The sequence below is a fragment of the Oncorhynchus kisutch genome, linkage group LG8 (genome assembly GCF_002021735.2).
Source record: "Oncorhynchus kisutch isolate 150728-3 linkage group LG8, Okis_V2, whole genome shotgun sequence".
In the NCBI taxonomy this organism is placed as follows: Eukaryota; Metazoa; Chordata; class Actinopteri; order Salmoniformes; family Salmonidae; genus Oncorhynchus; species Oncorhynchus kisutch.
The window spans coordinates 39,844,500-39,916,588 of NC_034181.2; the positions used below are offsets into that span (position 1 = coordinate 39,844,500).

Consider the following 72,089-nt stretch of genomic DNA (forward strand, 5'->3'; position numbering starts at 1 on the left):
TATTTACATAAGTATTCAGACCCTTTACTCAGTACTTTGTTGAAGCACCTTTGACAGCAATTACAGCCTCGTCTTCTTGAGTATGATGCTACATGCTTGGCACACCTGTATTTGGGGAGTTTCTATCATTCTTCTCTGCAGATCCTCACAAGCTCTGTCAGGTTGGATAGGGAGCGTCGCTGCACAGTTGATTGGGTTCAAGTCCGGGCTCTGGCTGGGCCACTCAAAGACATTCAGAGAAAATGGATAAAAACAATTTCATCCATTTTCGAATAAGGCTATAACGTAACAAACTGTGGAAAAAGTCAAGGGGTCTGAATACATTCCGAATGCACTGTATGTGTGCAACAGGGAGGGGGAACATTTCTAGCCTGTCTATCTATGGGTAACAGGGATGATGTGTTATGCTCAATCAGTTCTCCACCAGAAAATGGCCAATGAGTATAACCAGCTCACCTGCTTTTACACTGATTTGACTATTAGATGTTCAATGTTTATTTTTGAATAAACATTGAATATATATATATATATATATATATATATATATATACACTGCTCAAAAAAATAAAGGGAACACTAAAATAACACAGCCTAGATATCAACCCATGGGAGGTCTGGATTTGGAGTCACACTCAAAATTAAAGTGGAAAACCACACTACAGGCTGATCCAACTTTGATGTAATGTCCTTAAAACAAGTCAAAATGAGGCTCAGTAGTATGTGTAGCCTCCACGTGCCTGTATGACCTCCCTACAATGCCTGGGCATGCTCCTGATGAGGTGGCGGATGGTCTCCTGAGGGATCTCCTCCCAGACCTGGACTAAAGAATCCGCCAACTCCTGGACAGTCTGTGGTGCAACGTGGCGTTGGTGGATGGAGCGAGACATGATGTCCCAGATGTGCTCAATTGGATTCAGGTCTGGGGAACGGGCGGGCCAGTCCATAGCATCAATGCCTTCCTCTTGCAGGAACTGCTGACACACTCCAGCCACATGAGGTCTAGCATTGTCTTGCATTAGGAGGAACCCAGGGCCAACCGCACCAGCATATGGTCTCACAAGGGGTCTGAGGATCTCATCTCGGTACCTAATGGCAGTCAGGCTACCTCTGGCGAGCACATGGAGGGCTGTGCGGCCCCCCAAAGAAATGCCACCCCACACCATGACTCATGGCCGCCAAACCGGTCATGCTGGAGGATGTTGCAGGCAGCAGAACGTTCTCCACGGCGTCTCCAGACTCTGTCAAGTCTGTCACGTGCTCAGTGTGAACCTGCTTTCATCTGTGAAGAGCACAGGGCACCAGTGGCGAATTTGCCAATCTTGGTGTTCTCTGGCAAATGCCAAACGTCCTGCACTGTGTTGGGCTTTAAGCACAACACCCACCTGTGGACGTCGGGCCCTCATACCACCCTCATGGAGTCTGTTTCTGACCGTTTAAGCAGACACATGCACATTGTGGCCTGGTCATTTTGCAGGGCTCTGGCAGTGCTCCTCCTGCTCCTCCTTGCGCAAAGGCGGAGGTAGCTGTCCTGCTGCTGGGTTGTTGCCCTCCTACGGCCTCCTCCACGTCTCCTGATGTACTGGCCTGTCTCCTGGTAGCGCCTCCATGCTCTGGACACTACGCTGACAGACACAGCAAACCTTCTTGCCACAGCTCGCATTGATTTCCCATCCTGGATGAGCTGCACTACCTGAGCCACTTGTGTGGGTTGTAGACTCCGTCTCATGCTACCACTAGAGTGAAAGCACCGCCAGCATTCAAAAGTGACCAAAACATCAGCCAGGAAGCATAGGAACTGAGAAGTGGTCTGTGGTCACCACCTGCAGAACCACTCCTTTATTGGGGGTGTCTTGCTAATTGCCTATAATTTCCACCAGTTGTCTATTCCATTTGCACAACAGCATGTGAAATTTATTGTCAATCAGTGTTGCTTCCTAAGTGGACAGTTTGATTTCACAGAAGTGTAATTGACTTGGAGTTACATTGTGATGTTTAAGAGTTGCCTTTATTTTTTTGAGCAGTGTATAAAATATATATATTAAAAACATTAAAACAAGAGTTCAGTTCATGTAACACTGTCAGATTTTGTCTTTAAATGAATCACTAATCACATGAAATAAATCATCTTCAGAACTGACTGTCAAAGCAACGAAATAACTAGGGCTTTAAAAAACGGATTTATTGAATTCTCCATGACTGTGTTTACACAGGCAGCCCAATTCAGATGTTTTTACACTAATTGGGCTTTTGACTAATCAGATCTATTCACATCAGATATTTTTCAGAGCTGATCTGATTGGTCAAAAGACCAATTAGTGAAAAAAATATCAGAATTAGGCTGCCTGTGTAAACGCAGCCCATGTGGTCTATAATAAGGGCACCTCATTGAATATAACAGACTCTTAAAATGTTATATTGGTGCACAATTTCTACTTAAAGTATTAAATGGACGCAAAAGACACTCATTTCGTGGAATGACCCATACTATTGTCTTACCATATACAAGTACCCTAATTATGTGTAGGTGCAGACACTTCTCTAAACTACATGATAGAAAGTGGTAGTACTGTATGTATCCATATATACAGTGGGGCAAAAAAGTATTTAGTCAGCCACCAATTGTGCAAGTTCTCCCGCTTAAAAAGATGAGAGAGGCCTGTAATGTTCATCATAGGTACACTTCAACTATGACAGACAAAATGAGAAAGAAAATCCAGAAAAATCACATTGTGGGATTTTTAATGAATTTATTTGCAAATTATGGTGGAAAATAAGTATTTGGTCAATAACAAAAGTTTATCTCAATACTTTGTTACATAACCCTTTGTTGGCAATGACAGAGGTCAAACGTTTTCTGTAAGTTTTCACAAGGTTTTCACACACTGTTGCTGGTATTTTGGCCCATTCCTCCATGCAGATCTCTAGAGCAGTGATGTTTTGGGGCTGTTGCTGGGCAACACGGACTTTCAACTCCCTCCAAAGATTTTCTATGGGGTTGAGATCTGGAGACTGCCTAGGTCACTCCAGGACCTTGAAATGCTTCTTACGAAGCCACTCCTTCGTTGCCCGGGCGGTGTGTTTGGGATCATTATCATGCTGAAAGACCCAGCCATGTTTCATCTTCAATGCACTTGCTGATGTAAGGAGGATTTCAATCAAAATCTCACGATACATGGCCCCATTCATTCTTTCCTTTACACGGATCAGTCGTCCTGGTCCCCTTGCAGAAAAACAGCCCCAAAGCATGTTTCCACCCCCATGCTTCACAGTAGGTATGGTGTTCTTTGGATGCAACTCAGCATTCTTTGCCCTCCAAACACGACGAGTTGAGTTTTTACCAAAATTTTATATTTTGGTTTCATCTGACCATATGACATTCTCCCAATCTTCTTCTGGATCATACAAATGCTCTCTAGCAAACTTCAGACGGGCCTGGACATGTACTGGCTTAAGCAGGGGGACACGTCTGGCACTGCAGGATTTGAGTCCCTGGCGGCGTAGTGTGTTACTGATGGTAGGCTTGGTTACTTTGGTCCCAGCTCTCTGCAGGTCATTCACTAGGCCCCCCCGTGTGGTTCTGGGATTTTTGCTCACCGTTCTTGTGATCATTTTGACCCCACGGGGTGAGATCTTGTGTGGAGCCCCAGATCGAGGGAGATTATCAGTGGTCTTGTATGTCTTCCATTTCCTAATAATTGCTCCTACAGTTGATTTATTCAAACCAAGCTGCTTACCTATTGCAGATTCAGTCTTCCCAGCCTGGTGCAGGTCTACAATTTTGTTTCTGGTGTCCTTTGACAGCTCTTTGGTCTTGGCCATAGTGGAGTTTGGAGTGTGACTGTTTGAGGTTGTGGACAGGTGTCTTTTATACTGATAACAAGTTCAAACAGGTGCCATTAATACAGGTAACGAGTGGAGGACAGAGGAGCCTCTTAAAGAAGAAGGTACAGGTCTGTGAGAGCCAGAAATCTTGCTTGTTTGTAGGTGACCAAATACTTACTTATTTTCCACCATAATTTGCAAATAAATTCATTAAAAATCCCACAATGTGATTTTCTGGATTTTTTTCTTCTAATTTAGTTGAAGTGTACCTATGATGAAAATTACAGGCCTCTCTACTTTTTAAGTGGGAGAACTTGCACAATTGGTGGCTGACTAAATACATTTTTAGTCAGCCACCAATATATATGTATATATATTATATATATACAATGGGGCAACAAAACAAAGAAGAATCTTGTGGCCCACAATGTAGAGCTCCGTATTCCGAGACAAAACGAGGGAGGGTGAGTGGCTGGTGCCATTGTGCTCAACTACAGAAGTCTACACAGCTCTTGGGTCAGAGGTCAAAGTCAAATCTCGCTTTCTGGAAGACAACCCAGAGAGAGAGGGAGAGTAGGGAAGGAGAGTGCAAGCAAGAGGAAAGAAGAATACGGATAGAGAGAGAGAGGTAGCGTGAGACAGACCGTTTTAATAGTCCTTTCTATTAAAACGCTATCTCCATCCCTGATTTGTCTCAGTCATTATGAATGTGTATAATCTTGGCCACTTGGTAATTAACTCATGCTTCTGGTTTCCAGCAGGACTCTGCTTCTCTAGTCTGATCCACTACCAGCCTCACTGCTGCACTCTCGTTTCACGTCACCAATCAATCACTGAATTTGTGTAGCGAAACAGAACGTAAGCTTGCAAGGTCGTCATGGTAGTACGAGGCTACTGCCTCTCAGGAATGACTCACTCTGGCCCTGTATGCCGCTGTAGTAGGAGGACCAATGTTTGATCTGTTGTGCTATAGATAGCCCCTGCATAGCAATACGATTGGCCCTCACCCTACTTTGTATATTTGAGGTGGCACTTTTAAAAAAAATCTTCAAAATTGTACAGGTGGAGGCCTATTCCCGACAGGGAAAGCCCAATAATGGGCCCCAACTAAAGACCCCCAAGCCCCCCTTATGTGAAGATAATATATTTAGGTTATATAGGCTGTTATAACTCTCTTGCCTCATACTTCATGTTTCTATCCAGCTCAACTAGTACCGTGTCACACGATGGTTCAAAATAGGCTAATAGTGGACGTAGCCTACGTCAATGGTGGACGTAGGCTCGACCTTGAACATTTCAATGAACTCGAGCAGGAATGTACGCAGGAATGCCGATGTTTGTTGTCACTCGCTACTGCTCTCTCAGATGCTGTCGACAAAGATGTTTTGTGGGGTTCACACGGTTCATTCCGAAATAGGGGGCTGGATTTGGCCCCACAGCAGTGAGGCCGCACAGAGAATGGGGGGGGGGGGGGGGGGGTCGTGAGCTGGGTAGTTGATTTCGTTCTCAAATCATTGCTTGTTTTTTCTCCTTTCAATGCTTTAGATTACAAGTCCGTCTCTGCACTGAATGCTCGCGGTCATGGGGTGTTTTTGGTTCCTTTCATCTCATTTTGGAGGACCGTGAGATATTCTTGTCCCCCGCTTGTTGTTAGATTTGACAGCGGGGTCCATTCACCAAGAAATTGGCTGCAATTAGAGCAATTATGCTGATTTGCTACTTGTGTTTGAGGCGGAACACAGATTTTCTGTGTGCACTGTCCCTGGCTTGCTGCGGAGTTACTCCAAGCCACTGCTACGAAAACAAAAAACCTAGCAATCAGTAGGCCTCAAATTGGCCGACAAATAACGCCAACCTCAATAATGACACCATTAGCCTACTACCGTGACAAATGTTGGTGGATTGTAGTCTACTGTGCAACATCTTTAACGAAGCGGAACACTGATGAGAGAGGTGGCAGCAATAATTAGTTATTACTTGCTTGGGATATTCATGATAACAATCTACACTGGGGATTTTCACCATTTCCATCTTGTCTTTTAAGCTATAGGCCTAATAATCCCAGCCCAGTGTGTAAAATGTTGTTTTCCCTATTTTGTGCGCAGAAATCATTTGTAACAATTTAAATAGTTAGGCCTACAAAGTAACAAAGTCTGTCACATTGTTCCAAATCACACTAACCCCGCCTGCAATATTCTGACATATCAAGCATTTAGCAAATAACAATAGCCTTTAGAGGGCCTATTCAAACGGGCAAATACTGTCTCTCAGTCATAGATACAGTATCTGATAGACCATCATGAGATCTAATTGGTGTGCCTTTAAGACCCAGCAGAGCTCTGGTAGCACCAAGGGTTATGCTGCATTTGTAACCAAGTGGAAAGTGGGATTTACAACATATGACTCGAATACGTTCATTTGAACGGCCCTCCAATTGGTAATTACTAGTGGGGAAACTCGTCTATCATCCCTGAGCTGACTTCTCCCACACATGCTGACCTCACCTACTAAGGAAATGACCTCGATAACAGCATTTTCGGCAGTTAAACGTAACAAAACATTATTTATACAAAGCAATCTATTAATATGTATTTTTTTAAACTATATAATGTGTTACAATCCAGAGCACTGTAAATAAGCATGATAGTTGTACTTTTAGTTCATAGTTGACGCAGTTTGTTGGCCATAGCCCATCGGCGTTTCTCAACGAGTTCAAAACACATGAAAGTATCCAACTGGTTTTTTACGAATTCAATTGGTACATTTCCATCTCCCACTTAGTTACGAACGCAGCATTAGCCGTTCTTACTCTTCAGAGTGTCGCTCGTTTTTTTTCCGCCACTGTAAAGGGAGAATGAGAACCAACATCCGAGTTCTGGGTGAAAGGAATTAACCCAGAGCACTGTATTCAGACCATAGATTCAGCCATATTATCCTCACTGCTGCTACGGAGAAATACGCAAACTTCAAACTCTCCATGCACGCGGAGAAAACAGAACAGGACCGTCTAACGGGCTTTTGAGGCATTTTCGGTTTCCGTTTTTTTTCTTTCCTTGCGTGTAGTCTATGTGGAGTGAACAGTTATACGATAATCTTGCTTGCACTGCCTGCGGCGAGAAGAGAAGTTTGGTTGTTTGCCTAGTCGGAAGGAGGACACACGGGAGGCTCCGGGGGGGGGGAAAGTAGTGGAAGATGGTTTGGAACGCCGCTTTGAGAATAGTCTTGATGTGCATCCTGGCGCTCTTGCTCGGTTTTACGTCTGTCCCGTGCAAAGCTCGGATTTACACCAACCATTGGGCTGTACGGATAAACGGGGGACACGACATCGCTGATCGGATAGCGGGCAAATATGGCTATAAGAATATGGGACAGGTATGTTTGTGGTTCTTCTCAAAAAGTTCTATATATTTTTCAAATAACTTTCAAAATCAAATCCTGCACTAGTGTTTTTGTTTGATAAATAAAACGTATTTTGATATTGATATTGAACCGTGGTGTTTCGTCACTCGGATTGAAGTTCAATTGTCAAGGTTAGCCACCGGGCCCGGGGACACAGTGGAGAGTCCTCCCACAGGGCCAGCCCGAACGCGCAACCTTCATTCTTATGTGCCTTGATTAAAACTTGAAACTTGAACCCCGGATAGTATCTGGTGTGTGTGGTTGTGGTTGTGTGTGGCGGGGATCAGCCTATCACAACCGGGACAGACAATGACTGAATGAAGGGGGAGTGTAGTCATTAGGCTCCACAGCGGTGGAATAACAGGTGCCCCCACACGCAACAGTTACTGCCGAGTATTTCATGGTTCAAAGTAATAAGGGTCTGCCTGATAAAATCACATTTCAAATCAAATGTTTGGAATTGTATTCGTCACATGCTTCGTAAACAACATGTGTGGACTAGCAGTGAAATGCTTATGGCCCTTCCCAACAATGCAGAGAGAAAGAACATCGGGATAAACAAGAAAATGTTAAACGCTTCGTAATAGATACGCAACGAGTAACGATAACTTCGCTATACACTAGGTACCCGTAGTGAGTTGATGTGCAGGGATACGAGATAGGTAGATATACTACATGACCAAAAGTATGTGGACAGTCATTCAAATGAGTGTATTCTGCTATTTCAGCCAAACCCGTTGCTGATAGGTGTATCAAATCTAGCACACAGCCATGCACACTCCATAGACAATCATTGGCAGTAGAATGGTCCGTACTGAAGAGCTCAGTGACTTTCAACGTTGCACCGTCATAGGATGCCTCCTGTCCAACCGTGTGTCTGTCCTCAGTTGCAACACTATGGAAGCAACGCCAGAGCAATAACTGTTTGTTCGGGAGCTTCATGAAATGGGTTTCCATGGCCAAGCAGCCGCACACAAGCCTAACATCACCATGCACAATGCCAAGCATCAGCTAGAGTGGTGTAAAGCTCGTCGCCATTGGACTCTGGAGCAGTGGAAACGTGTTCTCTGGAGGGATGAATCAACACTTCCTCATCTGGCAGTCCGATGGACGAATCTGGGTTTGGCGGATGCCTGGAGAACTCTACCTGCCCCAATGCATAGGGGCAACTGTAAAGGTTGGTGGAGGAGGAATAATGCTCGGGGTCCGGTTTGGGCTAGGCCACTTAGTTCCAGTGAAGGGAAATATTAAGGCTACAGCATACAATGACATTCTAGATTATTCTGTGCTTCCAACTTTGTGGCAACAGTTTGGGGAAGACTCTTTCCTGTTTCAGCATGACAATGCCCTGTGCACAAAGCGAGGTCCATACAGAAATGGATGGTGAGATTGGTGTGAAAGAACTTGACTGGTCTGCAAGAGCCCTGAACTCAACCCCATCGAACACCTTTGGGATGAATTGGAACACTGAATGCGAGCCAGGCCTAATCGCCCAACATCAGTGCCCGATCTCACTAATGCTCTTGTGGCTGAATGGAAGCAAGTCCCAGCAGCAATGTTCCAACATCAGGTAGAAAGCCTTCCCAGAAGAGTGGAGGCTGTTATAGCAGTAAGGGGAGGAACCTACTCCATATTAATGCCCATGTTTTTGGAATGACATGTTCAACGAGCATGTGTCCGTATACTTATGGTCATGTTGTGTATGTAAATATAACTAGGAATAAAACTGACGGATAGTAAACCTTATAATCAGTACATCGCCTGGTATAGAGTTCCTGGGTGGCAGAGAGCCCGGCTGTACGCACTACCCACTGTAGTGCCTTGCGGTCGGATGCCAAGCAGTTGCCATACCAAGCCAGTCAAGATGCTCTCGATGGTGCAGCTGTAGAAATTTCAGGATCTGAGGGCCCATGCCAAGCCTTTTCAGCCTCCCGAGGGGGAAGAGGTGTTGCCGTGCCTTTACCACTCTGTTGGTGTGTTTTAGACCATGATAGATCCTTAGACCCTGAGGAACTGGAAGCTCTCAACCCGCTCCGCTATAGCCCCGTCCATGTGAATGGGGGCGTGCTCTGCTCTCCGTTTCCTGTAGTCCACCATCAGCTCCTTTGTCTTGCTGACGTTGAGGGAGAGGTTGTTGTCCTGGCACCACTCTGCCAGGTCTCTGACCTCCCTATAGGCTGTGTCATCAGTGATCAGGCCTACCACCATTGTGTCATGTGCGAACTTAACGAGGCTGTTGGAGTCGTGCACGGCCGTGCAGTCGTGGGTGGACAGGGAGTACAGGAGAGGACTAAGCAAGCACCCCTGAGGGGTCGTATGCGAATCGGTGTGGGTCCAGGGTGTCTGGGATGATGCTGTTGTTGTGAGCCATGACCAGCCTTTCAAAGCATTTCATGGTTACAGATGTGCTACGGGGCGATAGTAATTTATACAGGTCGCCTTGGCTTTGGGCACAGGGACTATGGTGGTCTGCTTGAAACATAATGATATTACAGACTGGGTCAGGGATAGGTTGAAAATGTCAGTGAAGACACTTACCAGCTGGTCAGCGTCAGCGCGTGCTCTATCCACGATGAAAGCCATACTATGTATTCTGACAGGTTGAAAAGGAGTATCGTAGACCAGCAGGGTCATCCAGCTCTCAAACCCCCGCCACCCTTTCTCCCAGCCGGGCTTAGTCTCTGTCTTGTTTAGGAGTTTTGTGTTTCCCGTCTAACTCTATTTATTTTACTTAAGGGACAAATAAATAAATGTTTTATATTTCTGTCTCATTTACATTCATGATGCCACCTCCTGATGTCTTCTTGGTACATAACCCGTGAATGCATCTGGAATTACAACCTAATTCACACCAGTTCGGATGCAACCAGTGTGTTTACTGTAGACTGATGGCTTATGTTTTCCTCGGCAGATTGGCGACCTGAAGGACCACTATCACTTCTTTCACAGCAGGACCATCAAAAGGTCGACGCTGTCCAGTCGCGGTGGCCACAGCTTCATCTCGATGGAGCCCAAGGTAAGCCTGTCACCGTCGCCGACCTCAGTGTTCGTGGGCCCCCCAGACGGGTCATCGACACCCGCCTGCATTATTGATTAGTCTCAGAACACCGGCATTGGTCTTGCCCTGATGATGCGTACAGTCCACAATTGTAGCTCAGCACACCGAGCTACAAAAAAGTCGACCAACCATAGCGCCACTGAGCATAGTTGTCATCAACGTGAGATGTATTATACTCGCTTGAAACATATTCCACAATACTCCCCTCGGGGCAGGAGGCAGTTTGGCATTGACGAGAGAGAGAGAGAGATTCTCTCTTTGCCTGTCTTCTTCCTCTGGTTTCTCTTCTGTGTGAGTGGTTGACAGGAAGGAGATGTGTAAATGATGTCAGCTGGCCCTGCAGTCTGAGCTGGGAGTCTGTCTGTTCAGGGATCAGTGTCCATTCTGATGCCAGTTTAATTTTGGGCAGGGCTCTATCACGGGTGCTCTGGACTCAGTGTGAGTAGTCGGTTATTTAACTAATCACATTGTTCTGCTTAGTTGTATAAGGCCAGTCATCTCTGTGTGTTTGTGTGAGAGTCCGATGGGTGTAGCAGGCACGCCTTGTTTGTGTGTGTGTGCGTTGTGCGGTCTACCTGTTGGCACGCATGTCTCCGTGGCTTGGAGAAGAGGTCCTTGAGTGTGACCTCACCCTGTTGACCTTTTACCACATTGAAAAAAATATATATATACTGAACTGAAAAACATGATTTTTAGACTTAGAGAGAATGAAGAGAGAAATACAGTGACCCTCAAGATTGGTCTCAGCTCCAGATGCATATATTGATACCAACTTGAATTGTATCTCAATGAATAGGAATATACCATTCGATGAATGCAGCCATTCATATATATATACATATCTGCTTTTATTTAGCAGACGCTCTTATCCAAAGCGACTTACAGTAGTGAGTGGATGCATTTTCGAACCCACAACCCTGGCATTGCACGCGCCATGCTCTAACAACTGAGAAATACGAGACTTCCTCAAAGTAATCACTGATTTATAACAGATTTGGATAGGCAAGGACCTCATCACTTCTACCTACACGTTCATGTCAGATCAGTGATCCCTTCAAGGAAGCGAGAAACGAAGGAAGTATGCATTACAAACCTCTGACTTCAACTGGCACTCCTGCTGTACGGCTGGCCCTTTTGGATCCTGGTTGCCCTTGGATACTGACCCAGTCAGTGAGAGAGGCAGAGACTGCGATAGAGAGCCACCTGCAAACACTTAAGGGGCAAAGCAGAAGCAGTCGTATTTCAAAAGCCCCCAGTCCAGTTCACCATCTGAAGGAAGAGAGAGTTCAGATCCGGTTCCTCTCCCTCTTAGTGCACTCTCAAGTCAGTGGCGGAGCTAATGGATGACTGGCTGCTGGGGTCAGACCTCCTGTCCAGGTGACTGTCTGAGGACCGTTGCATAAGGCTTACCACTCGTCATGAACGAGACAGACACACACACACTGATGGCTCTGCTGTTCTGAGCTCAGTGAGGTGTGGAAACAGTTACTTTGAACCTGATGTTAATGACAGAGTAAAATGAGCAGAGACTTGTGCCTGCTGTCTTGTCTTCGCACCAGTCTGATCGCCCCGTCATCACTGTTACACTTGTATTTTTTTTTGTTTCTTTCCTTTTTAGACTTCACAACTACATCCTAGGTGTCCTCTACCCCCCCCCCCCCCCCTCCTCTATCTTTCTGCCTGTGTTTTTCTTGGTCTACCCCATCGCTCTCTTTTCTCCATTTTTATTTTGTTTCTCCCCTCCGCTCTCTTTTCTCAATTTTTATTTTGTTTCTCCCCTCCGCTCTCTTTTCTCCCCTCCGCTCTCTTTTCTCCCCTCCGCTCTCTTTTCTCCCCTCCGCTCTCTTTTCTCCCCTCCGCTCTCTTTTCTCCCCTCCGCTCTCTTTTCTCCCCTCTCTGGAGAGACTGACTGATTTTTCCCTCTGATATGAGTGTCTACTTCACTACCCTTGTGCAAAGGTGAGATGCAGCAGTCCGTTATGTAGCTACATATCAAGTATAGGGCTCTAATCTGGCCAGGTTTGAGATTTCCATGTCCATTGTCTTCTAGAAATAGAAAAAAAATCCTACCCAATGCTCCCAAACTTCTGAGATGAGCCAAGGAATTCTGTGAAATAAATCTACTAGGTTTGAGAGATTTGGTGTGATCTGTGATGTGTGTGTGCACACTTGTCTGTCTGCCAGTGTTTTACTTTGTTTGTATTTCTCCATCTCCCATTTTCCACTCAAAACATGCTTGCCCGTAATCCCTTTGTGTTCCTGTTCAGCGATTTGTTGTTTGATATTGTTTTTACTCACTGTCCAATGGTATGCCCTCTCCTTTAGGTGGAGTGGATTCAGCAGCAGGTGGTGAAGAGGCGGATCAAGAGGGATTACAAGGCGGCCCCTCGCCCTCTCTCCAGCCCCGCCCAGACTAGCCCCGCCCAGTCCATCTTCTTCAACGACGCCAAGTGGAACAGTATGTGGTACATTGTGAGTATGCAGATCAGGCCAAACCCCAGGGCTCAGGGTCAAGGGTCACCGGACTCACCACCACCCTGACCCACTTAATGGAGGCTCCACAGGCTGTGTATGAGAGTGAATCTTGGGTGTAGTGCGGCTAAGGGTGTAGCGTGGCTAATGTCTAGACATCTTCTCACACCTTTTCTAATGACACCGAGAGGATTTAAATGCATACAGCAGTGTGAGATGGCTCTGTCTAGACTGCACAAGCTATGCAGCTCTACACAGACAGAATACTTCACTCACTCGTGGCTGCTAGTCACATTCACGTACAAATCATGGCTCCCCTACGTTTTGTGCAGTTGGTCAGCACTCCGGTCTTTTTCTCTTCTTCTGGGTTCTGTCAATGGTTAACTTGGCAAAGATAATGCCAGTACTTTGACTTTAGAGCTTCCACGTATCTGTCCAGTTTCATAATCGGTTATAGTCCGTCATGAGTGTTTCCTGTTTAGGTATGAGATTGACTAGTCTTTGTCCATGGTCACGTCTGACGTTTGTTCACCTGGACTTTAGTCTACAACTGACTTTCTCCATCCATCTCTGGACCTATTTAAAAACGGTTAAAATTCTTCCATTCCTTCCTCTCCTCCTTGGACTAATAACTGATCTAGCATGATTGGACAGGTTAAAGCAAGAATTCCAGTTCATAGCTTTCACCAGTCCAAAAAATGTCAGATCAATAATTTCTTCAAGGAACGGAGGAGGGAAAGTTGCATTTTCAAAGGATTCGAACAGGACTTATGTCTATGGAATCAATCAACCAATCAAATGTATTTATAAGGCCCTGTTTACATCCGCAGGGGTCACAAAGTGCCATACAGAAACTCAGCAAGCAATGCAGAAACCTAGAGGGGAACCAGGCTCTGAGTCCTCTTCTGGCTGTGCCGGGTGGAGATTATATGAGTACATGGACATTAAGGCCAGATTGTTCTTCAAGATGTTCAAACGTTCAAAGATGACCAGCAGGGTCAGATAATAATAATCAAATCAAATCAAATTTTATTTGTCACATACACATGGTTAGCAGATGTTAATGCGAGTGTAGCGAAATGCTTGTGCTTCTAGTTCCGACAATGCAGTAATAACGAACAAGTAATCTAACTAACAATTCCAAAAAAAAACTACTCTTATACACCGTGTAAGGGGATAAAGAACATGTACATAAGGATATATGAATGAGTGATGGTACAGAGCAGCATAGGCAAGATACAGTAGATGATATCGAGTACAGTATATACATATGAGATGAGTATGTAAACCAAGTGGCGTAGTTAAAGTGGCTAGTGATACATGTATTGCATAAGGATGCAGTCGATGATATAGAGTACAGTATCTACGTATGCATATGAGATGAATAATGTAGGGTAAGTAACATTATATAAGGTAGCATTGTTTAAAGTGGCTAGTGATATATTTACATCATTTCCCATCAATTCCCATGATTAAAGTGGCTGGAGTAGAGTCGGTGTCATTGACAGTGTGTTGGCAGTAGCCACTCAATGTTAGTGGTGGCTGTTTAACAGTCTGATGGCCTTGAGATAGAAGCTGTTTTTCAGTCTCTCGGTCCCAGCTTTGATGCACCTGTACTGACCTCGCCTTCTGGATGACAGCGGGGTGAACAGGCAGTGGCTCGGGTGGTTGATGTCCTTGATGATCTTTATGGCCTTCCTGTAGCATCGGGTGGTGTAGGTGTCCTGGAGGGCAGGTAGTTTGCCCCCGGTGATGCGTTGTGCAGACCTCACTACCCTCTGGAGAGCCTTACGGTTGAGGGCGTTGCAGTTGCCATACCAGACGGTGATACAGCCCGCCAGGATGCTCTCGATTGTGCATCTGTAGAAGTTTGTGAGTGCTTTTGGTGACAAGCCAAATTTCTTCAGCCTCCTGAGGTTGAAGAGGCGCCGCTGCGCCTTCCTCACGATGCTGTCTGTGTGAGTGGACCAATTCAGTTTGTCTGTGATGTGTATGCCGAGGAACTTAAAACTTGCTACCCTCTCCACTACTGTTCCATCGATGTGGATGGGGGGGGTGTTCCCTCTGCTGTTTCCTGAAGTCCACAATCATCTCCTTAGTTTTGTTGACGTTGAGTGTGAGGTTATTTTCCTGACACCACACTCCGAGGGCCCTCACCTCCTCCCTGTAGGCCGTCTCGTCGTTATTGGTAATCAAGCCTACCACTGTTGTGTCGTCCGCAAACTTGATGATTGAGTTGGAGGCGTGCGTGGCCACGCAGTCGTGGGTGAACAGGGAGTACAGGAGAGGGCTCAGAACGCACCCTTGTGGGGCCCCAGTGTTGAGGATCAGCGGGGAGGAGATGTTGTTGCCTACCCTCACCACCTGGGGGCGGCCCGTCAGGAAGTCCAGTACCCAGTTGCACAGGGCGGGGTCGAGACCCAGGGTCTCGAGCTTGATGATGAGCTTGGAGGGTACTATGGTGTTGAATGCCGAGCTGTAGTCGATGAACAGCATTCTCACATAGGTATTCCTCTTGTCCAGATGGGTTAGGGCAGTGTGCAGTGTGGTTGAGATTGCATCGTCTGTGGACCTATTTGGGCGGTAAGCAAATTGGAGTGGGTCAAGGGTGTCTGGTAGGGTGGAGGTGATATGGTCCTTGACTAGTCTCTAATCACAGTGTTTGTAGAGGGTGCAACGGGTCAGTACCTCAGAAGTATATGTCAGTTGGCTTTTCATAGCCGAGCATTCAGAAGTCGAGACAGCAGGTGTAGTAGAGAAAGGTCCGGGACAAGGTAGCACGCCCGGTGAACAGGTCAGGGTTCCATAGCCGCAAGCAAAACAGTTTAAACTGGAGCAGCAGCACAACCAGGTGGACTGGGGACAGCCAGGAGTCATCAGGCCAGGTAGTCCTGAGGCATGATCCTAGGGCTCAGGTCCCCCGGGAGTGGAGGGAGAGAGAGAATTAGAGGGACCATACTTCAATTCACACAGGACACCAGATAAGATAGACTGACCCTAGACTCCCGGCACATAGACTATTGCAGCACAGATACTGGAGGCTGAAATGGGTGGGTCGGGGGACACTGTGGCCCCGTCCGATGATACCCCCAGACAGGACCAATCAGGCAGGAAATAACCCCACCCACTTTGCCAAAGCACAGCCCCCACAGCACTAGAGGAATATCATCAACTTACTACCCTGAGACGAGGCTGTGTAGGTCTCCTCCACCGCACGAGCCCGAGGAATCGCAAAACTGGACAGGAAGATCACGTCTGTGACTCAACCCACAACCCTTCCTAGGGACAGAATGGAAGAGCACTATTAAGTCAGTGACAGCCCCTTAATAGAGTTAGAGGCAGAGAATCCCAGTGGAGAGAGGGGAGCCGGCCAGGCAGAGAAGGCAAGGGCGATTCGTTGCTCCAGTGCCTTGCCGTTCACCTTCGCATCCCTGGGACAGGCTACACTCAATCATAGGACCTACTGAGAGACAAGTCTTCAGTAAAGACTTAGACTCTATCTCGACATTTATCTCTCACGTGGATAGGCAGACCATTCCATAAAAAAAAATTGCTCTATAGGAGAAAGCCCTGCCTCCAGCTGTTTGCGTAGAAATTCTAGGGACAATAAGTAGGCCTGCGTCTTGTGAGCATAGCGTATGTGTAGGTATGTATGGCAGGACCAAATCGGAGCGATGGGTAGGAGCAAGCCCATGTAGTGCTTTGTAGATTAGCAGTCAAACCTAGAAATCAGCCCTACTCTTGACAGGAAGCCAGTGTAGGGAGGCCAGCACTGGAGTAATATGATCAAATTGTTTGGTTCTAGTCAGGATTCTAGCAGCTGTGTTTAGCACTAACTGAAGTTTATTTAGTGCTTTAGCTGGAGAGTAGACCATTGCAGTAGTCTAATCTAGAAGTGAAAAGGGCATGGATTAGCTTAAATGCATCATTTTTGGACAAAAGGTTGCTGATTTTTGCAAGGTAACGAAGATGGAAAAAAGCTCTCCTTGATATATTATTGATATGTTCGTCAAATAGAAAAATCAGGGTCCAGAGTAACGCCAAGGTCCTTCAGTTTTATTTGAGACTACTGTACAACCATCAAGATTGTCAGATTCAACAGCAGTTCTCTTTGTTTCTTGGGACCTAGAATTAGCATCTTTGTTTTGTCTGAGTTTAAAAGTAAAACATTTGCGGCCATCCACTTCCTTATGTCTGAAACACAGGCTTCCAGGGTAGGCAATTTTGGGGCTTCACCATGTTCCATCGAAATGTACATGTGTATCATCCGCATAGCAGTGAAAGTTGACATTATGTTTCCGAATGACATCACCAAGAGGTAGAATATATAGTGAAAACAATGGTGGTCCTAAAACAGAACCTAGAGGAAAGCCAAAACTTACAATTGATTTGTCAGAGGACAAAACATCCACAGAGACAAACCGATATCTTTCTGACAGATAAGATCTAAACCAGGCAAGAACTTGTCCGTGTAGTCCAATTGGGGTTTCTAATCTCTGCAAAATAATATGGTGGTCGATGGTGTCACTACGGCCTAGGAGCATGAGGACAGATGCAGAGCCTTGGTCTGACGCCATTTAAAATGTCATTTACCACCTTCACGTGTGCAGTCTGTGCTATGATGGGGTCTAAAACCAGACTGAAGCATTTCGTATACATTATTTTTTTAAATTGTATTTTTTTATTTTATTTTTTCGGGTCCAGGTGTGGCTTTTTCAAGAGAGGCTTTATTACTGCCATTTTTTAATGGGTTTGGTACACATCCGGTGGATAGGGAGCCATTTATTATGTTCAACATTGGAGTGCCAAGTACAGGAAGCAGCTCTTTAAGTAGTTTAGTTGGAATAGGGTCCAGTATGCAGCTTGATAGTTTAGAGGCCATGACTGTTTTCATGTATGTGTCAAGAGATACAGGATGAAATAACTTGTCTCCATTGATCCTAGGTCCTGGCAGTTCTGTGCAGATTCAGGACCACTGAGCTTTGGAGAAATACGCAGATTAAAATAGGAGTCCGTAATTTGCTTTTTAACGATCATGAACTTTTCATTGAAGAGGTTCATGAATGTATTACTGCTGAAGTGAATGCCATCCTCTCTTGTCTAATGCTGCTTTTTAGTTAGATGTGGACAGTATAACAAATAAATGTTGGATTGTTCTTATTATCCTCAATTAGGTTGGAAAAATAGGATGATAGAGCAGCAGTGAGGGCTCTTCGATACTGCACGGTCCTGTCTTTCCAAGCTAGTTGGAAGACTTCCTGTTTGGTGGAGCGTCATTTCCGTTACAATTTTCTGGAAGCTTGCTTCAGGGCTTGGGTATTGGGTGTACCAGAGAGAGAATTTCTTGTGAAAAATGTTTTTTTTCTTTTTTAGGGCTGCGACTGCAGTCTGGAAGGGAATCTCTGGGTTGTCCGAGAATTTTATAGCATGTCTTTTGATCCAGGGTATGGCTATGACTAGAGGAGTTAGAGCCTTATCTAGTTTGTCATAGATAAGAGCACCCCTCCAGCTAGGATGGAGTCCGTCACTCCTCAGCATTCCAGTTGAGACTCTGCTGTAGAGCTCATCACTCCCCCTAACTGGGAGGAAGCCAAAGACAATTACTCGGTGCCGACACATCTTTCTAGCTAATTTACACGCTGAAGCTATGTTGCGCTTGGTGACCTCTGACTCTTTCATCCTAACATCGTTGGTGCCGACATGGATAACAATATCCCTATACTCTCTATACTCTCCAGTTTTATCCTTAGGCAGCGCCATATTCAGATGAGCCTTTACGTCGAGGGAGGATTCTTTTTCAGTCTAATATTGTGGGTAATGGAGTCACCAATGACTAGGGTTTTCAATTTGTCAGAGCTAATAGTGGAATGCTTCGGGAGCTCAGACCCCATAACAGGTGGAGGAGAGGCCGGTTGAAAGATTCTGTCGGCTGAATGAACGACACCGGTTGAGAATACCGGCAGCATTTCTTTCCAGAAGCCTTGAGAAAATTGTCCGGCTGCGGGGACCGTACGAGAGTACAAATCCCATCTGTACTTACTGGTGGCACAGACGCGGTTTCATCCTTTCCTACACTGAAATGACCCTTGCTCAACGATTGCATCTGAAGCTGTGCTTGCAACACGGCTATCCTCACCGTAAGGCGATCCTTCTCCTGTAGATTATGAGTACAGCAACTGCAATTGGAAGGCATCATGTTAATGTTACTACTTAGCTTCGGCTGGTGGAGGTTCTGACGAACCATGTCCAGATAAAGCTTTCCGGGGTGAAAAAGGTTGAATGAAAAAAGTAGAGCGGGGAGAAAGATTTATCAACGTCTAACTTATCTAGTAAAACGTTAAATGTTTGGCAGATAGCCAATTAGCAACAAGCAGCACAACAGCACGGAGACACACTGTTGCCACAACACAGATGTGGCTCTTTGTTCTAGAATTATAACGACCACATAAGTGGGTTGCTAGTTTTGTTTCAGCACTATTCCAGTGACGTGTGTGTGCGTGTGTGTTCCAGCACTGTAACGATGACATCCATAACTGCCAGTCAGACATGAACATAGTGGGGGCGTGGAAGAGGGGCTACACCGGGAAAGACGTGGTGGTCACCATCCTGGATGACGGCATAGAGAGGAACCACCCCGACCTCATTCAGAACTACGTGAGTGTGTACTGTATGATTGTGGATGCATGTACAGCGAGTGTACAGAACATTAGGAGCGCCTGCTCTTTCCCAGACATAGACCAGGTGATTCCAGGTGACAGCTATGGTCCGTTATTGATTTCAACTGTTAAATCCAAATCAGTGTAGACAAAAGGGAGGAGACCTGTTAAAGAATCATTTTTAAGCCTCGAGACAATTGAGTCATGGACTGTGTGTGTGCCATCCAGAAGACGTGTTAACTGCAACGCAGCTGGCGTTTTCACGCTCAACATTTCCCAGTGTGTTTCAAGAATGGTCCACCACCCAAAGGACATCCATTCAACTTGACTGTGGGAAGCTTTGGCGTCAACACGGCCAGCATCTGTGGAATGCTTTCGACACCTTGTAGTGAAGGTGTTCCTAATGTTTTTACACTAAGTGTATGTGTGTTTTTGGGGGTTTTGGAATGGTGTGGGGGTTTTGGAATGGTGTGGGGTTTTTGGAAGGGGGTGGGGGTTTTGGAAGGGGGTGTGTGTGTGTGTGGGGGTTTTGGAATGGTGTGTGTGTGTGTGTGTGTGTGTGTGTGGGGGGGGGGGGGGGGGGGGGGGTTTGGAGTGGGGTGTGGGGGTGTTTTGGAATGGGGTGTGTGTGGGGGTTGGAGTGTGTGTGTGGTGGGGGGTTTGGAATGAGGGGTTTGTAATGGGGGGGGGGGGGGGGGTTTGGAACGGTGTGTGTGTGTGTGGGGGGGGGGGGGGGGGGGGTTGGAACGTGTGTGTGTGTGGGGGGGGATTGGAATGTGTGTGTGGGGGGGGGGTGGAATCGTGTGTGTGTGTGTGTGTGTGGGGGGGGGGGGTTGGAATGGTGTGGGGGTTTTGGAAGGGGGTGTGTGTGTGGGGGTTTTGGAATGGTGTGTGTGGGGGGGGGTTGGAATGAGGGGTTTGTAATGGGGGGGGGGGGGTTGGAACGGGGTGTGTGTGTGTGGGGGGGGGGGGGGGTTTGAATCGTGTGTGTGGGGGGGGATTGGAATCGTGTGTGTGTGTGTGGGGGGGGGATTGGAATCGTGTGTGTGTGTGTGTGTGTGTGGGGGGGGGATTGGAATCGTGTGTGTGTGTGTGGGGGGGGGGGGATTGGAATGGTGTGTGTGTGTGTGGGGGGGGGGGGGTTGGAACGGGTTGGAATAGGGTTTGGAATGGGGGGGGTTTGGAACGGGGTGTTGGAGTGGGGGTGTTTTGGAATGAGGGGTTTGTAATGGGGGGGGGGGGATTGGAATCGTGTGTGTGGGGGGGAGGGGGGTTGGAATCGTGTGTGTGTGGGGGGGGGATTGGAATCGTGTGTGTGGTGTGTGTGTGGGGGGGGGTTGGAATCGTGTGTGTGTGTGTGTGTGTGTGGGGGGGGGGGTTGGAATGGGTGTGGGGGTGTTTTGGAATGGGGTGTGTGTGGGGGTGGGGGGGTGGGGGTTTGGAATGGGGGGGGGGTTGGAACGGGTTGGAATGGGGTTTGGAATGGGGGGGGTTTGGAACGGGGTGTTGGGGGGGGGGGGGTGGAATGGGGTTTGGAGTGGGGGTGTTTTGGAATGAGGGGTTTGTAATGGGGGGGGGGGGGGGTTTGGAACGGGGGGTGTGTGTGTGTGGGGGGGGGGGGGTTGGAATCGTGTGTGTGTGTGGGGGGGGGATTGGAATCGTGTGTGTGTGTGGGGGGGAGGGGGGTTGGAATCGTGTGTGTGTGTGGGGGGGGGGGGGGGGATTGGAATGGTGTGTGTGTGGGGGGGGGGATTGGAATGGTGTGTGTGTGGGGGGGGGGGTTTGGAATGGGTGTGGGGGTGTTTTGGAATGGGGTGTGTGTGGGGGGTGGGGGTTTGGAATGGGGGGGGGTTGGAACGGGGGGTTGGAACGGGTTGGAATGGGGTTTGGAATGGGGGGGGTTTGGAACGGGGTGTTGGGGGGGGGGGGGGGTTGGAATGGGGTTTGGAGTGGGGGTGTTTTTGGAATGAGGGGTTTGTAATGGGGGGGGGGGTTGGAACGGGGTGTGTGTGTGGGGGGGGGGGGGGGGGATTGGAATCGTGTGTGTGGGGGGGAGGGGGGTTGGAATCGTGTGTGGGGGGGGGAATGGAATGGTGTGTGTGGGGGGGGGGTTTGGAATGGGTGTGGGGGTGTTTTGGAATGGGGTGTGTGGGGGGTGGGGGTTTGGAATGGGGTGTGTGGGGGGTGGGGGTTTGGAATGGGGGGGGGGGTTGGAATGGGGTTTGGAATGGGGGGGGGTTTGGAACGGGGTGTTGGGGGGGGGGGGGGGGGGTTGGAATGGGGTGTGTGTGTGTGGGGATGGGGGGGGGGGGGGGGTGTTGGAATGGGGTGTGTGCGTTTTGCATATTGGCTGATTTCTGCTCCTCGGCCATAAGAACACCATGATGGTGAAGGTATTTCCTCTGTTTCCAGGACAATCAGGCCAGTTATGATGTCAACGGGAATGACATGGACCCCATGCCCCGTTACGATGCCAGCAACGAGAACAAGTAAGATACCGTGTCACAGCATCACTCTCCACTGTGTGTGTGTGTGCGCGTGCGCTCGCTCGCTATCTGTATAGTTCTGTAGTGGTGTGTGTGTGTGTGTGGAGAACTCTCCTCTGCCTGGGAGCCCTGTGTCCTGCGCCAGTTTGGCTGTCAGAGTGTTTTTGGACCCTCTAGCCAAAATGCCTTGGCAAACCCTCAGTGCTCTGTTGTAGATTGTTTTCTTAAAGAGACAGGAGGTTTAATAGCCCACTGCTTTCTAGACAGATCAGGGCCTGCAATGGCTCACTCCCTCTCTCTCCCCCTCTGAATGGGGTTTGTTGAGAAGTCTGTCACAATAATGGGTACGTTCCAATGTCCATACTAGCATACCGCTTAGAATGCATGGCCCAACTCATTGCTTTATTCTAGGCAGTATGCTGCTCGAGGGGATACTGGAACACAGCCGTTAGTGTGTACCTGCTACCTAAAGCTTACGCACTACACGCTTTTCGGACAGATTCTGTATCTTTGCACTGTCCCAACTTGTCCAGTCTCCGATATCATATGAACATAGAGGGGAACACCATTTTGTGAGAGGTTTTATGAAAGCTCCCCACTAACTGCTGATGCACTCCAGACGTCCCTCTCCGATACGTTTGCGAGTACACTCGTGTGGTGGTAGGAGTTCCAATTTGCCCCAATTTGAAGAACGAGGACTCACCACTTCTGATCCAGACCAACCAAAGAGACCAGAATGGATTGGTTACAGTTCACTCTACCATCCCTTTCTTTTAAACCAGCAGTTTCACAGATGTTCAAAGTAAACGGACACTAAACTTGCATCCGCCGTGTGGTGTGTTACCTTTGTGTGTGTGTGTGTTTTCTTCCAGAGGAGAACAAGCTGTTCTTTCCGCTTATTTCCTGTGTGAGGAACATATCCGCTGCTGAGTTCGAACATTTCCATGTGATAGAATTTCTGCTATAATGTAGAAGTCCACTTCTGTGGGCTGAACCAAGGAATCACCTTCAGGATTGACCCAGTCAGTGTGTTATTCACAGTGAACTTTAGTCATCCTACAGACGGTGTGGTTCAGAGTGATGCGGAGCAGGCATGGAACAGAGATGGGCTGACAGCAGACGACAAACGAGCACACACTCCACGCACGTACGCAGAGGAGTGTGTGCGCGTCTGCCTGCCACGGGTTAGATGCTGGGGTTGCCATGACCGCAGTCAGTGGCGACTCTGGGCCGCTCGGTCCAGATGTTCTCGGCATGAGGGCTGGTCGTGCCGAGCGAGAGCGTTTGCCTCTTCCTCCTCCTAAAAGACACTCTTGTTTGTTTGCTCTGGTCACTGACCCTGGCCGATTGTCGCTTACAGTCTGTGGCGGAATGTTACCCTTGTTTGTTGAGGGCTCGGGGACATGCAAAACATTTGTCTCGTTCACATTGTGAAAATATTTGAGGGCTGTATGTAACCCAGTGCAGCTGCTGCTGCCTCTGACAGCAGGGCCATGTTCGTTACGCACCAAACTGAGGAAAACGGACTATAATACATTCTCCATTGCATGCCCTTCTGGACAAGACTCAGCCCCTGCTACTGACCATGAGTAGGCCTGTTCCTCCAGGCCGTAGTTTGAACTAAGTCTAACTCCACTTAGTTCTCCAGCCATGTGTTTTTTACCGGGAACGTGCAGGGTGTCCGACGCTATCCCGACTGTTTGTGCGTTCCTCAGTGTATCTGTTTACATATTTGTGTGAGTTTTATAAATGTGTGCGTGTGGAAATGTGTTTCTGTGTTTATGTGCGTAAAGTGTCCCTGCTCTCTCTCCAGGCATGGAACACGGTGTGCTGGGGAAGTTGCTGCATCTGCTAACAACTCCCATTGCACTGTGGGGATTGCCTACAACGCACGGATAGGGGGTGAGCATTGGGTTTACTCTATGTATCTGTGCTTGAGTGTGTGATGTAAACTGTGTGTGCCAAATGTACTTTTTTTTTTTTCTTTTGTGTGTGTGTGTGTGTCAGGGGTGCGGATGCTGGACGGGGATGTGACAGACATGGTGGAGGCCAAGTCTCTGAGTCTGCAGCCGCAGCACATTGACATCTACAGCGCCAGTTGGGGTCCTGATGATGACGGCAAGACTGTGGACGGCCCCGCCTCGCTGGCAAGGCAGGCCTTCGAGAACGGCATCCGCATGGTGCATCTCACAGACACACACACACACACACACAGTAGACATGCACATTAAGTATACACACTTATACCCACGATCAAAACACCAATTCGCTCTCAGAAGAAGACTGGTGCAAAGAATACACATTGACTTGGACAAACGCACGCTGTAACTCGGCGGCCAGAGTGTAATCAATGCCTCAGGGGCACTTCTCGACGTTTGTATTAAAGCGCTTGGTCTGATTAGCGTATTCATGTGCTGTATCCATATTCATGAGTGTTTTGTGGAGGTGGCTCAAAGGAAGAGCTTAGCCCAGGGGTTAAGTGGAGGGGAGTTGACTTCACAAGGTCGCTTGTGATGATGTCAGAGTGCCCTCTCCATGCTGAGTCAGACGTGCTGCTTACGTTTTGATTCTAGAGAAAGTCAAACGATGGTTAGATTTTGGGGGTGGGTTACGTTCACTGAGTATTCAAAACATTAGGAACACCCCCTTTGCCCTCAGAACAGCTTCGATTCGTCGGGGACTCTACAAGGTGACGAAAGCGTTCCACAGGGATGCTGGCCCATATTGAGTCCAATGCTTTCTTATAGTTGTCAAGTTGACTGGATGTCCTTTGGGTGAGGGACCATTCTTGATACACAGGGGAAAACTGTTGAAGCGTGGGAAAACCCAGCGGTTCTTGACACTCAAACCGGTGTGCCTGGCACCTACTACCATACCCCCGCTCAAAGGCACTTACATTTTGTATCTATCCCAGTCACCCTCTGAATGTCACACATACACAATCCATGTTTCAATTGTCTCTAGGCTTAAAAATCTTTCTTTACTCTTGTCTCCTCCTTTTCATCTACACTGATTTGAAGTGGATTTAACAAAGTGACATCAATAAGGGTGGCAGGTAGCCTAGCGGTTGAGTGTTGGGCCGATGACCGAAAGGTCGCTGGTTTGAATCCAGGAGCCGACTGGAAAAATCTGTCTGTGCCCTTGAGCAAGGCACTTAAACCCTAATTGATCCTGTAAATCGCTCTGGATAAGAGTGTCTGTTAAAATGTAATAAATGTAAAGAGATCATTGCACTCACCTGGTCAGTTTGTCATGGAAAGAGCAGGCGTTCTTAATGTTTTGTATTCTCTGTGTATGTCTTTGTTGTGCGTGGAAGCTACAGAGTCAATTGGACTATTATGACAGATGGTTGGAGGTGTGTGTGTGGCAGCACCGTGGCAGGTTGGCCTACAGAAAAGGGGATGTGACAGGCTAGTGAGTGGGGAGACTGTGTAACCAGTTGGAAGGGTGGAGAAAATGTGTTAGCCCCCGTATGTTTGAGATATTACTGACCGGTTAGGGAGAGGTGTGTGTTGCTGTTGTCAGGTCCCCCAGACACCCAGCCCCCACGCTCTCTTTGGAAACTTGAGATCATTTTCTCGTAAATGTTTTTTGGTTGTCTTTTTCTTTTTTTGTTCTGTCTTTGTCGGTCTCCCTCTTGCTTCAATAAGTCATCTCCCTACCTGCTCTTTCACTCTCTCGCTCTCTTTGTCTCTCTCTGTTTGTCACACTCCTATCTCTCCCCTCCTTTCTCGCACAGCTTCTCTTTCTCGCTCTCTCCTTTTTTCCCTCCCTCCCTCCCTCCCTCCCTCCCTCCCTCCCTCCCTCCCTCCCTCCCTCCCTCCCTTCAAAGCTGGTCCCAGTTTTCCGTCAGCGTTTCGTCCTGTCTGATTCTCTCCTCACTCAGAGGGGCTTCTATCTCTTATCACAGGCTGACAGAGGCCTTTTTGAAGTGCTTTCCTCCACCTTTTATCCCCTCTGTGTGTGTGGATGTGTTTGAGTGACAGTCAGAGCTCACAGAGCAGTAGGCTCCCTCCAGTTTCTTTGCCAATCATACACCAATAAAAAATAGCATTTTGGCATCATTGACTTTATTTGATTGGGGATGCCCGCTCAAGTAATTGTATTTCTATGTAAATATCTCTGTTTACTGAAGCTGTGTGATAGTGCTGCTCCATTAAGTAATTTGGGCTAATGTAAATAATGTGCTCATTCCCCAGCCACTGCTGCGTGCACCTGCTATTACCATTACAGCATCAATGGGCGGAAGAACCGTTGTTCCCCGCCTCTGATCTAATTGACAATGGTTTCATTTCCTGCCAGGGAAGGAAGGGGCGTGGCTCCATCTTTGTGTGGGCGTCAGGGAACGGCGGGCGGAGCCGAGACCACTGCTCCTGTGACGGCTACACCAACAGCATCTACACTATCTCCATCTCCAGCACCGCTGAGAGCGGACGCAAGCCCTGGTACCTGGAGGAGTGCTCCTCCACCCTAACCACCACCTACAGTAGCGGAGAGAACTATGACCGCAAGATAGTAAGTGTGTGTGTGTGTGTGTGTGTGTGTGTGTGTGTGAGACTGACCCTCCATTCTTACCACAACATACAGCAGCAGAGGGATGAGCAAACTACGACTTTCTGATAGTTGAGGTGTGCGTGTGTGAGAGAGCTCTTGTGGCCCACACTCTGGAAGACCTTCAGTCCATCCTTGTATCAGCTGTGAGGGTCTATAGCAGGATGGGATTGTATCAACACCACCAAGACAGAGCTAGCTCTCCACCCACCATGCCTTTCTTCACCAGTGAACACATCACTGGCAATAGTCCCGTCATTCAAATACCTGGGCAGCAGCGTCAACCTCTATTCTAAACAGGATTAAGCATCAGCTGCCTTCGGGAAAATCAGATGCAGGTTCTTCCAAAATGGGGGATCTCCACCTCCACACAAGTCGCCGTCTATCAAGCCGTCTGCATCCCCACTCTTCTTTACAGCTGTGAAGTCTGAGTCACTTAGTCGCCACAACAAGCGGCTCGAGCAATTCCACATAAGATGCCTGCAGCGCATCCTGGGAATCACCTGGCTTTGACCAACTGCAAAAGTATGGAGGCCACGGTCACTCAAACACCGACTGCTGGCTTGGGCATGTCATTAGAATGTCTTGTGGAGCGCTTGTTTGCGGGAAGATCCTGTACGGCCAGCGGTCTGTAGAGGGGCAGATGCAGCGCTACAAGGACCCGCTGAAGAAGTGCACCATCAAACCCACAGACCTGGAGGATGCCGCTGCCCACCGTTCCACTTGGCGGCAGCTCAGCCAGAGCAGTGTTCAGAGGAGGAGAGGAGCACAAAGAAATAGTCAAAACAGCTCAGGAGACATAACCATACCTTCCCTCGCCAACACGGACTGCGCATGCCCTGCCTGCGATGAAGTTTGGATCTCGTTTTTGGACTCGACAGTCACCCAAAAACTTCACTGTGAACTCAGAAGTGGAAGTCGTCATGGGATATGATGGAGTAACGTAACATGTGTGAGAGCGAGAGAGAGCACTATAATGTGCTAATTCTGCTTTGTCATTTAGGCCGACTAGATGGCACACGAACACGTAACTGATTCCTGTGTGGACAAACAAGCTTTGGTTGTTTTTAAAGCACATGGCTTTTGAACCCAAGGCTGGGTGAATGAGGTCAGTGTGTCGGTGTCAAGCTGTGTGTCCTGGGCTAACCCCCTCCTACTCTCCACCGCTGGCATTGGGGCAGACAGACAGTCAGACAGACAGTGACTGTTGTCCCAGCTTGTCTGGCAGTGTTTTGCCACATTCCCAATAGAGGTTCTAGAGACCAAGCAGAGAAAGAGGGAGAGAGCGCAGTCCCTAAGAACCAGCCAGGCCAGCGCTGCCCTCCAGACTCACGCAGAATAATGACCAGCACCTCAACACACACGGTCATGCACACAACGTCCTACTCCAGGGCCCGTATTTGTAAAGCATATCAGGGTAGGAGTGCTGATCTAGGATCAGGTCCCCCCCCCTTGTGCATATACATCTTATTTATTATGATCTAAAAGGCAAATCGATCCTAGATCAGCACTCCTACTCTGAGACGCTTAATGAATACAGCTCCAGATCCTCTACCAGCAGGACCCAGCTTTCTCAATCAGGCCTCCCTCCATCACTGTGACCCAGATACAAGCTGGTTTCCCCATTCTACCTTTGGTGTCTTTAGTCCAACAACCGGGATATGTTGGCGTCTATAGATGGTCTTCCAGCTCTGAAGTGACTGGACGGTTGGTCAGCAAGGGATCCCTTTGATGGCTTTTATTGTGACTGACTGGATTTGGTGCAAAACGCTAAGCTCTCTCCCGCCCTTGATATGTGTATTACTATACAATTCTGTACCCAAAGAATTTGAGCTTCTACTTCTAAAAATTCACCTTTCCAGAAACAAGTCTCTCACTGTTGCCGCAGGCTATAGACCTCCTTCTGCCCCCAGCTGTGCTCTCGATACCATATGTGAATTGATTGCCCCCCCCCCCCCATCTATCCTCTGAGCTCGTGCTACTAAGTGACCTAAACTGGGACATGCTTAACACCCCGGTCATCCTACAATCCAAGCTTGATGCCCTCAATCTCACACAAATTATCAATGAACCTACCAGGTACAACTCCAAATCTGTAAACACAGGCACCCTCATAGATGTCATCCTAACGAACTCGCCCTCCAAATAAACCTCCTGTTGTTTTCAATCGAGATCTCAGCGATCACTGCCTCATTGCCTGCATCCGTGATGGGTCTACGACCACCACTGTCAAACGCTCCCTCAAACATTTTTAAGAGCAGGCCTTTCTAATCGACCTGGCCCGGGATATCCTGGAATGACATTGACCTCATCCTGTCAGTAGATGATGCTTGGCTATTCTTTAAAAGTGCCTTCCTCACTATCTTAAATAAGCATGCACCATTCACATTTTTTTTAACTAGGAATAGATATAGTCCTTGGTTCACTCCAGACCTATCTGCCCTTGACCAGCACAAAAACATCCCGTGGCGTTCTGTATTAGCATCGAACAGCCCCCGTGATATGCAACTTTTCAGGGAAGTTAGGAACAAATATACACAGGCAGTTAGGAAAGCTAAGGCTAGCTTTTTCAAACAGAAATTGGCATCCTGTAGTACTAACTCAAAAAAGTTCTGGGACACTGTAAGGTCCATGGAGAATAAGAGCACCTCCTCCCAGCTGCCCAGTGCTCTGAGGCTAGGAAACACTGTCACCACCGATAAATCCACTATAATTGAGAATTTCAATAAGCATTTCTCTACGGCTGGCCATGCTTTCCACCTGGCTACCCCTACCCCGGTCAACTGCCCGGCACCCTCCACAGCAATCCGCCAAAGTCCCCACCATTTCTGCTTCATCCAAATCCAGATAGCTGTTGTTCTGAAAGAGCTGCAAAATCTGGACCCCTAGAAATCAGCCGGGCTAGACAATCTGGACCCTCTTTCTAAAATGATCTGCCGAAATTGTTGCAACACCTATTACTAGCCTGTTCAACCTCTTTCGTATCGTCTGAGATTCTCAAAGATTGGAAAGCTGCCGTGGTCATCCCCCTCTTCAAAGGGGGCGACACTCTAGACCCAAACTGCTACAGACCTATATCTATCCTACCCTGTCTTTCTAAGGTCTTCGAAAGCAGAGTTAACAAACAGATTACCGACCATTTTGAATCCCACCGTACCTTCTCCGCTATGCAATCTGGTTTCAGAGCTGGTCATGGGTGCACCTCAGCCACGCTCAAGGTCCTAAACGATATCATAACCGCCATCAATAATAGACCAAGTAAAGCCCCCCCTGTCCAGCCGTATTCATCGACCTGGCCAAGGCTTTCGACTCTGTCAATCACCACATTCTTATTGGCAGACTCGACAGCCTTGGTTTCTCAAACGACTGCCTCGCCTGGATTTCCAACTACTTCTCAGACGTAGTTCAGTGTGTCAAATCGGAGGGCCTATTGTCCAGACCTCTGGCAGTCTCTATGGGGGTGCCACAGGGTTCAATCCTCGGGCCAACTCTCTTCTCTGTATACATCAATGATGTTGCTCTTGCTGCTGGTGATTCTCTGATACACCTCTACGCAGACGACACCATTCTGTATACTTCTGGCCCCTCTTTGGACAGGGTGTTAATTAACCTCCAGACGAGCTTCAATGCCTTACATACAACTCTCCTTCCGTGGCCTCCAACTGCTCTTAAATGCAAGTAAAACTAAATGCATGCTATTCAACCGATCACTGCCCGCACCTGCTCGCCCGTCCAGCATCACTACTCTGGATGGCTCTGACTTAGAATACGTGGACAACTACAAATACCTAGGTGTCTGGTTAGACTGTAAACTCTCCTTCCAGACTAATTTTAAGCATCTCCAATCCAAAATTAAATCTAGAATCGGCTTCCTATATCGCAACAAAGGACCCTTCACTCATGCTGCCAAACATACCCTCGTAAAACTGACCATCCTACCGATCCTCGACTTCGGTGACGTCATCTATAAAATAGCCGCCAACACTCAACAGACTGGATGCAGTCTATCACAGTGCCATCTGTTTTTTTTCACCAAAGCCCCATACACTACCCACCATTGTGGCCTGTACGCTCTCATTGGTTGGCCCTTGCTTCATACTCGTTGCCAAACCCACTGGCTACAGGTTATCTACAAGTCTCTGCTAGGTAAAGCCCCGCCTTATCTCAGCTCACTGGTCACCATAGCAGCAGACACTCGTAGCACGCGCTCCAGCAGGTTTATCTCACTGGTCACCCCCAAAGCTAATTCCTCCTTTGGTCGTCTTTCCTTCCAGTTCTTTGCTGCCAATGACTGGAACAAACAGCAAGATTATCTGTACGACGCTGGGCCAATTCTGCGATAACCCATTGGTACTCCCGGTCACGGCCGGTAATGACACCCCAGGCTGTAGTGACGCCGCAACACACTTAGATCGCTGCGCCACTCAGGAGGCACCTGCAAAAAAATATTTCCCTGCTTTCCACTCCCTGTGGTCCTCTGGCTGGGAAATTATTTCCTGGCTACCTTCGGGAACAGCAGGGTAGTGCGTGCGTGTCATCTCTAGCATGGCAGCGTATCAAAGCTGGAATGTGTGCAGTCTCAGGTGTGCCTCAATCTCCCCCTGATCCACAGGACTTAACCCTGCCTCCCCTCTCTTTCCATCCCCTCTTCTCCCTCCCGCTGTAGATCACCACAGATCTGAGGCAGCGCTGCACAGACAGCCACACAGGGACCTCGGCGTCTGCTCCTATGGCAGCTGGGATCATCGCACTGGCCCTGGAGGCTAAGTAAGCTCATTAACCTTAACTCAGGGATTCACACGACTCTGCCTGTGCACTGCAGTTAGTTCAGTTCACCCAGCCAGTCAGTCAATCAATCCCACTGCTCACATTGCTTATCACAATTCTCTCCCGTTTTTTTTCCCGCTCTTTCTCTACTGCACCACCTCCACCCTCTCGCTCTCCCACTCACTCACTCACCCGCACACACACACACACACACACTCGTCAAGCGGATCAGATTGGCCACAACTCTTTGAGCGCTGCTGATGGTATCAGCGGTTATCTGGTATAGGAAAGCGAGCTGGCCGACTTTGATAAACATATTTTCGAGAGGGGCTGAGAGCAGGTCTGCTCTGTCATTTGAAAGCCAGCTTATCTTCCCCCCCCTCTGCCTCATATTACACCCGTATGTTTATACCATAATTACACTTCAGTCAGAACATGAGAGGAGACTCTCTGACATCAGCAGGGTTTGATGTCGGATCTGTGGGGACCAAACGAGCTGTGGGAACAGTTTGTGTGTGTGTGCGTTAGTTATCTGGCAGCGTTCAAATGATTTTAGATGGCCTAGTTATTGCACAACATTAATGACAATGAAACATTTATAGAATGTGAATTATGGATGGAGTGGTGAACATTGGTTGGTTTTAATTGTCAATAAATCAGAGTTTTCACGGATGGTAATTGGAGTTGGTACACCTTTGCTTTTCCCTTCAGAAGACATACCTTCTTAAACCTGTGAGTCTGTTTCTAGTCTCTTGTCCTTGCGGAATTGATATGCTGTGACTGACACCCATGCGTCAGCTTCTAATTTTGGTTCTGGTTTTCACCTCAGTTAGTTTTTTGGAAAACGTAGTGAATCGAGTGAGTGTTGGACAGCGAGCAGGAGAAGGGATGACTCCTGGGAAGTGAAACACTAGTGTTCAAGAGGTTGATGGCAGTGGTTAGCCTTGATGGTTTTCTCTATTCCATGATAAATTCCTTAGGAGGCAGTACACAATGTCACTTTTTTTTATTTGAGGGTATTTTCATACATATCTGTTTTTGCCGTTTTAGAAATGAAAGCACTTTGTCTCGTCTGGCCATTTTGAAGAAGTCAGTATTTGGAAAAATTAACCTAGTGTATTAAATAGTTTAGTATTTGGTCCCATATTCCTTGCACAAAAAGCTTGTGATGATACAAACTCGTTGGATGCATTTGCGGTTTGTGTTTTGGATGATCTTTTTGCCCCCCCCAAACCCCCCCCCCCCCCAAAAAAAATGCTAACCTCGCCTATTATTGGTAATGGTGTTTTGTTGTAGCCTCTGAATGACATCTCACCATTATTCATGATTCATTCATGATTTTTATAATTTAGAAGTTTTCAGAAACATTTAACTACTCAGTAGGGGGGGGGACTAGATGCATAAATTGCTTTCATTTCTAAACGGTAAAACAGATATGTATGAAAATATCCTCAATACATTCTGTACTGTTGTTGCCACATATGAAACATTGATCTCAAGTCCAAAATGCTGGAAAATAAAGCCACATTTAAAATGTTAGCTTTACTGTCAAAATACATATGGAATGGAGCGTATATACAGTGGGGTCTGAAATTGACACCTTATTGGCAGGGGCGGCAGCGTAGCCTAGTGGTTAGAGTGTTAGACTAGTAACTGAAAGGTTGCAAGTTCAAATCCCTGAGCTGACAAGGTACATATGTCGTTCTGCCCCTGAACAAGGCACCTTTATTTGACTAGGCAAGTCAGTTAAGAACAAATTCTTATTTTCAATAACGGCCTAGGAACTTGAAAATAAGAATTTGTTCTTAACTGACTTGCCTAGTCAAATAAAGGTGGAAAAAAAAAAGTTCATGTCACCCAACAAATAAATGTAAATGCCTGGAGTTAGCGACACAGCATTGGCACTTGGATTGGAACTGTTGTTTTGGTCAGATGACATGAAAAATAGAGCTCTTTGGCCTCTCACACCAGTGGTGGGTTTGGCATCAAAATGACAATTCCTACACAGAAAATAATCCCATACCTACTGTAAAATAAGGTGGTGGATTTTTGATGTTATGGGGCTATTTTGTTTCCACTGGTCCTGGAGCAGTTAAGGTCAACGGCCTGATGAACTTTCATGAACTGCAGTACAAGGACATTTTATCCCAAAACCTGGTTGCCTCTGCCAGGAGGCTGAAACTTGAGCACAGCTGGATCTTCCAGCAACATTATTATTATTTAACTAGGCAAGTCAATTAAGAACAAATTCTTATTTACAATGCCTACCAAAAGGTCTCCTGCGGGGGCGGGGGCTGGGATAAAAAAATCTAATATTAAAACATTTATATATATGACAAAACACACATCACGACAAGAGACACCACAATACTACATAAAGTGAGACCTAAGACAACAACATAGCAAGGCAGCAACACATTACAACACAGCATGGTAGCAACCCAACATGAAAACAACATGGTAGCAACACACCATGACTAGCAGCACAAAACTCATGGTAGCAGTGCAAACATAACTGGACACAGACAACAGCACAAAGGGCAAGAAGGTAGAGACAACAATACATCACACAAAGCAGCCACAACTGTCAGTGAAAGTGTCCATGATTGAGTCTTTGAATCAAGAGATTGAGATAAACTGTCCAGTTTGAGTGTTTGTTGCAGCTTGTTTCAGTCGTTAGCTGCAGCGAACTGAAAAGAGGAGCGACCCAGGGATGTATGTGCTTTCGGGACCTTTAACAGAATGTGACTGGAACAACGGGTGTTGTTTGTGGAGGATGAGGGCTGCAGTAACCCTAGACACACATCAAAATCCACAAAGAAATGGTTAATTGGCCACAAAATCAACATTTTGCAGTGGCCATCTCAGTCTCCAGACTTGAAACCCTGTGGTTTTTAAAATGTAACCTTTATTTAACTAGGCAAGTCAGTTGAGAACAAATTCTCATTTACAATGACGGCCTACACCGGCCAAACCCGGACGACGCTGGGCCAATTGTGCTCCGCCCTGTGGAACTCCCAATTACGGCCGGTTGTGAGGGCCGTCCATAAGCATGGACGAAGGATATCAACAATCTGGAAGGATTCTGTATGGAGGAATGGTCTAAGATCCCAATGTGTTGTCCAACTCATCAAATATTTTAGTTAAAGGCCCAGTGACTTTATCTTCACAAGGTGAGGTATCGGAAGGGGGTGTCAATAATTTTGACCCCTACCTTTTTTTTAGATGATTTTTCTTGTTAAACAAAATATCTTTCTCTGAGCAATTGTATTGGTATAATATAATTTCCCAAACATGTTAAACTTTTATAATATACCGTAGTATTTGAATTATTTATTCTATACAGTCATTTTTGCTCATCTTTATCAAGGGTGTCAATAATTTCAGACCCCACTCTATATCCTTGCGGAGTAGTTTCTTGTCTAGGAAAACCTTCAGCCTCGGAATGTTCCGAAATGCTGTGCTCAGCGGATGAGGGAGAGATGAGAGCGGGAGAAAATAATGGAGCATCTGGACAGCATATGAAGGGATTCCCAGGAAACTTGGTGACCTACTTATATATATTTTTTTTAAAGCACCATTTTTACATCAAAGGACACATGGATGCCATCTTGTAATGGTTATCACGTGAGATTGGAGCTGGGAGGGAGGTGGATGGATGGGCATACTGTATCTGCTATACCTAACTCTCCCGCTCTCTTTCTGTTACACGCAAACACCCATGCACCATATGGACGTTACACGCACACCCACACACAATGTTAAGTCTGTGCATATTGGTGGTTACCTGTATGTTTGTGTGGTGTTTTGTGATTTCTCCTCCAGTCCTCTGTTGTCGTGGAGGGATGTTCAGCACATCATTGTCAAGACGTCTCGAGCTGGCCACCTCAACGCCCCTGACTGGAAGACCAACGCTGCTGGATACAACGGTGCTTAACACTGCTCGCCTCCTCTCCTTCCTCAGCTACTCACCCCATTTTCCGCTCTCTCTTTCGTACCCTTCACTTTACTCTGAGCCCAGTCACTCACCATAAACCATCCCACCGCCTGCCAACTACCTGTCAGGGATTCCATGCGGAGTACTTCGTTTCATAAGTGTGTGTGTGTTTGTGGAGTGTGAGTGTGAGATTGAGACTGCAGTCCTGGAGTTTCTCCAAGCGGCTGTTTCAAAGAGGATTGGGAAAACGAGTGAGAGAGAAAAGGGAGGAGGTGGGGAGTTCACCCAGAGGAAATGGAGAGCGGAGGTTTAAAGAGAGAGAGGGATGGGGAAATACTATTTGATTGGCTGTGTGGATTGGGTTAACTGACTGATGTTTTGCTGTGATACTGCTTTGGTTGGAAGGCTGTTTTGATTGATTGTTCTAAGGCGGTGGTCACCAACCGGTCGATCGTGAAGGCATTCCTAGTCGATCACCAAATATTTATGTAAAAAAAAACAATGATAAAGCCTTGCGTTCCTATGTTTTTATTTGATTTGTGCTGTTGGTGGTTGGTGCAGTTGATTCAGCAGCCCTGGAACCAGGAAGGCAAAGTGTTCCCATTTTTAAGCATTTCATGTGTCTGAAGGTAGAACTCTGCTTACCCGGCAGGGCCAGAGAGCAAATCAAGTGCACCTATAGGACTTCCGCTGGCCAATCCGAAACCTCATTGCTACAGAACTGTTTTTAATTGGTTAATGTTGCGTAGGCTTACATTTTTTTAAGTCATGTAAAAAATAAAAAATAAATTGTGTGTATTTATTTCTGAGCGGTAGATCTTGGCTTGCATTTTGACTCAAAGTGATCTTGACTCAGACAAGGTTAGTGACCACCAAAAATTGGCGGAGAAAGTATCCACGCCTTTGCACAATTATTACTTAACACATTTTTTGGTTTCAAATTAGGTAGGGGAAAAAAATTCTGAAATGATAAGTATCCACTCCTCCTCTGTGTCAATACTTAATTCTCTAGAATCCTGAATCAGGGCTATGATATTTTCCGGAAGTATATATCCATTCCTCTGGGACAAATGACTCAAGCTCTGTCATAAAAAGCAGTGGATACTTATCTCATGAAAACGTTTCAGGTTGTTCTACATTTTTGTAAACTTTCTCGATTTTGATTTTGGCGGGATAGAATGTTTAGATCAGGGATTTTTTTTTTTTTTACTATTCAGACGAAAGCAACACATTTGTGCTTTTCGGGGCGGATCCTTCTTACAGACACTAGAAATGTATATGGTTCTGTGAAATGTATTGAAGCGATGTGTGGTTTTGAAAAATTATGATTGGCTGTGTGGATTGACTGACGGTAGGCGTGTCTTGCAGTCAGCCACCTGTATGGCTTTGGCCTGATGGACGCGGAGGCTATGGTGAAGGAGGCGGAGCGATGGAAGCAGGTCCCCGCCCAGCACATCTGTGTGGAGAGTGCCGACCGCCAGATCAGGTACGACACAGCCAACACCTCCCTAGTGTACCTGTCCTTACCCAATCAACCAACCAATCAAATGTAATCTGTTCAGAGCTATTGAGAAATACATTATATTTAACAGCATGCAAGGGTTGTGTTCATGTGTGTGTTTCTGTCCAAAAGCTCTTCATGCACCCACATGTATGGGATTTCTGAAAGCTCCTCCTGCACACTGAGCGGAGCCAGCCAAGTATTAAAACACATGCATGAACACGCATACAAAACGCATGCATGAACACACACTAGGGCTGTGATGTTTAAATTAATTTGGGATCGTTAACGTTTAGAATCCCTAGCCGAATTTTTATTTTATTTTATTTTTTACAATTAAAATCACAGTGCAGTTACCACAACTACCAACCGCTCCCGATCATCCATCATCATCAAGACAAAAAAATAAAAATTAACTAATGCAACAATGCAGTAGTCGGAGGCAATATGCATCTTTCAAATTATTATTGTCATTAAGTTGGAAAAATGGCAGAGTGAGACAGGGAAGCGACAGCAGCAACGTCCTGTATGGCAATACTTTAAGTTAAATGAGAAGGTGGTGAAATGCAAACTTTGAGAGGTGGAAGTGGGCTACAGTGACAGAACAAGTGCAACGCTGAAAGGGAGTCACCTTGAGACCCAACCAGTTGCTGGCAGCAGTGTAATGAGGGATGGGGTGAGAATCACAGCGCTGATTACTGATTGCTGTTGATATGCAGCCATTGTCAATGGTCGAGGATGTATGCCTCAATTACCTAATGGCATATCTAGAACCAGACTACAAGATGCCATGTCAAGAAAACGTGACGGCCCTGATGGAGAAATTGTACAATGATTGATTGCTCTGCAAGTACAAAGCAAGAGCTCTCCAACACCGTATGTGACGTTAACAACGGTTGTTTAACATCTATGAACATGCTGGCATACGTCACTGCAACGAACCATCACATTGATGAGGAGTGGGACATGTAGTCACATATATTGAGAACTGAGAACATGGAGAGGCCCTCTAAAAACTACCCCCTAGTGGTCATATGCGGGACCATATCTGAATTATGAATCATGTCATTTTATGCTTTTTTTTTTTTGAATAAAAAAATGGTCTCTTTTTTTTTTCATTTGTCACATCCCTAAAATGCACACACAACACACACACAATCATCAAAGGGCTTGGAATCAGTTCAGCGAGAAGAACATAAAACTGGAGAACACAATTATTTGAGGAACAGAACCTGAACCGAAAACTAAAGTGATCTATACTCTTCCGGAACAGAACTGTTATTTTAAAAGGATGGGAACAGGTTAATAACTTTCTTTTACATTCCGGGAATTTTTTGTTCCAGTCCCACAAAAATCGCAACAAAAAGCCTATGCAAAGCTCTCACTCAGAAACGTAGTCTAGCATCTGCCTGCTCGCTGGAAATCTTAGCCAGTGAGTGTGTGCAAGGGCTACCCGCCCCTCCCCTCTGAAGCATAGGTTACAAGAGTAATTCAGAAATTAGGGAGAGATGTTTAATTAGAGAAGACTGGATTTACTTTTTCAATGCTAGTTAAGGATACTATAGTTGGATTTATTAACTATAAAAAGGTAAGACGTGTTTTTAATTCTAGGTCTGCTCAGCACACACAGCGAACCTTTGCTCTGGTCCAACTTTAAACCAACTCGGAAGTTCAAAGACATTCAAAGTTCCTCTATAGAAGCCGCTCCTCCGTATGTATAATTCTGTGGGCCTAATTCAGATAATGCTTGTCATAACAAGATGACCAGCGCTTCAAGGCAAGCTTCCTCCAGCCTCTCTCCTCACCCTCAAAATGTCAGTTGCATCTTGCGCCTTGCACTTTGACTGGCAGCACAGTGTGTTTTTGTCTTTCATTAGGATTAAACCATGCTGTTATGGCAAAATACTATTTTCTCTTAACGACTTTGCTATACAGATTAAATCGCTTACCCGCTCCACAGCAAACTGCTCTATCCGCAATGATTGGTGAATTTAATGTCAAGCGAATGTTTAAAAAAAAAAAAAGATTTTAAGGTTTAAAAAGGAACAGAAAGGAACGATATAAACCGGTACTTTTTCTTGGTTTGAGTCGGTTCAGAACTTTAATTTGCTGGTCGTAACAAAAAAAAATATTTTTTTTAAATAAATGTTTTGAATTAAATATACCCTGCAATCATCCTTACATTCCCTTACAATTTGATCTGCTTGTTTTTTTGTTGTGCTTTTTTTCTCCCTTTGCAGCTGGATGTTTAATTGGGCTTCTGTTGAACACATTAAAGAGCCAATCACAGTTTAGTTTACTGGCTTTGAATGGAACCAATCTGCCTCATGCTAGATCCCCAGTCGAGCTCCCTATCTCTCAGCCCCATGCTGGCCAGACCATAGGAATCTTATGGGAAGCCCATTTTGGCTGTGTGTGTTTGAGATAGAGAGTGTATGTGAGTTGAGGACCGCCGGCTGTGGCCCCTCAGGTTTTTCGGGAAGAACGGAGGGTGCTTTTGGCAGTGCAGTTTGTTTTTGCTCTGGAGCTGTTCTCCTGTCGTCATCTTCCAGCCACAGGTCTCTGCACTGAGACACCCCTTGGCTGGCCCCTCCATTGCGTTTGGTAATGTCTGGGCCTTCTCCTCCTTAGAGCATTGGAGAAAAAAAACATGTAGAATCTGTAGCCCGCCAGGGAAGTCGTAATCTGGGTTTGTCTCCTCCTCCCAGCCCCCCCACCCAAGCCATTAGCGTACCTCATGCCCCCGCAATTACAGTTTTAAAGCATGAGATTGGCTATAAAACTCTCCCTCTCTGCCCCATGGCAATCTGTGTAGAATTACAGGAAATTAGATTTAAAATGGCAACATTTTCTCTCGGCGTCATGGCAAAATGTGTAGAATAGCAAGAGATTTAGCTATAAAATGGTTAATTTGTCTCTCAGCCACATGGCAATATGTGTAGAATTGTAGAAGGTTACCTTGCTCAGGCCCCCTTGAAACTGCGGTACACCACTGCCCCAAGCACGCTTGCATGCAGATCTACACCCCAACACATTTACTCACACACACACACTAGCGTGGATTCTGGTGTAGTGTTTAGCAGCAAACATGGGGTGTCACCCATCCCCACTACCATCCTCTGGCTTGGTCATCTGAACTCTGCTGTCTGTTCTTTAATGGCCCATATGCTGCGGACCCAGCTGTGAATTCTATTAAAATCAAATGAAATTAATAAAATTAAATGAAGTAATATTAACTAGACTAGAGCCTCCTGAAAGTAAATATTTGAACATTGATTGATTGTGTGCGCTCAATAACCCAGTGTTGAGATGAATCAATACTCCATGATAGCTGGGTAGCACCGGGCTCGTTTACTCTGTGTTCCACTTCCTATCTTGTCAGATTTAGATTCTGATTGGGTGACTGCTCTGACACTGACATCTGATTGGTTGCTTCCCTCTGCCTGCAGGACGATCCGCCCAGAGCACCTGGTGCGCTCCGTGTACAAGGCCACCGGCTGCATCGACAACTTCAACCACCATGTCATCTACCTGGAGCATGTGGTCGTACGCATCACCATCACGCACCCACGCCGTGGCGACCTGTCTATCAACCTCACGTCGCCCTCGGGAACCAAGTCCCAGCTGCTCGCCAACAGGTGAACCTCCCCTTCAGTTCTATTCCGCTCCGTCTCGCACTCTACACACCAGTGTTTCTTCCTGGCACTAACACAACTGATTCGACCAATCATTAAGCTGCTGATTAGTTGAACCAGGTGTGTTGGTACTGGACTGAAATATTTTTTTAAAGCCTGCCTGCTCCTGTGGCTTCCCAGGACCAGGAAGGAAGAAACATTCTACTTCTGTGTCTTTCCAGTGTGTTGTCTGAATGTGGTCGAACCGTGTGGTCCCTGTGTGCTTTCCTCTAGGTTGTTTGACCACTCCATGGAGGGTTTTAAGAACTGGGAGTTTATGACCACTCACTGCTGGGGGGAGAAGGCGTCCGGGGACTGGATCCTGGAGATCCATGACTCCCCCTCGCAGCTCCGCAGCCAGAAAGTCCCAGGTACAGTAGACTAGAGAAGCCACCCTGTCTAAAGGAGTGACCGTACCAATGGAAAATATGCTTTAAAAAAGGGGCAATCTGCTGTTGCTGCATCCATTTTTGGACTTAGAAATGAATTAAATGTGCCCATTGATTTGTGAAGAATATAACATAATTGCCTCATGAGCTTAGTTCAACTGTCGTACCACATCAGAACCCCAAATATGAGCTTGTTTCCCTCCAATGTTTGTAAACAATGTAAATGTAAACAAACACTATATGGTTAAAACTATCATTTTTGATATCATGGATGGTCAGGCCTTGCATCCATAGCTCTGTCTTTAGAATTTGAGAGTGGTTACATTTATCCAGCCCCATCCCTAAGCTTTTTACCGGAACAGGGGCGGGGAGACCACTTTATTGTTTTTGACTTAGGATTGCCTCTTTTTTTGGGGGGGATAGTCTAGATAACCGCAGTATACTGATGTGTCCTTTCTCTCTCTCTTTGTCCGTCTGTCTGCTGTGCTGGCCGACACAACCCCCCCAGGCAAGCTGAAGGAGTGGTCCCTGGTGCTTTATGGCACCTCTGTGCACCCATACTCCGCCATGCGCAGCGACAAGCCCCGCTCGGCCGAGCCCCCTGCAGACGAAGAGTTCACTGAGGAGTACAACGGTGAGTGGGGAAGATGGCGGAGGGAGGAACTGTAAGGAAAAAGAGATGGAGGACAGAATACCAGAATCCTGTTATAAGGGAGACTTAGTAGGATAAGGGGGGAGCAAACGGAGGAGAGACTAAGTGGGAAGGAAAAAGGATCCAGGGCCAGGCACTTCCACCAAATGAACCTATGCAGAATAAACATTTGATTCTCTCTACCTCTGTTCTCTCTACTGCTCTGTCTGTTCTCTGACTCTCTGTTTGCTACCTCTTTATTGTTCATCTCTCGCACTACCTTGAGCCGCTTCCCTTGCAGATCTCTGTACGTTTTTCTGTTTTCTCCCTACCTCTCGCTCTGCTCTCTCCTTTACTTTCTACCCATCTGTTCTTTCTGTCTCTGTTCTCTCCTTCACTTGCTACCCCGTTCTGTTATCTCTCTCTTTACCTCTGTGGGTTCCCTCTCTCGTAAAATAATAATTTGAGTACAAAACCTGCTCTTTCCATGACTTAGACTGACCAGGTGAATCCAGGTGAGAGCTATGATCCCTTATTGATGTCACTTGTTAAATCCACTTCAGTCAGTGTAGATGAAGGGGAGGAGACGACAGGTTAGAGAATGATGTTTAAGCCTTGAGACAATTGACACATGGATTGTGTATGTGTGCCGTTCAGAGGGTGAATGGGCAAGACAAAAGATTGAAGTGCCTTTGAATGGGGGTATGGTAGTAAGTGCCATCGGTTTGTGTCAAGAACTGCAATGCTGCTGGGTTTTCACGCTCAACAGTTGTGTGTATCAAGAATGGTCCCACCGACCCCCCCCCCCCCAAAGGACATCCAGCCAGCTTGACACAACTGTGGGAAGCATTGGAGAAACCTCCAGAGAGTGGGGTCACGGCCAGGCTCCGCTGTCGTCAACGGCGACTCTGGAGCAGTTAGGGATGCACAACCTTTCGGTTACTGACCCCACACTCTAACCTCTAGGCTACCTGCTGCCCAATGTGAGCATATTTGAGGTTACAGTGAGGCAGCTGATACTCTTTAGCCTGTTTGATAAGCCATGGCAACAGAACATAAATGCCCCCAACTTTTATGCGCTCGTTAGACATAACATTCTCCTGCCTTCAGCACAACAAGGAACACATTACACACTCACTGGATGGAATACCAGTCACCTCCCTTTAGTCTGTTTTTGTCTCATTCATAAAGTCTCCACCCTTGTAACATGAGAAACTACAGTACCCATAATGCTCTGTTTAACAAATCTTCTTTTCCAGGGCTCTGTGACAGTGAGTGCAACGAGAATGGCTGTGAAGGCCCCGGACCTCACCAGTGCATCAACTGCCTCCATTACTTCCTCAAGTTCAAGAACAACACCAGGTTAGCATGTCTGTGTTCTGGCTTCCTCCTGCAGGCCAACAGCTGGGTCATGTTCATTAGACACCAACTGAAGAAAACGGATTGAAACGGGGAGGGACTTCCGCTCTTGTCCCCATTTAAAAACAGCTTTAAAACATTTTTGGGTGGGGCCCTCTGAATTCACCAACATCGGATAACATGTTCATGATTTAGGCGATAGTCATTGGTCGGACTGCAGTATTACGAATGTTTCACCTCCCTTCTCTCACTCATTTGCACTGATTTGAAGTGGGTGGTTACCCCGATCATTGACACGCAGTGAGAACAGTCGTGACGAGGGTGGTGTTCAGTATGGCGTACCGTAAACACAACATTTTGTGAAACTCATATCTATGTGAGGAGGAGGGAGGTTGAGTGGTATGATCGTGGGAGGTGGGGATTGAAGTCCACTGTAATTACCTGTTGTCGTCTTTGCGAGCAGCCGAACACCGTGCACTAATAAACAAGAAGCCTGCAGGTACCTGGAAGACTTGGCTGCTCTGTTTTGTTCTGTAAAACGCCATCATTAGCCCTCCTAAGAACACAGTGTTTTCCCACTACTTCCAACCCCGGGGTGCTGGAGTGGGGGTTTGGGAACGGAGGGGGTGGGGTCGTTTTAATGCTCATAATTATATCCCTATGTTTCTCTTTGATGACCTCGCCAAACTGGTGTGGGTGGGGTTGGCGGGGGAGGGTAAGCCAACGTGGGAGAGAAATTTTGGAGCACATGGTTTCACCTTTTTTTTGTGTGTGTTTTATTTTAACAGTGTGAGAGCGAAGGCTGCAAAGGAGGTTTATGGAGTCATCTCTGCAGATGTGCGTTAAAAGAGTGCACCTGTTCACCGTACTGAAACGCACACTCCCAACGCACACACTCGCACTCTCAAATCCAGTCATATAAGCCGATACGCGCACAAACATATGATGTGTTTAACTTCAGGCCGTGAACTTTGTCTGCTCCCCCAGGGGGAGAGGGGTTGTTATTCTGGAATCGTGTGGATTGAGGATTTATCACAGTGGTCAGAGTGCAAAAATCCAGCCTCGCACTCAGTTTCTTTTCTCCAGCCTGTTCCCGTAAGCCGATAACCGCAATGATAACGACGCATATTTCTCCTCTATCTGTCCTCCCCTCCCTCCATACGTATCTTCCCTCTCTCTCCTCTCCTCCCTCTCTCCGCCGCAGGACGTGCGTGTCGGAGTGCCCCTCCGGGTTTTTCCGCGACGACAGGAAGCGCTGTAAGAAGTGTTCGTCTCTGTGTGAGACATGTGTTGGTAGTCGTAGCGACCAGTGCTCCACCTGCAGGCCGGGCTTCCACCTTAACGAGGGTTCCAACACCTGCGTGGCCAGCTGTGTGGACGGCTTCTATCTGGACCACGGCAAGTCCAGGTCTCCACACACACACACACACACACAATTCTAATATAGGCCTCGAAGTCTGAAGAACTTCCAGTTTTCTTTTCTCCCTGGTAAGCGGTTGATTGATTTGATTGAACCAGCCCCAGAGAAGAGGGGAAGTATGAAAACCAGCAGAGCTGAAAACTTTGAGGCCCAGATTTGAACTCACTCACTCACCTCTGACCCCCACACCAATCCTCCTAACACTCCCAATGCCTCTTTGGTCCCTATGTGACTAGACGTTGTCTTCTCTCGTGTTACAGATTCCAACATGTGCAGGAGATGCAACGAAATCTGCAAGAAGTGCATCACGTCTAATATCTGCACAGAATGCAAACCAGGGATGAGGTACGCCAAGCCAAACCCACTTTCCAACATCCCCTTTCCTCGCTGCTGGTTTCTAGTAGTAGTCGAATCACCAAACAGTCCAGTGATCCATTTTGACGTGTCTGGTGGAGTTTTTGGTGGCTTTTGATCATCTTGATTACCGTTCCAGTTAGATCGAGGGCAAAACACTTTGAAGCCTCTCAGAACGTTGTGGTCTTTGAACCCAGCCTGACTCTGGTTGCTTCTGCTAGTGTTCAGTGCTGTCTGAGACAGAGGTGGAAACGTGTGCAGTAATCCTTCCGAATGCCACAAGACCACAGACAGTCACTCCTCTTCACCATTCACAGGAAAGAGGGAGGACAGAAACCCAAATCCTTTCTGGGAAATGGAACTAATATAACCCAGTCCAGCTGTTTTTCAGCTCAGTGCACCACAGAAACATGTCCTCACAGCAACTTCTCAGAATGAGGTTTAGAACCTGCTGTTCTTGAACAGACTTTTCTGAACAATCCTCTCTAGCCGTTCCAAGTATTTGAACTATTCCACAGCTAGCACACCTGATTCAACTTGTCAACTAATCATCAAGCCCTTGAAAAGGCGAATCAGATGAGTTAGTTCAGGGCTACAACAAAATGTTTTGAAACGTGTGGGGGGGGGGGGGGGTCCCAGAGGAGCGATTTAAAAACAACTGGACTATGTATAGTGTCTGATTTTGTTTATCATGTCAGACTAATGTAGGAGAAAGAGAGACTGGTTGCTAGAACGGTGCGTTGTGTGATTGTGTAATTCAGTGTATTGCTCTCTCCAGTCTTCAGGGGAATAGATGTCAGATGACCTGTGACCCTGGGACCTACTATAATGGCCACAGGAGGACCTGCGTGCCGTGCCACCAAGTGTGTGCCACCTGTGCAGGTGACGCTCCTTTCACAAAGTAAAGATGGGGCCTACTACTATTCAGTTGCCCAAAGTAAATTTCTATATTTTTCCCCAAAGTGAAGTCTCTGCACTGCTCACCGTCTCTCTGCAGGCACGGGGATGGAGGCGTGTATCAAGTGTGCAGAGAGCTACTTAATGGAGGAGTGGCGCTGTGTGTCCACCTGCAGCGTGGGATACTACATGGCCGAGCAGACCTTGGACAATGGCGACGTCAACAAGTCCTGCAGGAAGTGAGTCGGATTGACGTGCACAAATTCCACACCTTCCACTTCCTCCTCTCTTTTGACACCACCTCTTTACAAACCTGGCATGTTCATCCTGGCATCTTTAACTGACTCAAACCGGCCTCTAATCTTTCAAACATCTGTCCTATATCTATGGTCCCTTAAACCGGCTGTTTTCTCCTTTAATCCTCTACCTCTACTCACAGGCTTTGTGGAAAGTGTGCCTTCTATTGCCCAAACTTTAGCTCTAGCCCCCCTCCACCAGGTGTGACCACAGCTGCTACTCCTGCACAGGGCCCGGCGAGACGAACTGCAGCACCTGTGTGAACGGCTATAACCTAGAGGCAGGAGTGTGTGTGGTCAGCACCATCTGCAAAGATGGTGAGTACTAGAAACCCCTCTAATGTATGTCATAGACTCTCTTATTTCAGGAGCTCGTTCTAGCGGTGGCTGGTCATTGCGCAGGTCGCTTCCGTAGACTTTCTTAGCTCTCCCCTCTTATCTAGGTTTCTTCCTATCTGCCCCTCACCCCCTCATCTGTCACATTCTCTCCTTATCGCTCTTTTCCATATTCTCTCCTCCCTTTTTAGTAGGCCCTTTTTTTTTGTCGGTATCTTTTGCTTGTGTATTCACTCATACCTAATCTATCCCAATCTCTTTTGAATAAAAAAAAAAAAACATTTTGTCTAAATTGTGCACGTTTTAAAATGTCTTTGGCATCCCGGTGACGCAGCTAACCTTTTCAGCCCTAGCCTAACAGGGCCCATTTGCCTACGAGACATGGTGTTTGTGAGTCGTGACCCTAGAGTTGAAAAGAAAGCCCCGCCCCTATTTTTTGCCATTATTCCGTCTGAACGCCTGGGCAACGGCATTAAGGCCAATCCATTTCTTTGCCTTCCGCTTTTATGGGAAGTGTTTTTGTACTGTAGTTGATAAAACAGGATGTGTGGCATCTCGATGGTCAAGAACTTTCCTAAGATGTTCTGATTTGTATTCAAAGTGTCATCCCCAGTCTGTCCATGACCCACTGAGACCAAGAGAAAGTGTTTTATTGACTATCTGGTAATGAACCACTTCAGCTTGTAACCAACTCAAGACTCTCTTTGTTTTTGAGCGCACTAAAAGTTTAAATGTCCATTATTTCAAATTGAGGTTACAACAGACTGGCGACCCACTTTTTGTGTGCAAAGTCATCTCTGATGAAAAATCACTTGAAATTGTCCCTGTTTGAAACTGATTGAAATGTTTTTCTTTTTTTCCCAAAATGTCTTTTTTTTTTTTTTTTGTAACTTTCTGACATGGATCCAATCATTCCCGCTGGACTGCAATCTTTCCCCTCCAATGATCATCACATCTCTGATGGATCAAAATCTGTCACCTGACCCCTCTCCTGACCAATCCCACGGTTCTGCGTGTCGTCATCCCCATCTCTTCTTCCTGGTCTGTGGAAAGCAAATGAAGAGTCTTGGGCGGAAGGCAGTTTCTGTGTGCTCGTAAAAAAGAACAATCTGTGCCAGAGGAAAGTGCTGCAGCAACTGTGCTGTAGAACATGCTCGCTAAAAGGGTGACTGGACATCCCGCGAAGGGGATGTGGGGGGTCGGCACCCCTCTGCCCCAGTCTGCTCACTCAGTTACATAATTTATAAGAAAATATGTGCCTCTTAAGGGACTACGTCGGAGGTGTGATGACAGAACTACAACAAACCTACCTTTTTCCTGTTCTGGGACATGTGGTCAGGGCGACAGTAGCAACTGGGCCTTACTAAAAAAAAAATGAAAACAAATAATGTGTCGGTATTTTGTGACCAAAGCATCGATGCCAAAATAATTGTACCCTTTTCCAGTGTAGGTTGCAGGAGGAACCTTGTGAATCTGTTTCCCTTCGTGTTCCCCTCCTCGTCAAGATTAACGATGCACAGGTGAAAGCTGATGAACGTACCAACTCTCGGCTGTGTGTTTGTAAATAAACTTAAAAGCTCACTCAATAATGTGAAAACTGTCTGGGTTAAGTTTGCTATCTGCCAAGTGAGGATACATGCGCACATGAACGCACGTGGACGCACACAGCAGGATTGTGCAAACACTTGAATTGATAGTTGCGAAAGTCATGTCCCCATTCTACATGCAGCCATTGTGTGCCACAGGAAATAGAGGTTGCTGAACTGTCATCTATGTTTCAGGTAGTGTGTGCGTGTGAGAGATTTTTTTTTTTACAGGTACCTTTGACTCACTTAGGTTCTGACAAATCATTCCACACTACATTACATCAAATCGGGGTCATGTTTATTAGGCACAAAACGTAAGAAAACTGACTTAAACAGGTAGGGACTACCTGATCTCATCCAATAGGAAACACTTGTTTTTTTTTGGTACACTTTGTTTTCATTGCGTGCCCTAATGAACAAGACCCATATCTTACTGCTACATGAGACTATGGGGCCATTGCACTTTCACAAACAGCAGCACTATCAGGGCTTTATTCCACAACATTGCACGGTTATGTCATTGCATTCAAGCAGAGTTGGTACTGTATTGACCTTGATCATGTAACAATTTTGATATGATAGATGTTTTCGGTGGACTTCATTTAAATGTTATTGTATCCTTGCGAGCCGCCACACATTCAAGACATGTCCATGACACTTTAGCAAACGGCATGCATTTCATCAAGGTCATGCTCATTAGGCACCAAATGGAAGAGAACAGATTGCATGACGTATTGAAATGTTTTCTGTTGCGTGCTCTGATGAACACGACTCAGGTTGTAAGCTCCCTCTGAGAGTCCATGACAATGGTTGGTGCTGCAAAATGTAACCACGGTCTGTCTGTCACAAACAGGCTATGGGACTCAACTTTGTAGTGGTTGAGAAAGACCTGTTGATACATCCTGTTCTAGAATGAATACTGAGGTGGATACAGCACTGTATTCCAATAAAGATTCTTAATGTGGATTTGTACCTTTTGAACAATTACTGTAGTTGTATTGATTTATCTTTTGATTTGAAATAAAAATTGATTGATCCTTTTGGATGAACAAAAATGTATTCTTGGTCATTGTTGAAGATTACTTAGATTTGATTAGTTGATATCAGAATACTAGGTTGTTTTTATTGGACACCAGTGTCAATGTTATTTATATATTAATGGAATTACTCAATGTTATTTTTTTATTCAAATGGTTGATCTGTTAATCTTTTTGTAGTTTTTTTTTCTGCTGTTGGTCATTTATGGTCGTTGTGAACGTAATCATTTTCCCACTTCATTTAGGTCATGTTTATTAGACACAAAATGGAAAAATAACTAGCTGAAACAGGGAGGGTCCACCTGGACTTGTTTTTTATAAGAAATGCACATTTTAGTTTTACATGATGAAAAGTTCTAAACCGTTTTCTGTCGTGAGCCCTAATGAACACAACACTGGTTGTATGATAAACCTCCCAGCCTGTTCCTTACTCAACATTATGTTCCTGTAAGTTACAGGGTGTATCTAATATAATTGGATTTGGTCCCATTAGCAGACATTTTTATCCGAAGAGACTTTTGTCCAACACAGAATAAAAAATCGACACTTTTAATAGTTAATTATTTTTCTGCCATGCAGCAGGGTAGCTAACTACTGGAACTACACAAAACATTTTTTGCAAAAAGAAAATAATGGGTGAAGTAGGCAAATTATTACATTTTTCGGCATCGGCTAATGGCTGTTACGTAGACCGATCACTGCCCCGCACCTGCTCGCCGGTCCAGCATCACTACTCTGGGCGGCTCTGACTTAGAATATGTGTACAACTATACATACCAAGGTGTCTGGTTAGACTGTAAACTATCCTTCCAGACTCACAGTAAGCATCTCCAATCCAAAATTAAATCTAGATTCGGCTTCCTATATCGCAACAAAGCACCCTGCCAAACATACCCTCGTAAATCGAACCATCCTACCGATCTTCGACTTCGGTGACGTCATCTATAAAATTGCCTCCAACACTCTACTCAACAAACTGGATGAGGTCTATCACAGTGCCATCCCTTTTGTCACCAAAGCCCCATACACTACCCACCATTGCGACCTGTACGCTCTCGTTGGTTGGCCCTCGCTTCATACTCGTCGCCAAAACCTGTAGCCTGTGGGTATCTACAAGTCTTTGCTAGGTAAAGCCCCGCCTTATCTCCGCTCACTGGTCACCATAGCAGCACCCACTCATAGCACGCGCTCCAGCAGGTATATCTCACTGGTCACCCCCAAAGCCATTTCCCCCTTTGCTCGTCTTTCCTTCCAGTTCTCTGCTGCCAATGACTGGAACAAACTGCAAAAATCTCTGAAGCTGGAGACTCGGATCTCCCTCACTAGCTTTAAGTACCAGCTGTCAGAGCAGCTCACAGATCACTGCATCTGTACATAGATGGGCTATTTACAGATGGGCTATCTACCTACCTCATCCCCATACAGTATGTATTTATTTATCTTGCTCCTTTGCACCCCAGTATCTCTACTTGCACATTCATCTTCTGCACATCTACCATTCCAGTGTTTAATTGCTATATTGTAATTACTTCACCGCCATGGCCTATTTATTGCCTTAACTCCCTTATCTTACCTCATTTGCACTCACTGTATATAGACTTTTTGTTTTATTTTGTTCTACTGTATTATTGACTAGGTTTTGTTTATTACATGTGTATATCTGTGTTCTATGTGTCGAATTGCTTTGCTTTATCTTGGCCAGGTCGCAGTTGCAAATGAGAACTTGTTCTCAACTAGCCTACCTGGTTAAATAAAGGTGAAATAAATAAAAAATTAAATAAACCCCCCTACATAAATGGTAAATCTAGTCAAACACTTCATGGCCTCTATTAAAAAGAGGATCCCCTTTAGCTTTCTATAGGCTAGGCCTACTATATTTATTTCTCTACTTTCCTAATATTAAGCACATTGCTTCTCTTTACAACAGGAGTATAGCCTCCCTGGCTGGCATGAAAATGAACCACGTGAAAAGCATCCTCCATTCCCTCTTTAAGTACATAGATGACGTATCTTTTTCCGCTGCCCCTGTTTCGAGACGGGTGCATGATTATGGTCCATTCTAAATCCAAACACATTTCACACATGTACCAGTCAAAAGTTCGGACACAACTACTCATTCAAGGGTTTACATTTTTTCTACATTGTAGAATATTAGCGAAAGCATCAAAACTATGAAATAACACATGGAATCATGTAGTAACCAAAAAAAAAAGTGTTAAACAAATCAAAATATATTTGAGATTGTTCAAAGTAGCCACCCTTTGCCTTGATGACAGCTTTGCACACTCTTGGCATTCTCTCAACCACCTTCATTTCAATTAGCAGGTGTGCCTTGTTAAAAGTAAATTTGTCGAATTTCGTTAATGCATTGGAGCCAATCAATTGTGTTGTGACAAGGTAGGGGTGGTATACAGAAGATAGCCCTATTTGGTAAAAGGCCAAGTCCATACTATGGCATGAACAATTTATTTAACATTTAAGTAGGCAAGTCGGTTAAGAACAAATTATTATTTACAATGACGGCCAAACCCGGACGACGCTGGGCCAATTGTGCGTCTCCCTATGGGACTCCCAATCACTGCCGGATGTGATAGAGCCTAGATCCGAACCAGAGACTGTAGTGACGCCTCTTGCACTGAGATGCAGTGCCTTAGACCACTGCATCACCCGGGAGCAAAGAGAAACAACAGTCCATTACTTTAAGACATGAAGGTCAGTCAATGTGGAACATTTCAAGAACTTTGAGTAGTGCAGTCGCAAAAACCATCAAGTGCTATGAGGAAATTAGCTCTCATGAGGACCGTCACAGGAAAGGAAGACCCAGAGTTACATCTGCTGCATAGAATAAGTTCATGAGAGTTAACTGCACCTCAGATTGCAGCCCAAAGAAATGCTTCACAAAGTTAAAGTAACAGACACATCTCAACTTCAACTGTTTAGAGGAGACTGCGTGAATCAGGCCTTCATGGTCGAATGGCTGCAAAGAAACCACTACTAAAGGACATAAATAAGAAGAAGAGACTTGCTAGTGCCAAGAAACACGAACAGTGGACATTAGACTGGTGGAAATCTGCCCTTTCGTCTGATGAGCCCAAATTTGAGATTTTTGGTTCCAACCGTTGTGTCTTTGTGAGATGCAGAGTAGTTGGATGGATTTATCGCCGCATGTGTGGTTCCCACTGCGAAGCATGGTGGAGATGGTGTGATGGTGTGGGGGTGTTTTGCTGGTGACACTGTAGAATTCAAGGCACTCTTAACCAGCATGATTACCACAGTATTCTGCAGCGATACACCATCCCATCAGGTTTGCGCTTAGTGGGAGTATCATTTGTTTTTGAACAGGACAATGACCCAACACACCCCCAGGCTGTGTAAGGGCTATTCTCTCCAAGAAGGAGAGTGATGGAGTGCTGCATCAGATGACCTGGCCTCCACAATCACCCGACCTCAATCCAATTGAGATGGTTTGGGATAAATTGGACCGCAGAGTGAAGGAAAAGCAGCCAACAAGTGTTCAGCATATGTGGGAACTCCTTTTAAGACTGTTGGAAAAGCATTCCAGGTGAAGCTGGTTGAGAGAATGCCAAGAGTGCGCAAAGCTATCATCAAGGCAAAGGGTGGCTACTTTGAAGAATATAAAATATATTTTGATTTGTTTAACACTTTATTTTGGTTACTACATGATTCCTTATGTGTTATTTCATAGTTTTGATGTCTTCACTATTATTATACAATGTAGAAAATAGTAAAAATGAAGAAAAACCCCTGAATGAGTAGGTGCATCCAAACTTTTGACTGGTACTGTATATTATTTAGTATATGTAGAGATTAAATCAAGAATACTTGTGAATGATATACAGTGCATTTGGAAAGTATTCAGACCCCTTTACTTTTTCCAGGTGAACCTGGAGTATGTTTTCATCAAGGATCTATCTGTATTTTGCTTCGTTCATCTTTGCCTCCGTCCTGACTAGTCTCCCAGTCCCTGCCCCTGAAAAACATCCCAACAGCATGATTCTGCCACCACCATGCTTCGCCGTAGGGATGGTACCAGGTTTCCTCCAGATGTGACACTTGGCATTCAGGCCAAACATTTAAATCTTGATTTCATCAGACCAGTGAATTGCTTTTCATGGTCAGAGTCCTTTTAGGTGCATGTTTGCAAACTCCAAGTGGGCTGTTATGTGCCTTTTACTGAACAGTGGCTTCCGTCTGGCCACTCTACCATAAAAGCCTGATTGGTGGAGGGCTGCAGAGATGTTTGTCCTTCTAGGAGGTTCTCCCATCTCCACAAAGGAACTCTGTAGCTCTGTCAGAGTGACCATTGGGTTCTTGGTCACCTCCCTGACCAAGGTCCTGCTCCCCTGATTGCTCAGTTTTAGTTTTAGGAAGATTCTTGGTAGTTCTAATGGAGGCCACTGTGTTCGTGGAGACCTTCAATACTGCAGAAATGTTTTTTTTGTACAATTCCTCATACAATTCCTATGCCCCGACATAATCCTGTCTCTGCTCTACAGACAATTCCTTTGACCACCTCATGGCTTGGTTTTTCCTCTGACGTGCACTGTTAACTGTCAGACCTTTATATAGACATGTGTGTGCCTTTCCAAATCATGTCCAATCAATTTAATTTACCACAGATAGACTCCAATCAAGTTGTAGAAACATCTCAGGGATAATCAATGTAAACAGGATGCATCTGAGCTCAATTTCGAGTCTCATAGCAAAGGGTCTGAATATATGTAAATTAGGCATTTCTGATTTTTTATTTTAAACAATTTCTAAATACCTGTTTGCTTTGTCATTAACGGGTATTGTGTTTAGATAATTGTTATTTAATCCATTTTAGAATAAGGCTATCAAGGATCCTAACTAACGTAACAAAAAAGTCAAGGGGTCTGAATACTTTCCAAATGCACTGTAAATAGGAAACCAGGTCTGGTATAAAGGGTCCATAACAGGCAGCGCAAAATGCTTTTTCTGCTGTCAGAGATTGACCTCTGAAGGTCAGCCAACTGCATCACTCCCAACAACTCCGGTTCTCCAAAGTGACACTTTCTTTCTTTCTTTGAGCGGGTATATTCTGAGTCGTTTGCGTTTGTCGAGTTTAGTTTCTCTCCCAGAGTTTTGTTCCACCCCTCCCGTGTGTGTGTGTGTGTGTGTTGGGGAGAGGGGTTATTTGTATGGCAGTAGCCCAGGCTCATCTGAACGGGAGCTTCTGCCCACTGTATTTACAGCACAAAGAGATGCTTTTGTTTTGCCCCTGAAAACAATTCAGCTTTTCTCAGAAAGCCAGAGCACACAGTCAGCGACCTCGCACTGCTACCCTCGGAGGGCTATGACCCGCCCCCCCACGTGTGGTAGGACATGACTGACAGAGGGTGGGGGTTGGAGTGGGGGTGTCACAGCCAACGTCACAGCCAATGTTCCCTCTAACATTGTGAAAATCCTGTGCAACTTCTGGTGTATGTTTACTGTGAACACTGAGGCTGTACCTGCTTTAAGTTAGTTTTAACAGTGGTCAAGTAGGCTACTGTGGCTATTTCATCATAACGTAGGCCTACCATTAAAAAAAATTGAAAAAATGCATCCCATAACATTTTAACATGGAAATAGCTGTTCTATCATTCAGGCTACAATAGCAGCCATTGTGTGGTGTTATCAGGAATCAAGGTAAGGCCCAGATGCAGACTGTCAAGATATCAATGTTTATTGTAGCAACAGGGGCAGGCAAGACAGGTCACGGCAGGCAGGGGTCGAAGGCACAGGACGGCAGGCGGACTCCGGGTCAGGGATGGGCAGAGTTCAGTTATCCAGAGGTGGAGCAAAAGAGAGGCTGGGGAAAATGATAGGAGGGGACAGGAATAACGTTGGTTAGCTTGAACGAACAAGACGAACTGGCAACAAACGGACAGAGAACAATATCTCAAAATATAGCACTGCCCCTTTAAGACAAACAATATATATTTACCTGATTTCGAATTATGTCTGGAAGTGCACTCATTTTGTGCACTTCTTTCACTCCCCTATTGCTGACTACAAATGAACTGGGCTAATAACTCATTAACTAGCAAAGGATATGTACAAATGTACACATGCAGCTCTCGCTGTGATCTCAAAACAAGCGCATCTACTCATGACAGCTCATGCTGTAAAAACTGTCCTGTTCAAAGTGAATGGCACAGATCCATATATGGCAATGGTCTATTTACATATATGCCTACTGCAGCTCTGATTGGTTATGGTCCACCGGTCTGTGTAGAATACGGGCCTGAGTCATGCCTGTCAATGCAATAGAATCCTACGCTGAGGCGTTCTGCCTACAACAAAATCTCTTGAATATTTAGTTTTGCATTGTTTCAGTATGTTGCATTGTAAGTGGCTAATAGTGCGTTGATTTGATCACAATTCCCACGGCAAAGGGAAACGTTGATAGTGTTAACTAAAGGGGAAAACTCTAGAAAGAGTCGGTCTCGAGCTTTTCTCTGATATTTTGGGGCTGATATTTCTTCTGCCAACGCAGGCCCGCAGCTTAGAGGGAACATCCGAGGGTAGCAGTGCGAGGTTGCTGACTGTGGGCCCTGACTTTCTGTTAAAAGCCTAAATGTAGTAGTAGTAGTAGTGACCTGACCAATAAAACGTTATCATTTGACTTGTGTTCTCATGGTGCGTAGAGTAATTGTCTTCAACTGGCTTCAGCTATGATGGATGCAATGGCTAGCCCCAAGTCGTTATATATTATATTTTGTTCTTGTGCATTTTTCTCTTTGCCTCATGACTCCTGCATGCTTTGTTGACTATAATCTTTCTTTACCCAACCGTGGGACAGACTGTTTGTCCCCACACTCGGGACTCTGACTCTATATTGGTTACACTGACTTTTGGCCTCCCATCCTATTCTAACCACCTCTCGCTGGCTTTGTATTCATATTACCTGATACAATTGCTGTACAATATGATCTTGTTGCCATCTGATGCACATTCAGATGTCATAAATCAGCACTGCAGAGCTCTCCCTGTCCTCTGCCGTGCCTTGATTGTATTACTGCTGATGGTATCTGGATATGTGCATGTCCACCCTAGCCCATCTAATGTTGCTAACCCCAATTCTGACTTGTGTTCCGATATCTGCTTCACTGATTTCTGCTCTCGTAAAATCCTGGGTTTTCTGCACATTAACACTAGACGCTTATTACCTAAAATGGATCAATTGAAAGTGTGGGTTCAGAGCTCCAATCCAGATGTGTTGGTCATTACTGAGACATGGTTAAGGAAGAGTGTTTTGAATACGGATGTTAACCTTTCTGGTTATAACCTTTTTCGGCAAGACAGATCTTCCAAAGGTTGGGGAGTGGTAAACTTTATCAAGGATCACCTTCAGTGCTCAGTTGTCTCCACCAAGTCTGTCCCCAAACAATTTTATTTGCTGGTTTTAAGCATTAACCTTAAATAGGTCTTAATTGACTGTTGCTGGGTGCTATCATCCTCCATTAGCCTGCCATAGGCCTGTACCTTACCTGCCCTAAGCTCTCTCCTGGCCCCTTACACTAAGTCTGAATTTGTCCAGCTAGGTGACCTAAACTGGGACATGCTTAAACCACCTGACCATGTCCTAAAGCAATGGGACTCCCTAAATCTTTCTCAGATGATCACCAATCCCACAAGGTATGACTCCAAACACCCAGAAAAGGCTATTTTCAACACAGGAAGCACACATTCCTGGGTCGCTCCTCTTTTCAGTTCGCTGCAGCTAACGACTGGAACGCGCTGCAACAAACACTCAAACTGGACAGTTTATCTCAATCTCTTCATTGAAATGCTCCATCATGGACACTCTTACTGACAGTTGTGGTTGCTTTGCGTGATGTAGTGTTCTCTCTAACTTCTTGCCCTTTGTGCTGTTGTCTGTGCCCAATTATGTTTGTACCATGTTTTGTGCTGCTACCATGTTGTGTTGCTACCATGCTGTGTTGTCATGTGTTGCTGCCTTGCTATGTTGTTGTCTTAGGTCTCTCATTATGTAGTGTTGTCTCTCTTGTCGTGATGTGTGTTTTGTCCTATATTTATATCTATTATATTTTTATCCCAGGCCCTTGTCCCCGCAGGAGGCCTTTTTCATTTTAGTAGGCCGTCATTGTAAGTAAGAATTTGTTCTTAACTGACTTGCCAAGTTAAATAAAGGTTAAATAAAAATAAACAAATAACCAGGCCATGACACTGTTGAGCGCAGTAGTATAAAAAGGGTATTTGTCATACCACAGATGTGGTATGTAGGTGTCAGGGTTGTGTAAGTATATTCTCCCTCTCTGTTTTCAGGTGAGTAACTGAGCAGGTATTGGAAATGCCACCTGCTATAAATGCACAGGTCCTGAGAAGGAGCCCCATTAGAGAATGGGTCATATTCATTGGTGCACACGTCACAAAATTGCAACTGAAACTGAAAACAAGGGTCTTGTATTGGACAAGTTTAGACCTTGGAGCACCTTTTGATACACCGGATGTCTGTGAGATGACTGAGCATCATGTTATTTCGAGTATTTCGTTAAACATCACTTTGGAAGTTCAGCCTTAACAACAACGAATGTTTTTTATGAATGACGATGTCTGGTAGATACAAAACCAAACATACTTTTCATGTTGATATTATTATTGGAATTCTATATCAGGTAACGATTTCACGTTAACTGTGTATTATGAAGCATACATTAAAGCAATTTGATATGAGAGGGCGTGGCACAATTGCTTCTCTACAACAGAGTTACCAATTGAATGAAAACATTATTTTGAAAAATGTATTCATATGCTACTATTTCATCCCTCCGCGAGATTATACTGTAGTGGGCCAGTGGAGATCGCATTTGAAAATTGAAGCAAATGTTGCAAAGGTCTGAGAGGCAGACGCCTAGTGATACACGGTTTGACTTTTAACCAGCAGTCCCCGTGGTTATATTTGCGGGTTTAGGGTCATGAAATACTGTGTGAATGGGAGGCTGGTGGATGACGGGGCGGGTTGAATAAAGAGAAAACAATACCTTAAAATACCTCCATACATGTGTCATTCTTGTGCAATTTATATCTATAGCTTACACTGAGTTTTAAAAAAAATCTCATTATTTTAGGCTATCTGGCATTTGCGTAGGTTAAACCTAAACGCCAATCTCCAAATGCTTTTAGAAATGGGCAGAAAAAAAGTTTAACCATGAATTTAATTGGTATTCATACATTTGTTTTTAAGGTAGAATTACTGTCATGTTATTGATGCCAAAATGAAAACCTTATTTGCACCTTCTCTATTCCAGAACCAATGGGTGTGCATGAGTCATATCATCTCTCAACTAGGTCAGCTGTTTCAACCTGGAACACTATTCTCCTGCTTTGGTATTTTTCAGTCATTGCAGGAAGTCCTAAAGAGCAGGAGTGTGTGAAGCGTTTTGTCCCAGCGCAGCTCTCACACCAGACTTAAATAATCAACATACCGAATCACGGAGATAGGCTATGATTTGAAATTTGGTATGGCCTGGAACAGAAGCTTACACACACTCCTGTCATTCAGATCTGGAGCTGCCTCCCATATAAGTCATTATTCTGTACTTTGGATACAACTGGGGGGAGTATTGATATAACGCATTCTCCACTCTCAAGTTGAAGTTGAACTTGTTGACTGTTGCCATGGAGGCGGATGCTAAGAAGACGGAAGCAGCTGCGAACCAGAAGCCTGCAGACGGGACAGGACTGGTCCACACCTGCCCTGTCTGTGGAGTGAGTAGTATTGGTTGATACTGAATGTGCCTTTTAGGTTTCTCTCTATGTGTAGGCTATTGTACTGGCTTGTGTGGTACAGTCTTTCATAAGTGTAGTAGTTTTCTGCATCGTATTGCTTAGTTTATCATTTGTCAACTTTGAATTCAATCTAAGCCACAGATGAATTTCCTCCATTTTGTACTTGACCTTATATAGAGGCAGACCCGAAGACATTCAAGCAGTGCTTTGAGCAAGCATCCCAAATCTCCAAGGGTCCTAGTACTGGTTGATGTGCAGGCCTAAGTGACCATACACACTGAAATGGACCTACAGCTGGGTTAAGATTCTTCCATCATTCACACACAGTAGACATAGTCTAAAACACCAGGTTGTCAACAATGTTCTGTCCTCAATGCTGACGTCATCTTGTCTATGGCTCAATTTGTGGAAATGCTGTGATCGCTCATCCTCTTTAAAGCTGTAATCTGTAACTTTTTGGGCGACCCAACCAAATTCACATAGAAATGTTAGTTATAGATATTTCATTATCATTGAAAGCAAGTCTAAGAAGCGGGTAGATCTGTTTTATGCGTGTTATTTCTATGCTCCCTGTTCTTGAGTTTCATTTCTGCTCATTTCATTTTGGTTTTGTACACCAGCTTCAAACAGCTGAAAATACAATATTTTTGATTATGGAAAATATATTTCAAAGCGGTTTAGATGGTACAATGATTTTCTACATTATACCTGCTTGTTTTGTCACATAAACTGAAATTAGGCAAACTATTAGAATTTTAGCAACCAGAAAATGGCGGAGTGTTTTCTGCACTGTGCAGTGCACCTTTAATATTGGGATTCACATACACACTATGACCCCGAGTTGAATGCTGCAACTGAGACCTCGACTATGACTGGCCAGGGTTTGGATATTTGTGATAATGACCTAAAAGGGGTGCAGAAGAACACCAGCACCCCATTTTATGTTTGTTCCATGGCAAACCATCTCTCTAGCTACCACTTATTCCACACTATGCCTTTTTTGGCCCATGGTCCCTCAACTTCAGACATTTTGGAACTCTCCATCTTACCTCTATAAAGCCACCCTACCTTCACCCATTTCCCATCCACTGCTTCCTTTCACTTGTTCTTCTCCTGATTTGATGACATCTAGACCCAGTAACACGTTTAAATGTGTTGTGGTGTACTGTTTAAAAAAAAAACCTGTATAATGCTGTCATATTTTGCTGTACAGACTGAAAATGCAGTGCTCACAATTGACATCAGCAATATGGACCTACATTGACAAGACGGCTGTTGATATAGCTGCACTTAGTCTGGGCATCCTTGTTGTGAGTCTTAAGTGTTTCTCATTCTGCTGGAGTTGACCTAGTATTTTATATAAAACCTACCTTACGCATCCAGTTCTTTCATTTGTAACTCACCCACCAAAATCTCAATATGCTGTTTTACATTTTGTGTTATTAGTGCTGGTCTAATACCTAAAATGGAAAAGCAGAAGAATCTGTGCACTCTTGGATAGTAATAATCATTCATAAGGGGGCTCTTCGATGTCCCAGGTTTGTGGCATTGGTGAATAAATCATTTAATGTTGACTCAAATTCAGATATTTATATGTTATGTATAAAAGGCATAAGTATAATTCGTTTAGTATTTTGATTTCTTTAAAACAATGTAATTGTTGGAGTTAAGGTGTTTGATGGATGACCAGGTGGATTCTTGTCAAATAAATATGCTTACTCATTCATGATTATGGATACATTCAGCAATGAGTTAATCTGGCTTTGAATCTGCAACAGAACATGTTTATTTTAACGAGCTGCACAGCGCTGGCCTGGTTATTTATTTATTTTTTATTTAACCTTTATTTAACTGGGCAAGTCAGTTAAGAACAAATTCTTATTTACAGTGACGGCCTACCAAAAGGCAAAATGCCTCCTAAAAATATAGGACAAAACTCACATCACGACAAGAGAGACAACACAACACAAGCTAAAGAGAGACCTAAGACAACATAGCATGGCAGCAACACATGACAATACAAGATGGCAGCAGAACAAAACATTATTATGCACAGACAACAACACAAAGGGCAAGAAGGTAGAGACAACAATACATCAGACATTCAATTAATTCCCGAATTGCTTTAATACAGCAGTGAATTCTGACACCATGACTGAAATATATTTCACCTTGTTCATATACACTGATCAAAAATATAAGCACAACATGTAAAGTGTTGGTCCAATGTTTCATGAGCGGAAATAAAATATCCAAGAAATGTTCCATATGCACAAAAAGCTTATTTCTCTCAACTTTTGAGAACAAATTTGTTTACAACCCTGTTAATGAGCATTTCTCATTTGCCAAGATAATCCATCCACCTGACAGGTGTGGCATATCAAACATCATGATCATGGTGCACAGGTGCTGGGGACAGTAAAAGGCCACTCTAAAATGTGAAGTTTTGTCACACAACACAATGACACAGATGTCTCAAGTTTTGAGGGAGCATACAACTGTCATGCTGACTGCAGGACTGTCCACAGAGCTGTTGCCAGATAATTTAATGTTAATATCTCTACCATAAGCCGCCTCCAACTTCATTTTAGAGAATTTGGCAGTACATCCAAATGAACTAACAAACGCAGACCACGTGTAACCGCGCCAGCCCAGGACCTCCACATCCGACTTCTAAACCTGCGGGATCGTCTGAGACAAGCTACCTGGACAGCTGATGAAACTGTGGGTTTGCACAACTGAAGAATTTCTGCACAAACTGTCAGAAACCGTCTCAGGGAAGCTCATCTGCGTGCTTGTCGTCCTCACCAGGGTCTTGACCTGACTGCAGTTTGGCGTCATTATCGACTTCAGTTGGCAAATGCTCACCTTCGATGGCCACTGGCACGCTAGAGAAGTGTGCTCTTCACAGATTAATCCTAGTTTCAACTCTACCTGGTAGATGTCAGACGCTGTGTATGTCGTTGTGTGGGCAAGTGATTTGCTGTCCACGTTGTGAACAGAGAGCCTCATGGTGGCGGTGGGGTTGTAGTATGGGGAAGCATACGGACAACGAACACAATTGCATTTTATCGATGGAATTTGAATGCACAGAGATACTGTGACAAGATCCTGAGACTCATTGTCGTGCCATTTATCCCCTGCCCTCACCTCATGTTTCAGCATGATAATGCACAGCCGCATGTCGCAAGGATTATTTTATTAGTGACCTGTGATAGAGACATTGTCCTACATGTCACAGTTATTCTTGTCCTTAGAGTTCAAGAAACATGTTACACTTTACACAAAGTGTTTAACTAGGTTTCCTTGATAATGGTATCTAACATATGATGGGCAAAACTTCACTGAAGAGCATTAACATTTCTGTTTTGTAATTCTACACTCAGCAAAAAAAAGTAACGTCCCTTTTTCAGGACCCTGTCTTTCAAAGGTAATTTGTAAAAATCCAAATAACTTCACAGATCTTCATTGTAAATGGTTTAAACACTGTTTCCCATGCTTGTTCAATGAACCATAAACAATTAATGAACATGCACCTGTGGAACGGTCGTTAAGACAGTAACAGCTTACAGACGGCAGGCAATTAAGGTCACAGTTATGAAAACCTAGGACACTAAAGAGGCCTTTCTACTGACTCTGAAAAACACCAAAAGAAAGATGCCCAGGGTCCCTGCTCATCTGCGTGAACGTGCCTTGGCATGCTGCAAGGAGGCATGAGGACTGCAGATGTAGCCAGGGCAATAAATTGCAATGTCCGTACTGCGAGAGACCTAAGACAGCGCTACAGAGAGACAGGACGGACAGCTGATCGTCCTCGCAGTGGCAGACCACGTGTAACTACACCTGCACAGGATCGGTACATCTGAACATCACACCTGCGGGACAGGTACAGGATGGCAACAACAACTGCCCGAGTTACACCAGAAATGCAAAATCCCTCCATCAGTGCTCAGACTGTTCGCAATAGGCTGAGAGAATCTGGATTGAGGGTTTGTAGTCGGCCTGTTGTAAGGCAGGTCCCTCACCAGACATCACCGGCAACAACGTTGCCTATGGGCACAAACGCCATCGTTGCTGGACCAGACAGAACTGGCAAAAAGTGCTCTTCACTGACAAGTCATGGTTTTGTCTCACTAGGGGTCATGGTCAGATTTGCGTTTATCGTTGAAGGAATAAGCATTACACAGAGGCCTGTACTCTGGAGCGGGATTGATTTGGAGGTGGAGGGTCCGTCATGGTCTGGGGCGGTGTGTCACAGCATCATCGGACTGAGCTTGTTGTCATTGCAGGAAATCTCAATGCTGTGCGTCACAGGGAATACATTCTCCTCCCTCATGTGGTACCCTTCCTGCAGGCTCATCCTGACATGACCCTCCAGCATGACAATGCCACCTGCTCGTTCTGTGTGTGATTTCCTGCAAGACAGTAATGTCAGTGTTCTGCCACGGCCAGGGAAGAGCCCGGACCTGTTGGATCGGAGGGTGAGGGCTAGGGCCATTCCCCCCAGAAATGTCCTGGAACTTGCAGGTGCCTTGGTGGAAGAGTGGGGTAACATCTCACAGCAAGAACTGGCATATCTGGTGCAGTCCACGAGGAGGAGATGCACTGCAGTACTTAATGCAGCTGGTGGCCACACCAGATACTGACTGTTACTTTTGATTTTGACCACCCCTTTGTTCAGGGACACATTATTCAATTTATGTTAGTCACATGTCTGTGGAACTTGTTCCGTTTATGTCTCAGTTGTTGAATCTTGTTATGTTCACACAAATATTTACACGTGTTAAGTCTGCTGAAAATAAATGCAGTTGACAGCGAGAGGACGTTTCTTTTCATTTCCTGAGTTTATTTGCACAATACCTTTTTGAACATGTGACTAGTTTCTGGTAACAAAGTGGCACTGTAAATTTGCCTGAACACAGTACAGCAACAATTGATAAGTCCGGACTCATCTTCCTCATCAATACAGTTCGAAACATTAGTGGTAGTATTGTAAACAAAGTCATATTCCTCATTTTCTCTCAGCTTTGGAGACGGGTCATCAGCCGGAACCACTTGTGAAAAAGGAGTACAAATTATGCAACGGTTAGCATGTGTGGAAACTTAAAACAGATCATCAATGTACAATTAATGGCAATTGCAATAGTCACAATTCAAATGCCCTACGTTTTTATTGTTCACGATAACTGTACGCTCCAACCATTAATTCACTAAATTTACCCAAGTATGGTATTGAGTAGTTATAGTGCAGGTAGGGATGACAATTAATACACTGTTGCCCATTAGGACCAAGAATAACACTGAACTAGACTAAATAATATTGCCACAGCTGTTCCGGGCAAATGAAGGGTGAATGAGTTTCAAGTTTTATTAGCCGAATATACGGATTATTCCCCACCATAGATTTACAAACACTGGATTGGTATAGTCATTGACTATAAAGTTTCCATTGTTGTAAAATCCACAACAGTGCACACTTTGGAAGAAGGGTTGACAATCAGGACACAAATTTACCCTTTACCCTTAAGAGACAATTTATGCTTGATCTGAAAATGTGTTTGGAGGCGCTGTATTGATGGTGTTACGCAATTACGGGGCCTCCGGGGGCAAGCAGAGGCCAAATTGAACGCATAACCTTGTGCCTCTCAAATTTTGTAACAGTGCAGAGGGCTCAATATAGCTCCTCATTGACATAATTGGTTGACAGTAGATGGGGGCGGGAGGTCATTGTATGAACACAAACTCACTTCCTTGACAACTTCCTTCACAACAGATCTGCGCTGCTTGGCCTGACTAAATGCTGCACGGCCAATGCAGCCGTCGGACTGACCATGCAGCACCTTTAATTCAAAGTAAGCACTCACACAACCACAAAATAGATTAGTTGAAAGGCACACTGTGTGGTCTTGAGAAAATTAACTTATATAGAAAGGCTTCTCTTCCAAAAAAGTATTTTGTAGCCTTCAAATATCACAACAGGAAAATGAAACTGAATCACACATTCCAGTCCAAACCATATATCAGCCCCATTCATAGTATCGGTTATTGTCCCCACTGTTGGACAATTAACAATATTCACTGGTATGTAAACAAAAACTCAGTGGGATAGGATGGGACTACAATAGGAATATAATTCCATTTGAATCAATGCGGTAGTGTAACCCTTATGTTGAAATATCGCTGTAGCCTGCAGTACAGGGCGTAGAGGTGGCTGCGAGAGCACATGAGGTCTATGCCCAATTCTCCACCCTTACACATCGCACAAAACGTGGCCCTGGCGTTTGTCAGCGATTGTTCAACGCACTGTGGTTTAAGGGACTACCGGCTGTAGATGTCTGACATGATTCGACATGTAAAATCGGTGCGCACTCGGTTCGCACATTAAGTTCAGAGGTGCTAAGTACTCTCGGCCAGCAAACGCTATTGATGTGTCTGAGCCCTAAGTGAGCGCTTGCAAACTCCTTATGAATTTAAAAGCATAGGATTGGTGTAAGCATTAGAAGGAGGGAGTTTGCGTGGCTAAATCCATGCGAAAAAAGTCGAAAAGTGCACAGAGGAGGGAAGATAATAGGGACGCAAACTCAACAACATGATTTATTGCTTAAATAGACACTGGTTGGATCGTGGTTTTAACCAATCTGCATCCAGGATTAGATCCACCCATTGTATAAAGCTACATGGAGCATTATTCAAATGTATTATTACAGTTTATTATGACTGTATGAACAGATTGGATCGCAGATGTTAGAGAGCTAACTGGACTTTAATGTAAAGCCCGTGTTAACTTTATGCAATCGCCTTATCAAGCCCGACTAACTGCAGTAGAGAGAGTCACAAGTTTTAAGTTCCTCGGTGTCCACCGAGGACTTGTCATGGACCAACAACACCACCACTCTTGTTAGGAAGTAAACGCTGTTGTGCCCTCTTAAGGCGGCTGAAGAAGGCACCCCGGGTCCTCTCCAAACACTACTGCTGCACCATCGAGAGCGTTCTGACCGGTTGCATCACGGCCTGCTACGGGAATTGTTCTATCCACGACCGCAAGGCCCTCCAGCTGGTGGTGAAGACGGTCCAGTACATCTCCCACCCATTCAGGACATCTACTCGAAACGGTGCCTGAGGAAGGCACACAGCATCATCAAAGACCCCACACACCCCAGCCATGAGCTGTTCTTTCCCTTACTGTGGGCAGACGGTATCGGAGCATGTTTTTTGATACCAACAGGCTCAGAGACCGTTTCTGTCTACAAGCCATCAGACTGCTGAACACTTGAAATGGACTGACCCCCTGCTCTGATTCTCCACACCTTAGCACACATGCACTTACTCATGCACACACCACACAGACGTACACACATACACTTGAGTGTACAAACTACTCTTTCCATGACATAGACTGACCAGGTGAAAGCTAGGATCCCTTATTGATTTCACCTGTTAAATGCACTTCAATCAGTGTGGATGAATGGGAGGAGACAGGTTAAAGAAGGATTTTGAAGCCTTGAGACAATTGAGACAGGCTGCGTTTCAAACTCAAAGTAGATAGCCCTCGGCTCTAAACCCTTAGCCCTTGAATGGTGTTTTACACCGTCACATTCGAGTGTACCTTAAAGGTCTCTTGCCCAATCGAGGGAGAATGATGTTTGTAGAGGCAACGCCCTCGGTGGAAATCTTGAGTTTGAGCTTAAAAACAACCAACCTAAAGCTATTAATGTACCTAGTAAGCTAACGTATCTAGCTAGCACTCCTGTCCGGTAGCTAGCTACAGTTACCCATAGCTGGCTAGCTAATTCCAATACATTTCAGAATTGCAAAAAATATGTTTTATACGCTACGAGCCTAAGCCAATTTGCCAATGCTAAAATCAATGTATACATATATTTTTAGCAAGCTAGCTTCATAATTTTTCAAATCAAATGTAATCAAATTTTATTAGTCACATACACATGGTTAGCACATGTTATTGCGAGTGTAGCGAAATGCTTGTGCTTCTAGTTCCGACAGTGCAGCAATATCTAACAAGTAATATCTAACAATTCCACAACAAATACCTAATACAAACAAATCTAAGTAAAGGTATGGAATAAGAATATATAAATATATGGATGAGCAATGACAGAGCGGCATAGGATAAAATGCAATAGATAGTATAGAATACCTATACATATGAGATGAGTAATGCAAGATATGTAAACATTATTAAAGTGGCATTATTAAAGTGACTGGTGTTCCATTTATTAAAGTGGCCAATGATTTTAAGTCTGTATGTAGGCAGCAGCCTCTCTGTGCTAGTGATGACTGTTTATCAGTCTGATGGCCTTGAGATAGAAGCTGTTTTTCAGTCTCTCGGTCCCAGCTTTGATGCACCTGTACTGACCTCGCCTTCTGGATGGTAGCGGAGTGAACAGGCAGTGGCTTGGGTGGTTGTTTTCCTTGATGATCTTTTTGGCCTTCCAGTGACATCGGGTGATGCGTTGTACAGACTGCATCACCCTCTGGAGAGCCCTGCGGTTGTGGGAAGTGCAGTTGCCATACCAGGCGGTGATACAGCCCGACAGGATGCTCTCAATTGTGCATCTGTAAAAGTTTGTGAGGGTTTTAGGTGACAAGCCAAATTTCTTCAGCCTCCTGAGGTTGAAGAGGCGCTGTTGCACTTTCTTCACCACACTGTCTGTGTGGGTGGACCATTTCAGTTTGTCAGTGATATGTACACCGAGGAACTTAAAACTTTCCACCTTTTCCACTGTGTGCTGTTTCCTGAAGTCAACGATCATCTCCTTTGTTTTGTGGACGTTGAGTGAGAGGTTATTTTCCTGACACCACACTCCGAGGGCCCGAATATGTTGGTAAACACAGCAGACAGCTGGTCTGCGCATGCTCTGAAGCTAGGCTAGGGATGCTGTCTGGGCAGGCAGGCTTGCGAGGGTTAACACGTTTAAATGTCTTACTCACGTCGGCTACGGAGAAGGAGAGCCCACAGTCCTTGGTAGGGTGGCAGTGTATTATCCTCAAAGCGGGCAAAGAAGGTGTTTAGTTTGTTTGGAAGCAAGACATAGGTGTTCATGACGTGGCTTATTTTCCTTTGATAGTCCGTGGATGTCTGTAGACCCTGCCACATATGTCTTGTGTCTGAGCCGTTAAATTGCGACTCCACTTTGTCTCTATACTGACATTTTGCTTCTTTGATTGCCTTGCGGAGGGAATGACTACTGTGTTTGTATTCTGCCATATTCCCAGTCGCCTTGCCATGGTTAAATGCGGTGGTACGCGCTTTCAGTTTTGCTCGAATGCTGCCATCTATCCACAGTTTCTGGTTCGGGTAGGATTTAAAAGTCACAGTGGATACAACATCTCCTATATACTTCCTTATAAACTCACTCACAGAATTAGTGTATACGTCAATATTATTCTCTGAGGCGACCCGGAACATGAAATGTGGTTCTGTTTAACATTTGTCTATCTGGAATATGAGGAGGCATGACAATAACACCATGCCCTCTATTTCATGTGCTTTTCAAAGCTGTTCTCTCATATTCATAGAACCTCAGAATACTGACTTGATCTCACGCAGCTAACTCACTCCTGATGGAAAAATGAATGTTTTTGAATGTGAATGTTTTTAATCCAGGGATGGAACAAAAAAATGAATGTGGGGAGAGAAGAGGGAAATAGGGTGTTGAAAGAGGGTAAACAGGAAGGGGGATAAAACCTTAAAGAGAAACAGAAAAAAGTAACTGAGAAAGATTTTTCATTTTCAACCTCCTGCTGGTACTGTTGATTGGAACAGTCACTGGATAAGACCACACAACAGGATTTCACAGTTCAAATGACTATTGTAATAACTTCAAATGGGATATATGGCCATGAAGCTGTATTTTCCCTGCCTGAAACATTGGAAGAATATGGAATGGACAGCGTTCATGCACCAACATTACAACCTTAGTAGGCAACTGTCTGTCAGTCTATCTCTCTGACCCTTTGACTCACTGTCTGTCAGTGTGTTTGTGTTAATGAAACTGCCTGTGCGTCTCTTCGGGCTGGCCTTAGATAAGTTCCAGACAGACGGGTGTCTTTACAGAGGGGAGTGTTGTGACGCGTGTCCAGAGGGCTTCTTTCACTCCTAGCGGAGGCAGTGTGACGCTTGCTCCGTAGCCCCACTACCTCAGAGACAGACTGTGTATTCCGCTGGAGTGTGGCGAAGGTGAAACACCCCACCAAGCACACACCATTTCTTCTCTTATGTCTCTCTCTCTCTCCCCTTATCACTTTTAATCTACTTTCGTCTTCTCTGTTCTACAACTCGGTATTTACATTTTTGGGGGATTACGTCACAGCAACTTTACTCCACTGTTGTACTCCACTCTTCTACTCTGTTTATATTTGTCTGTTGGCCTTATTACTCCCAGGAGAGATTGACTCTGTGAGACTGAGACAGAGAGAATGTTTGGAGGGTAGACATATTGAAAACCACAGAGAAACAGCTATAACAAGTCAATGAGAGAGAGAGAGAACAGAGAGACAGAAATAACAGAGGGGTAGAACATGAAGGAGAGAACACACAGAGAGAGGGAGAGAGAGAGGGAGAGAGAGCACAGAGAGACAGAAAGAACAGAGGGGTAGAACATGAAGGAGAGAACACACAGAGAGAGGGAGAGAGAGAGAGAGCACAGAGAGACAGAAAGAACAGAGGGGTAGAACATGAAGGAGAGAACACACAGGGAGAGAGAGAGAGAGAGATAACAGAGAGACAGAAAGAACAGAGGGGTAGAACGTGAAGGAGAGAACACACAGAGAGAGGGAGAGAGAGAGAGAGCACAGAGAGATGTAGAGAAATCTGCAAGGAAAGCGGCTCATTCTGATCATATGTGGCAGACATGTCCAAACTGATCCCCTGCATGGGCCCTGAAACCTGCCACAGCTCACGCCCCATCACTTGCACTTAACACCTTTCCCACTCTGCTCTGCTGTAAAGCCACCCCTATCTCACCTCAGTCTCAGCGTTGGTCATAGATAGCCTTAGTATATTACTGTGCGCCTGATAGTTCAATGAGTATGTATGTATGACTCCAATATCTACACCAGCATACTACTTAGTATAAAGCAATGTATTGGACATTTGAGTGGCTCCGGTGGTGCCAGTGTTGATAGATCCATATGTTTTTGATGTAAATATCCTACAGGTAAGTACACCTTTGCGAGTCTACGGAAATCTACTTTAAGCCCCCGCTTCAGACTACTATAAACCACAATAGACTGCCTCAAACCCCCCCCCCCCTTTCAGACCCCCTAAACCTTCCTGTGGGATCCATTTCCGTTTCCTGCACCCTAGCTGAATACCAGGCCTGCGTCTTCGGCCATTTCGGGCGAAGCCCGTCACCATACTAGAAAGCCATGATTCTGTGTTATTCCTTCAGAATTAAGAAAGGCACATGCAAGATGTTCTTCATCGTGGGGGGGGGGGTGTCTTTCTTCATCGTCACCACCCCCCCCCCCCCCCTTCTCCCCACTTTTGGTAATTATAAACCTCTGAAATAAAAGATAAGCCACAGATGAAGACTTAGAGATTAATGTTCCGGCGACTTGATTCCACCGGCTGAAATGTCAGAGATGAAGTGAGCAATCAGTGTGTTGATAAAAACCCAAGTGCGTGTGGACCCCTTTCATAGAGATAGCAGACCCCCGTGTCTATAGCCCCCCTCCCTCTCTGCCACATGCAGGTTTTTTATTACGTGCGTATCTAAACTGAAACTTCTCCAAACTGTAAGGATGCTAAGAAGGCTGTATCACATCCGGCAGTGATTGGGAGTCCCACAGGGTGGTGCACAATTGGCCCAGCGTCATCCGGATTTGGCCGGAGTAGGCCGTCATTGTAAATAAGAATTTGTTCTTAACTGACTTGCCTAGTTAAATAAAGGTTAAATTAAATATAAATATGAGTAAGATGAGGGGGAGTGAAAGAGCCTGTAATTTGATGAACAAGATATTTCTATTGAATGTGATCTGTCTCGCTCTCTATTTCTCTCTATCTCGCTCTCTCTCTCTCTCTCCAGTTGTCTTGATAAACTCTCCATATACCTCGTAGAGCAACAGTACTGTAGTTGTGTTCTGATCCCCAGCTCACTCTGTAGCGAGTGATAGCACCTGAACCAGGAGTCACATAATGACGGGTCTCTTGTAAACTTCATCTCCCTTGTTCCCCAGGAGGATTGAGTAACCCAACAAAGACTTTGCTTATACAGCTTGTGCGTGTGAATTTGACTGGATGTGTGTGTGCTTGTAACGTCTATGCCTCAGTTTGTGTGTGTGTTTTGAAAAGCTGTAGAAGAAGTTTTCCTCTTGCCATGCTCCATTAATATTGATGTGAGGCGTTTTCAGAAATGAACAGTAAACATTACACAAAAGAATGGAGATTTGTTGTGTTATATTCCGTGTTTTAACAATGTGCGAATAGTTGAAGTACAAAATATGGGTTCTATTTACAGCCGTGCCCAATCTCCTTCACTGGTTGACCTTTTCTTGTGGCAACAGGTCACAAATCTTGCTGCTGTGATGGAACACTGCAGCAGGGTAGCCTAGTGGTTAGCGCATTGGACTAGTAACCGGAAGGTTGCAAGTTCAAACTTTTGAGCTGACAAGGTACAAATCTGTCGTTCTGAACAGGCAGTTCCTAGGCTGTCATTGAAAATAAGAATTTGTTCTTAACTGACTTGCCTAGTAAAATATATAAAAAGATATTTCACCTGATATGGGAGTTTATCAAAATTTGATTTGTTTTCAAATTCTTTGTGTGCCTGTATCTGAAGGAAATCACTCTCTCTGAATAATTGCTCTCCCAGGTAGAGGCTTGTTCTCCCCCCCTGCAGTGTCGTCTAATGCCGTGTTGGCTTTTGGGTGCTGGGAGGGCTAGCCGCTTAGCTGTGTAGTGCTGCGTTGGGGGAAAGCAGCCCCGTCTCCCAGGAATGCCCTATTGGGCACGGCTGAAGAATGAGCTTTTGTTGCTCCTGTTGTTCCTCCCGGGATGTTTTGGCTGCCGAGAGCTGTCGGGATGACAGGAATAGGGTAAGGCGTATCCCAGGCAATTCTCTGATGGTTGGGAGGGGAATTAGGCCGGAGCGTTTTGGTTAGCGGCTTACTGTTATTTACAGGCCTGGTTACTGTAAGTCATGCTCAAGGTTATAATTAAAAGTCTGGGTTAGGGTAAGCAAATATGAATGTACACCCTCTTCTTGTAAGCAACACCTATTCACACTTTTTAATTGCGACAGTCCTGAGACAGATGAACTCACCCAGTGGTCTCTGTTTTTGTGACATCTGTGGGCTGAGCTGGTTGTGATTAGTTTGAATTTGGTGAACTTCGCATGTGGAGAGGATAGTTTGGATTGGATTAGGCTGCATTGGTATGTTCAAATAGATCATATTCATCCCCCACAGTGGGCAGATAAGTGTAGGAGAGGCGACTGCCTGGTTTTGTGTGATGCTATGCTGCAGCCTGCTGGCATGAAAAGGGAGTGCTTCAAAATGAGAGCTCTTGGGTGCATCTCAACAGTGTAGGGTGGCTTCCTCTTCTCATTCCCCTGCCTTCACATTCACTGATGTGATGGAGCAATTTAGAGAAAATTCTGTGAATATCTTATCCATCATACTGCCTTCACCTAGCGTAGTGTTTTCAGATCAGTGCAGA

At 45.4% G+C, this 72,089-nt stretch overlaps 1 protein-coding gene across 1 annotated transcript; it reads left to right on the forward strand.

Moving 5' to 3' along the window:
- The first annotated feature begins 6,595 nt into the window (after positions 1 to 6,595).
- On the forward strand, positions 6,596 to 48,650 carry LOC109895683 (proprotein convertase subtilisin/kexin type 5-like). Its single transcript, XM_020489579.2, has 21 exons — positions 6,596 to 7,194; positions 10,133 to 10,237; positions 12,605 to 12,751; positions 19,262 to 19,405; positions 21,820 to 21,896; positions 23,707 to 23,795; positions 23,901 to 24,073; positions 26,196 to 26,408; positions 31,111 to 31,211; positions 35,037 to 35,140; positions 36,517 to 36,634; positions 40,099 to 40,287; positions 40,558 to 40,694; positions 41,221 to 41,346; positions 42,603 to 42,705; positions 43,907 to 44,100; positions 44,383 to 44,467; positions 45,255 to 45,358; positions 45,474 to 45,612; positions 45,872 to 45,987; positions 47,059 to 48,650. The coding sequence occupies exons 1-21, from the start codon at positions 7,015 to 7,017 to the stop codon at positions 47,172 to 47,174; spliced, it is 2,760 nt and encodes a 919-aa protein (XP_020345168.1). The 5' UTR covers positions 6,596 to 7,014; the 3' UTR covers positions 47,175 to 48,650.
- Positions 48,651 to 72,089: the final 23,439 nt, after the last annotated feature.

What these genes read in the sequence shown, in the direction of transcription:
- LOC109895683 (XM_020489579.2), top strand. Translation starts at nt 7,015, where the DNA reads ATGGTTTGGAACGCCGCTTTGAGAATAGTCTTGATGTGCATCCTGGCG. An exon ending in CAACGCTGCTGGATACAACG is followed by an intron (nt 35,141 to 36,516) that starts GTGCTTAACACT and finishes CGTGTCTTGCAG; the next exon opens with TCAGCCACCTGTATGGCTTT. An exon ending in TCCCAGCTGCTCGCCAACAG is followed by an intron (nt 40,288 to 40,557) that starts GTGAACCTCCCC and finishes GCTTTCCTCTAG; the next exon opens with GTTGTTTGACCACTCCATGG.